A 72,089-nucleotide genomic window follows, 5' to 3' on the forward strand; every position below is an offset into this window, starting at 1 on the left:
GTGGAACACACGGTAAGCTTTCCTTCCATTCAGCTGAGATCTGAAGTCAATGCCAAAGGTAACTCAAGAGCAGCAGCGCCTTTACTAAAATGGCGAGAGGAACATTCCCCAAGTCCAGTTATTAAAATGGCCAGGGACGAGGTGAAATCACACCTGCCAGGGGACGCGGTATCAGAGGTTTCAAAGTCGCAAAGGGAAACCATTTCCAAGCCTCCAGGATGAGGTCCCAGAAAGGCAATTAGAAGGCCCTTCTCATGAAAGGGTTCAGAAGTATTTACAAGAGCATGCCCAAGAGAAGGAGTTTATTTCTGGGCTACTGACACCGAGGTTGCTTTCCTCCTTAATTAAGTCTCTAGATCTTTGGAAACCAAGTATTTCTTTACCTTCCTGCCAACTTTGACCCTAAGTGGCACGGGAACCTAACATTTTCACCTACGTTCTACCAAGTGCCAGGATAACAGGCCAAGCAACTTGGCAACAGTCACCTGGATGATTTTCAATCTCTGGAAGGTTGACAAAAAGTGATTTAGTTTGATGTCAACATCATGAGGTATGAGGTATACCTCAGGGTAGCATACCTTGACTCCTCAGGCAGAAGTCTGGTTCCTTTTCTTATGCTCACACTTTTCCCTCTGTGTTTTACTTATCTGCTTGCTTGTGTATCTCCCCCACTGGGCCTGATTTTAGGAGAGACTCTGTGTCCTTGCTCCCCGTTGTTTGCGCAGTATCTAGCCCAGTGCCTGGAGCATTACTATGCACTCAGTAAACAGCAGTCAAAGGAAAGAAGGCTAGGACAACCTGTGCGGGGCCATCGCGAAGTGGACAGGATTGGCTCTGATATGAGAAGATAATGCCATGGGAAGGCAGTCGAGAGAACTCTGCCCAGGGTCAGCCAGTTCCTCGGAGATTTGCCTACATCGGTGGTGCCATGGCTGGAGCTGCCCCATGTGCAAGGACCTTTTCCTCATTTCAGTCGGCGATGCTCAGGAATGATGGTGCTGGGGAATCCAGCTTGATTGATACTCTGATACCACTGCAAGACCCAAGTGAGGACCTCAGAGTCCATGCGCTACAACTTCCGCCTTTTAAAGATGGAGAAACTGTGGCACAGAAGGCAACAGCTGTCGTCCCTGAGGCACTAGGTAGCGGAGGAAACGTTCACCCCCATGTCTCCAGACATCCAGGCCACTGTTCTTCCCTCTGCAGTTGGCTGCCTCTCCTAAGGCCTGAAACTCAACAGGCCAGCGTTTCAAGGGCAGCTCCCCAAAGGAAGTAGCCATATGGGTTTGGGAGATCTCTTCCCCCTTTTCCCACCTTAGTGTCCCCAGTGGGAAAAGCGGCCTTGTAACGTATGCCTCCCGGGGCCATGGGGAGCTAGCCTTAGAGGAAGCAGTGCTTGTAGTGTTTGTAGCGGAGTGCCTGTTACATAACTGGTTCCCAACTCTTAAGTCCCTTCTCTTCCATCTGGGCACATAGGACCTTTCGTGACACACAGAAATGAAGAGGGTCTTCAGGGGTTGGGAAGAGTCAGCTCTGCAGAGGGTCTCGGCTGCTCAGACCCATCTCATCCTTTAGGAGACACGTGTGGACCTCAGCCCTGCACCCATGGGTTCTTGCTCTGAAGAGACTCTCCTCCCTGCTCACTCCTGACGCCCCTCAAGGAAACATAGCCTCACAACACAGACTTTCCAATCTTCCTAGTAAAATGAATGAAAGAACCTTTTGGGGAATAAAGTGATTTCTCTTTAGCTCCACTTGTTTACTTTTCCATAAGCTCCCAAGATGGCTTACATGTTAGCTGTTAATCACACCATCTGTTCAAACTGTACTTCAGTAAATGATTCAATTCATACTTTTCTTCTAAAAGAATCTTTTTAAGGATGGTGTTTATGTCTCTGTTATCCTCATAGTACTATGAGCTATTTTAACTTTGCTATCATTGTGAACACATATTGAATCCTCCACTTGTTAAATGTATATAACAAGACAACTCCTCTGCGTTTGTTCCGCTCAACTCTCGGCTTAGAAGGGAGAGGGTGCTATTTACTAGAGATTCTATATCGTTTAAAGGAGAAAAATAATGACGCTGTTCCAACCAATATTTTCTTTGGTATCTTGAATTTAGTAACAATCACTGGGTTCTAGCTATGTGAGACTGTTCGGGCCAAGCCCAAATGAGCAGAATGTTCTTAGCCATCAGGAAGCACCAGCTCTGCTGAGGAGCCTAGCTGCTCAGATGCATCTCGTCTTTCAGGAGGCCAAGTTGCCCCTGGTTTAGAGAGGTACCTGGGAAGAAGGGTCTGGATCTCCCCCAGCTAGTGCAGGTCCAAAACTTAGGTGATAGCAGGCTTGGGCAGGAAGTAAAAGGGCTGGTGGCGCTTTTAGGGAAATGACAGGCCCTGGAGGTAGTAGGAGATTGGGGGTGGACTTCTTACTGTTACAAAATGCTCTGTGGACCCCTGAAGGTTCTGTATCCATGTGAGTGTCTGTGGGAAGTTCACACAATAGCATGGCTTTGTCCTAGTGCTGGCCTGTATAGATGCCATTCTCTCCTGCTTTCTGAGACCCGTAGCTGCACGGAAGGAGTGCTACATTGTACAAAGCTGTACAAAGTGTAAGGCGTGTGCCAAAGAGGAACATGTAAATTCATGTGTGAGGGACTTTGATGAAGGAGGAACTTACTCTCCAGGCCTTTTTAAAAACTTCCAAGAATGGGACCCAGCCCATATAAACGAGCTAACTCTTGCTGATCTGGTGATACACACATACTGCTGTTCCCATGAACAGCTCATTCATTGCCCAATCTCTGCCCAGGATTGATGTGGCGTCTGCAAAATGCACGTGGTTCTCAGCTAATGGAACTCCTATCTATTCCTGGAAACTATGGGCCTTCTTCATCCGTGTTTATCTGGGTCTGGAGAATTAATGCCTCCTTCATCAGTATGTGGATATTAACCTATCCAATTCATTACCAGCCTCCTAGCCTCATCAACAGATGCCATGAAGTGTATCTTGGAGAGAACATGAGACACTGCTTCAATTTCTTTACTTCCTTTCTCTGTCAACTCTCCTGCTCTGCTAACTAGCGCTAATGAACAGAAAGCAGTAGGTAGTCGAGATACCTTAGTAAGATGTACGCATGCCAGTGAATGAGAGCTAGTTCCCATGAAATGTCGGAGCCGGCCTTATTAGTGACCTTATGACAGGTCCAGTGGCCCGAAATAAGTAGCTGTGCCTTTTTGCAACACACATCTAAGCAAAAAGCTTTGTATTTTGTAGGCTTCTTTGGATTCTGTAGAGAACAGATACCACATTCAGGTGTGCTTCTCCAACCCATGGGCCAGGAAGTCTATCATGGTACCATTTTTGAGTGGGGCCAATGGGAGTAGAGGCTGTATAGCAGAGCTGGCTCTCATGAAAACTGTCCTGATTGGTTTTCCTGATTGGATCCATCAGACCCAAGTGTTTCAGGGTTGTCACAGTGTCTGTGGCAGACAGATATTTTCTGTGTAGTCTCTGGCATGCCCCAACTGGAGAATTACTGCACCAGACCCCTAGAATTTTTGAATAAGGTATCCCCTTTTTTGGCAGCAATTCTCTAGTAGAAAAGCAAATCCTGGTTTGCTACTGTACCCTTGTAGAGACTGAACATTGGATTATGAAATACCAAATTACTATTTAACCGGAATTTCCCATCATGAAATATGTGTTGTTAACCCATCAGATCATTATATATATATATATATATATATATGTATGTATGTATATATATATATATATATATATACATACATACATATATATGTCAGTATTCCATTGTAAAATGAAAATGGCATAGGAGAACATTCAATCTGAGCCAGTATGGAAGGCGTTAGTGACTGCATGAACAGGTGGTTTAGACTTCCACTCTACATGCTTTACTCCTTTTCCTGCAACCTTCATAGAATTTCCTATGACCAGTTAACAGAGAGAGTAAAGACTGGAACTGGTTTGTATCTACATCTGCTTGGTCTGCTGGAACCAGGCAAAAGCATATAGATGGTACATTGCAGCCTTACTCAGGGTTAGCCCAGAAGGACAGTAGTGAAATAATAGTACTGCTCAGAACTCCAAGTGTGTCCACTTGAAGGAGAAATGGCCTAGAATATTAATCTATTTGTGGACAGTAGTTAATAGCTTGACCAAACTGCCCATGGACTTGGAAAGGCCAGTGTTAGAAGTCTGGCACCAGGAAGTGTGGAGAAGAAATATACAGATGGGTCTCTCAGAGTGGCCACACAGTATTAAGTGTTTATGGCCCGTGTAAACCCCTACGTGACTACATCGACTTTAGAGAAGGCTATCAGTACTCAACCAGACAAGGTGTGATAAATTGCAGGATGACCACAGACTCTCCCCGTTCCCAAATGCCAGTCTTTTAGCACTAGTGATTTTGCCATGCTCCCCATCAAGAGGTGGAGCCCTGTTACTCCACTCTTTGAGTTGAGGCTAGACCATATGACTGGCTTTGTTTAGCAGTGCTTTAACAAATGTGGTGCATTCAGAATGCCGTGAACTGGCGCCTTCTCTCTCTTGCTGAGTTTGGAACTCTGAGACATCTTCACCCAGATGAGCCTGAGGAGACCATGTGGAGAACTAGGATGTTTTGGTCAGCAGCCTACCGGTCACCATATATGTGAATAAAGCCTTCCCAGATCGTTCAGTCTCATTGCAAACACAAGATCATGTGAAGTCGCCCAAACCAGAAGGATCCCCCAACTAATCCACAAAATCATGAGAAATAACTATTGTTTTCAGCCAGAAAACAGAAGCCTCAGTGCACAACTCTTTATAAATAAATTTGAAAATGCAGATAATTTATACTATACTAAAACTTGCTAAATTGACTGTAGTAGCGAAAGAAAGTCTAATAGGCCAATTGCGAAAGAAAGTAAAATAAATTTAGATAAGGATCTCCCTCCTTCCGATAAATGCCACCAGATTAAGAAAATTCTACAAAACTTTCAAAAATAATGTGATTCCAATACAACTTGAACAACTTCAGAGCACAGAAAAAGAATGAATGCTTTCAGATTCATTTTGTAAACCTTTTCTTTCAAAATTATCTCGCCCAGAAATTTTGGGAGAACAGTTCAAAAACTTATTATATACCCTTCGCTCAGACTTTCCAATTTATTTTTTATAATTTTTTAAAGATTCATTTCATTTATTTATTTTGGGGGGGGTGAGGTAAGGGGAGAGGGAGGGAGAGTCCTTGGTAGACTCTGCGCTGAGTGCAGAGCCCCACGAGGGGCTCAATCTCACGACCCCGAGACCATGACTCCCAAGACCACCACTCCAAGACCACAATCCGAGCTAAAACCAACAGTTGGATGCTCAACCAAATGCACCATCCAGGCACCCCAGACTTTCCAATGTATTTTGTAAGATGTCTTGCATTTATTTAGTTGTGGTGTCTCTTTATCCTTCTTTAATCTGAAACACTTCCTCAGTGTCTTTTATGACTCAAATTTTTGAAGAATACAGCTCAGTTATATTTCAAGAAAGTTCTCTCAATTTGGATTCATGTGATGTTGCTTCAGGATTAGATTCAGGTTATCCTATAAACTTACTTTGTTTCCTTCTCCTTGCGTACTATCTATCAGGAGACACTTATTGTGGATTTCAACATTAATGATGTTAACCTTGAATACTTGCTGATGGTGATGCATGTTAGGTTTCTCCACTGGGAAGTTACTATTTTCTACTTCGGGACTGTGTAAATATCTGGTTCCTCATACAATTTCTACCTAATAGTTTTAACAAAACTTTCTCATATTATTAAGCATGATGGATTTTTAAAAACCTTTTAAGCCTAATTTCAGACATACAGAGAAGTTGAAAGTATAGTACTTATCACCCAAATTACCAGCAGCTTGTTATTACATTTGCTTTATCATTCTCTATGTGTGTGTTTATGTATCTACATGTGTGATATTTTTTTCCAAACCATTAAAATAAGTTGCAGACACATACTTCAGTTTATATTCCTACAGAGCAAGGTCATTTTCTTTTAAAACCACAGCACAATTACAAAACCCATGAAATTAACATGGACACAGCACTGTTAACTCAGCAACAGACCTTATTCAAATGTTACCAATTATCTCCACAAAGTCCTTTATAGGAAAAAAAACTTGTGGATCATGAGCTGCATTCAATTGTCATGTCTCTTTACTTAGTCTCGTTAATCTGGAGCCATTCATCAGTTTGCCTTTGTCATAACCTCAAAACTTTTGAGGATTAACTGGCAGTTATTTGTAGAATGTCCCTCAGTTTGGGTTTATCTAATGTTTTCTCGTGATTAGATTCTCGTTATGCATTTTTTTGGCAGAAATATCACAGAAGCAATGTGTTCTTCTCTTGGCATCATATCAAAATGCAAAGAAATGTCAATTTGTCCCATATCTAATGTTACCTTTGTGATCATTTTGGTCTTTCCCTTAAAGCAGTGTCTGCCAGCTTTCTCTGCTGTAAAGTTATAATATTCCCCTTTGTAAATAATAAATATTTTCTGGGAGATATTTTGAAACTATGGAATTAACTGGTTATATGTCAAACATTTACCCCTAGTGTTAGTATCCATTGTTGATTCTTGCCTAAATCAGTTATTATTATGATGGATGACAAATGGTGATTTTCTAATTCCATCATTTCTTCTGTACTTCTTAGTTCATATCCTGTTGTAAGAAAAAGTTTTTCCTTCTACCTCATTTACTTATTTATTTATTTCAGGAGATAAAATTCTTATTTTTTTCAGTGGATTGTAATCTGGTTTTGCCATTATTTAATATTGATGCTCAGTTTGTCCCTGATTTGGCCATTGCTACACACTTTAAGCTGACTCTTCTGTCCTTTTGACATGTACCTGCCATTCTTTGGCCACTTTCTTCTTTTTTCTCAATAGCATGGTATGCAAGGGGCATCATGTACTTTCCCAGTCCCAGCTTTGGGATCAGCCAGTTCTCCAAAGAACTTTGTTTCCTTGTGGTAGAGAATGATATTTCCAAAATAAGATCTGAACACTAAGTATGCCAGTTGCCAGTGTGATGTCGCATTTCTAGGCTTCCTCCATAGACAGAGGTAGGAAATATGCATATACACACACACACACACACACACACACACAGACACACACACACACATATACACATATAGACACAGTATACATATACGTACTTCAGCACACGAATATGTAAGTGTATATATGAACATATATGTTCATGAAGAGACATGCTTCTATATCTCTTTCTATATCAATGTGTCTATCATCCTATCTATAGTTACTTCAAAAATGAGTTTTGTGTAGGCTTTCCAGGTAGTGTGTTCTTTATAGTTACACATTATCAATTCTGAACTACTTTTAGTGAATTCTAGTATTAAGAAAGTAAAAATATTTGGACAATAGAGGCCCAGTCTCTCATGGTCAGAGAAGGTAGTTATAAATATGGAAAGGAGGGGGGCCTGGGTGGCTCAGTTGGCTAAGCGTCTGCCTTTTCGGCTCAGGTCATGATCCTAGGGTCCTGGGATTGAGCCCTTCGTCAGGCTCCCTGCTCAGTTGGGGAGTCTGATTCTCCCTTTGCATCTGTCTGCCTCTCCTTCTGCCTGCTGCTCCCCCTGCCTGTGCTCTCCCTCCCTCTTCCTCTCTCGTTGTCAAATAAATAAATAAATAAATAAAATCTTTTTTTTTTAAAGATTTTATTTATTTGACAGAGATCACAAGTAGGCAGAGAGGCAGGCAGAGATAGAGGGGAAGCAGGCTCCCCGCTGAGCAGAGAGCCCGATGCGGGGCTCAATCCCAGAACCCTGAGATCATGACCTGAGCCAAAGGCCGAGGCTTAACCCACTGAGCCACTCAGGCGCCCCACTAAAATCTTTTTAAAAAAAAAACAAACAAGAAAACTATGAAAAGGAGGACACTAAATAGAGCCATGTTTTGTTAGATTGGGAGTAGTATGAGCTCAGTGTTTTTTTTTTTTTAAAGAATTTATTTTTCTATATGACAGAAAGAGATAGCGAGAGAGAGAGAGCACAAGCAGATCGAGAGCAGCAGGCAGAGGGAGAGGGAGAAGCAGACTCTCTGCTGAGCAAGGAGACTGACACAGGGATGGATCCCAGAACCATGGGATCATGACCTGAGCTGAAGGCAGATGCTTAACCGACTGAGCCACCCAGGCACCCCGAGCTCAATGTTTGATAGAAGGTAGACAGATAGATAGAGTTTTCATTGCTATGTCTTCAAGTTCACTAATCTTTCACCATGGCTAAGGTGATGTTAATATCATCCAGTATAGTCTCCATTTTAAATATTGTATTTTTCATCTATGGAATTTTGATTTGGGCTCTTTTATATCTTCCATATCTCCTTTTTGTTCTTTAGAACACGGATATACAGTTATAATAGTTGTCTTAATTTCCTTTTCTGCCAGTATTACCAACCTTGTCAGATTCAGGTTAGTTTCATTGGTTTCTCCTTCATTATGCGATGGATTTCTTTGCATGCCTGTAATGTTTTGTTGGATACCAGACACTGTGACATTTTACTTTGTTGGATACTGGACATTTTTGTTTATCTGGAAATATTTTTAACCTTTCTCCTAGGATGCAGTTTAGCTACTTGGAAAGAACTGGGTTCTTTGGATTTGTTAAGCACCAGAACCACATTTAGGGGAGGAGTAATTATGCCACACTACTGAGGCAAGATCTTTATGAGTACTGCACCCAGTCCCATGATTGTGAAGTCTGGTAGGTAGGAATAGGTTCTATTTTCCCTCCCGCATGACTGCTGGGTACTGTTCCCTATAGTCTTTTTGGATAGCTCTTTCCCTGGTCTTGGGTAGTTTCACACATCACACATATGTATCCCTGCAGATCTGCTAAGTTTTCTCTCTGTGCAGTCCCCTCCCTGGTAATCTGTCTAGCAAACTTTAGCCACTTCATTCTTCCCAACACTCCTACCCATCACCTCAATTCAGGAAGTCCACCGGGCTCTCTTGATGAGACCTGGAAACTTTCAAGGCAACAAGCTGGGACAGTTGCAGGGAATACATTTTCTGTTAACTATCTTTTTGGGTCACTGTCCCTTGTAACCTGATGTCCAGTGTCTTGATAATCATTGTTTCATTTTTGTGTAGTTTTTTGTTGTTTAGGCATGAGAGTAAGTAAGTTGGTCTCTGTTATTCTACACTGACCAGACGTGGGATTTCCTTCTTTATAACTTGAAACATTATAAGCAGAGTTGTTTTGTGATCCGTGTCTAATAATTCTATCAACTGAAATTTTGTGTGTCTTGCTTCAGTCTTTATTGTTCTGCTTATTCTTGCCCACGTGCCATGTTTGCTATTTTCCTAGTTATTCCGGTCTGCATCCTTTAACAATGATCTGTCATAAGAACTTTACGCCAGGATGAAGTCACATTCTGATTTCCATTTGCCTCTGCCAGATGGAATACTGAGGGGGTAATCGGGGGTACTCTCAGTGGAGGACAACGTTAAATTTTCAGGGTTGGGATTGCCTACATATCACAGAAGTAGAACTTAGGATGAACTTCCGTGTACCCTTGGTGGGGAGCCTTTTGGGTGTCAGCCGGTTGAAGGAAGGCCGTCATGTTAGACTCCATAGGTTGTATACATCTCAACCTTTTGTTTATGTTCCTCTTATCCTAAGAGGTTATGTAAACAATGTTCTGATTTGGAAAATATCTAGGTCTCGATTTTCTCTTTATTTTGTCTAGGTAACACTTTACTCCCTTTTCAGCTTTTCAACTGTTGAAAGAAGGCATTCTTTACGTTTCATCCAGGTTTTTTTTTTAAAGATTCTTATTTATTTATTTGACAGAGATCACAAGCAGGCAGAGAGGCAGGCAGAGAGAGAGGAAGGGAAGCAGGCTCCCTGCTGAGCAGAGAGCCCGATGCGGGGCTCGATCCCGGGATCCTGGGATCATGACCTGAGCCGAAGGCGGAGGCTTAACCCACTGAGCCACGCAGGTGCCCCTTCATCCAGGTTTTTTAAAGTTTTTTTCAGGGGCACCTGGCTGGCTCAGTTGGTGTAGAGCGCGACTCTTGATCTCGGGGTTGTGAGTTTGGGCCTCACACTGGGTGAAGAGATTACTTAAAAACTAAAAATAAAAATAAAAAAATTTTTAAAATAAGGTGTTTTTGCCAGAGGGACAGCTGGTATGAAGAACCTTGCCTACCTTAACAAAAATCTGGAAATTTGCCGTGGATTTTTAGAGGATGGCTTATTGGTACAGAGGGAGTTGCTAATGAAACTGCCCAACCCAATCATGCACAATCTGGTCACTTTTATCTTTGCAAGCACCTTCTTCATGCCGGGCCTTGTTTTTCTGCTCACTGCAATTATTCTTGAAATACATTCATTAGGAACACCTGGTTCTATTTCTTAAATTTATATGTGATTTATTAGCATGAGTCATTGTGTGGACACATCTGGTTGATTATGCAACATATTTGACAACTTCTGGTTTGGTGTGCTCTCTAATGGCCCTGGCAGGCTGGTTTTTGGAGGAAGGTGTCTGATTCTGCTCTGAGGCTCTGCCCAAGTGAGACTGTCTGTGTTTCCAGTTCTCTTAGCTGTGATTTAGCTAGCATGCTGAACAACTCAACAGGGCTAACATACAAAGCATTTAAGACATATCTCAGTTTGGGGCTAGAAAAGTATTAAATGTGGGAACCTGGGGGCTGTGTAAGGTCTTGTTCAAATAAAACCGTGTACTTGAGTAGGAAAAGCACAGTACCTCTTGGCTAGACATGGAACTAGCATCCTAAGAGCAGCCTTCTATGCATGGGTCCAGAAGCTGTGCTCCGAGGGTCAAATATTTACACCAGAAGGGAAAGGTTTCTATCTGTAGATTGAGGGAATTTCTGCTTTCTCTAATGTTCTTTCTCCCCAGAACACTGGGACTCAAATAATACACTGTCAAGCCTGGCTCAACCCAGAGCATCACAGCAGCAATCGCGACACTGGAGCTTTCTAGAACACGGGGACCAAAAAGAACTGAGCAACCACCAGACACAGTTGATGATGTCAGAGGCAAAGCCTGTAGTCAGAAACTAGGAGGCCTAAGAGGGAAATGCCAAAAAAAAAAAAAAAGTAATAATAATAATAATAATAATAATGAAGAAAAAGAAAAGGAAAAGCTAATTACTGAGACCTCACTGCAAGGATCCAAGAGGACAAATTAGAATGGCTAACATACACTGAGTACTTACTACGTGCCAGGTATTGTTGTAAGTGTTTTAGAAACAAGGAATCCTTTCATTCCCAGAATAGCCCCATGAGGTAGGTACCATTACAATTCTCATTGTGTCCATGAGGAAAGGTAGGCACAGAGAAGCTAAATGATGAGCTCAGTCTCACATCTACTAAAATGTGGCCCTTGTCCTTAGTCCCGCCCACAGTGCTCCTAGATGATGGGTTATGCTGGAGTCCAGAGAGAACCTGGCTCGCCATCCACTACCACCTGGGGGAGGGAGGCTGTAGGTTTGGGGAACACAGGGACAGCAAAGGCAGCTACATTGGCAGCACCTATCCTAGTGGATCTGAGTGGTGGAGCTATCCCTACACTCTGTGATCAGGGCAGGGAGAGGACTGTGAAAGGAGAATGTCCCAGGTGCGAGCAGGGAGTAGTTTCCAACCTTTATTCCCTGTGAGCGATTGAGGGGGCAGATCTGGGGTCACTCTTTGGTCCTGGGCCCTCATTTCCCCCTTGGGCAAGGACAAACTGAACCCATGGAAAGGTTGCCCTCAGCCCTAGAAGAGGCCAGGCGTCCTGCCAGGTCTCTGTCGGCACCTAGCGGTCACTGGGGCATAGGACAACCGACGCAGGATGAGCCTGAACCTGTGTGACGCTGGCCAGTTGGGAGATGCGAGGGCAGAGCAGGGGGGTCCTTCACTTGGGGGTGCAGGGGAAGGGCGGGAGGCTCTGTGAAAGTCACCCCCTCCTTGAGTCATTTGTGAAAGCAACGCTGGGGCCTTTCCCGGTAGCTGTCCTCAGGTCCGCCATGGCTTTTGTGACGCGTACAATTTCAGAACCAGAGGTGGAGGGTCAGGAAGTGGTGTCCCAGAGAGAAGCTGGCTCTGGGCTGAGGGCCCGCCCACTGTGTCCTCACCCTGGTGGGCAGACAGGCTGCAGCCGGGGCCCCAGCACTGCTCTCTCTGCTCACAGAGCGTGGCGCTGGGTGGAACTGATGGGAATTTTTTGGTGGCAGTGAGGCCCTCAGAGGACAGGGACAGGCCCTCCATGACAAAGGCCTCTGAGGGCCCCTCACCTTTTCTTGGCCATCTGGGCCTGGCTTGGAAACACTTGGAGGTTTTCTTCTGCTCGGCAGCTGGGTCCCCTCTCAGCCCCAGGTGGTTCCACCATGCTCTCCTTCCCTACCTTTGGTGTCAGACTTGCGACCCTGCCCCCTCCCTTCTCTGGAGCTGCCGCCTCCCACTCCACACCCCCAAGCATGGCTGCAGAGGGGGGCCTGCCACCCCAGCTTCTCCCCCCTTGGGCCCCAGATGGCAGGCAAACTGAGAAGCCTACTTCAAGGGCTTCACTCTGCACCAGGCAGGGAAACAGGATACACACAGGAAGGCTAACACACACCAAAGCCACACACTGCAAAGAACCTTCCAGAGGTCTCAAAATTCCCATTGCCAGTCTGTAGGTTCCTGTGCCTTCTGGGTCAGTGTTGACACCTGGAGGCCCACTTGGGCTTCTGCCCTCTTCTTTCTTCTCTGAGTGTTGGCTCACCAGACCTTCCTTGCTTCAGTTTGCTGTCTTGAAGGGTAATTTTGGCCTGGCCAGGATATCCAGACAGGAAGCTAACTGGGTGCCCCCTGTGTCCAGTTTGGATGAGGAAGGCTCCAACAGCCCACAAGAGTAGACGGCTGAGACCCAAAGAGCAAGCGTTGATGAAATTAGGAAAGCAGGAGACAGAAAGCAGGCATTAGGTTGATGGTTGTCACCCGGAGAAAACTTTATTAATACTGATGCTAGGGGGGCGCCCGGTTGGCTCAGTGGGTTAAGGCCTCTGCTTTCGGCTCGGGTCATGATCCCAGGGTCCTGGGATCGAGCCCCGCGTCGGGCTCTCTGCTCAGCAGGGAGCCTGCTTCCTCCTCCTCTCTCTCTGCCTGCCTCTCTGCCTACTTGTGATCTCTATCTGTCAAATAAATAAATAAAATCTTTAAAAAAAAAACTGATGCTAGGATTTCATCCCAAACATAAAGAATTTTCGGTATGGAGTATAGGCTGTAGTGTTATTTTTTTGCTTTCAAAAGCTTCCTATGTGATTTGAAGGGGCTTCTAGCGGTAAAAACATGGCACTAAGTGATCAGATCAACTCAATTCAAGGTGTAAGAGGAGGTCTGGTTAGGAAGTTGGGGAGGGTCAGGAAATTGCTGAGGCCCTGAAGACCTTGACCTAGATCCTGAGTATTATGTTGGTACAGCTGGTGATACAGCTCTGCTGAACCCCTCTCTGAAGGCCTTTTATAAAACCTGTCCCCCGGACACCCTAACATAGAACTTCGAAGAGGTCAATGATGAGTGTGATCATTGGGGATGAGAAGCCTCCTTGATATGTGGCGGCCTCCGAGGCCATCCTGTTGGCCCACACACTGTGGGCCAGTCTCCTGGGTGATAACTACACCCAAGAATACCTCTCAGTGTAATGAAAACACAGAATGTCTTCAATGCTAGCAGAACATTGGGAGTAATTAAAATGGCTGTACATAGACCACCACAGAATAGGATTAAATCACTGTATTATTTCTCAGAGGGAGAAGCCAGCACCCTGCTGAGCAGGGAGCCCAATGTGGGGCTCCATCCCATGACCCTAGGATCATGACCTGAGGCAAGGGCAGATGCTTAACCAACTGAGCCACCCAGGCGCCCCATTAAATAAACTTTTAATTTCAGAATAAATTTGTATTTACAGAAAATTTGCTAAAATAGTGCAGAGTTCACATATCTCCACACCTGGTTTCCTCTATTATTAACATCTTGTAGTAGTGGAGTGCATTTGTCACAATCGGGAACATGACGTTCGCTAGAGTTCACACTTTCTTCAGATCTCCTTAGTTTTTACCTAATGTCCTTTTTCAGGGGTCCAGGATCCCATCCAAGATACTGTTACATTTAGTCGTCATGTTTTCTTGGGTTCCTCTGAAGCTGTGAGCTTCTCAGACTTTCCTTGCTTTTGATGACCTTGATAGTTTTGGAAAACTACTGGTCAGATATTTTGTGTAATGCCCCTATATTGGGGTTTGTGTGCTGTTATTTTCATGATTAGACTGGGGTTATACAGTTTGAGGAAAAAGATCACAGAGGTCAAGTGCCATTTTCATCACATCATGTCAAGCATATATAATGTCAACAGAACTTAGTTAACCTTGATCACCTGGATGAGGTAGTGTTTTCCAGGTTCCTTCACGATACAGTTACTGCCCCCCCCACCCCTGCTGCCTTTTTTATATACTCTACTGTTCAGAAGGAAGTCTCCATGATCAGCCCACATTTATGGAGCATAAAGTTATGCTCTCCCTTCTCAAAAGCTGAGTAGCTACATAAATTATTTGGGATTCTTTGCATAGGAGATTTGTCTCTTTTCCTTCACTTATTTATTCATTCATGTATTTATACCAGTGTGGACTCTTGGATATATTCTTTTTTTTTTTAAAGATTTTATTTATTTATTTGACAGAGAGAGATCACAAGTAGACAGAGAAGCAGGCAGAGAGAGAGAGGGAAGCAGGCTCCCTGCTGAGCAGAGAGCCCGATGCGGGACTCGATCCCAGGACCCTGAGATCATGACCTGAGCGGAAGGCAGCGGCCCAACCCAATGAGCCACCCAGGCGCCCTCTTGGATATATTTTTTATAAGCAAATACTACTTTATTTCGTTGCTGAAATTGTTCCTAGTTTGGTCATTGGGAGCTCAATCTGTTGACCCCTATGTCCCTTTGATAACTCCCATCAGTGCAGCTTTGGGGGAGAATTTTCTTACTTTCTGGCACTGGAAGATGCTCCCAGTTCATCTTGCATATTTCCTGCCCCAGTCCTAGAATCAGCCCTTTCTCCAAGGAGTCCTGGTTCCTTTTATTGGAGCATGGTATTAAAAACCAAGATTGGGGGAATACCTGGATGGCTCAGTTGGTTAAGCGCCTGCCTTCAGCTACGGTCATGATCCAGGGTCCTGAGATCAGGTCCTGCATGGGGCTCCTTCCTCAGCGGGGAACCTGCTTCCCCCTCTGCCTGCCTCTCCCCCTGCTTGTGCTCTCTCTCTGTCTCTCTCTCTCTGACAAGTAAATAAGTAAAATCTAAACAAACAAACAAACAAACAATACAAGATTGAGGTCCTAGGTGTGTTCATTGCTACTGGACTGCTCACTTTATTTTTTGAACAAGTAACGTACAATGCAGCTATCTCTGAACCTGACCTCAATCCATTTCTGACCTTCCATTTATTCTATAATCTCATTCCAACATAGACGCTCAAACCTATCCCTTATGTAAAAGCAGTGCTTTCCACTACCAAATAATATAGCAAACAAGCATTCTGATAGTTATAAAAGAATACCCTTTGCTTATATGTAAATATCACCATATTTCACAGCCAACTAGACATCTGGCCCCATCACTGCTTGGAGATGCCACCCTATCTGTACTATGTACTGTTTTCCTGATGAAGTAATATGTAAAGTATCTATCCTTAGCACATTCCTTATCCTAACAGTTTTTTAGTGTCTTATCTACTGCTGACTTGCCATCTGTCCCTGACCCCAATCCAGTACCTTATCCTATGTAAAATCAGTATTTTAAATGATCAATTATCAATTATATAGAAAACATAGAAAATCCCCCAACCTTCGCAAAATTCTAGATCCATCCCATCCCTGACTCTTTTTTTTTAATTTATTTTTTAAAAAGATTTTATTTATTTGATGGAGAGAGACACAGTGAGGGGGAACACAAGCAGGGGGAGTGGGAGTGGGAGAAGCAGGCTTCCTGCCAAGCAGGGAGCCCAATGCGGGGCTCGATCCCAGGACACTGGGATCATGACCTGAGCTGAAGGCAGATGCTTAACGACTGAGCCACCCAGGCACCGCGCCCCCCCCCCCCCCCCCCCCCCCCCCCCCGTTCCTGACTGTTATCCTAACACTGATATAATAGTCATGATAATAAAGATTCTGTTTTATGAGCAGCTAATCTGAAAAATGGACACACGTGCTGCTCAACCCTTCACCGACACTCACTTGACCCCTTACTGCTACTAAGCCCTCTTTCAGTTATAAATTACTCCTTTATAATGTCCAATTAGTATTCAAAGAGCCAAGAGCCCTCCCTGATTTAATCCCATCACTGACCCTGATACCATCTTTAACTCTCACCAACTATTGGACACACCCCTGCTCCACTGTCCCCTGTAATACCTGTGATTGTGTGATAAGCAAGTTATATGAGAAAGATATATCCCTAATTTTGAATCCATCCCTAACCATCATCCTATTTTACATCGCTCTTTTTACTAATAGTAATGTTATCAACAGAAATCTCTGATCCTTGTTCACACCATAGATAGCTGCTGTGTAATTCTTCCATTTAAGTAAAACCACTACTTTATCTTATCAACTAATCCACCACCCAGAAGAACTTCTGTGATGCGCATCCATCACTAGTGACCCTCATCCATCGCTAAACCTCACATCACATCTGCCACTCAGTCTTCTGAATCTTCATGTCACCCCTGAGAACCAGGCCAGTCTATGTGTTATATAAATTCCCCATTTTCCCAAATTACTAAGTAACACAGTAGATGGAACTGATTCTTGTGTACCTGATGCTAACCTCACCCTAGTCCCCTACATGATCTCTTAATATAAAATTTTAAAATTAAGTGATGTTTGAAACAAACATGCCTGACCCTTACCGCATCTCTAAAACAAAGTGATCTTATATTCTCTGCAAAAATCGCTTTTAAAACATTTGCAAGGAATATGCAAAATAGTCTTCTTTAACCCTTTTTCCATCCCTGACCTGTTCCCCTTTTTTGACACTCTGCGTAGCTATTATTTATCACACCACTCCATTGACAAAACCCCTCAATCTCATCTCATCTCTACTCATAAACCCTTTTTTTTAAAATAAAGATTTTATTTATTTGTCAGAGAGAGAGAGAGAGAGGCAGGCAGAGGGAGAGGGTGAGGCAGGTTCCCCTCTAAGGAGGGAGCCTGAGGTGGGACTCGATCCCAGGATCCTGGGATCATAACTGGAGCTGAAGGTAGATACTTAACTGACTGAGTCACCCAGGTGTCCCACCTACTCAAACTCTTAATGAAATCCTCTACACAATAGCATATCCTATTTAAAAATTACTGTTTTTAGTTACCAAGCAATTTGGGAAGTCAGTCTTGATACACAGTTAATCCCAGAACTTCACTGTACCCCCGACCCTCTTACCTTGGAATATTTGTTTTTGAGAATAAAAATAAACGTGAGAGGGGCGCCTGGGTAGCTCAGTGGGTTAAAGCCTCTGCCTTCGGCTCAGGTCATGATCCCAGAGTCCTGGGATCGAGCCCCACATCGGGCTCTCTGCTCCGCGGAGAGCCTGCTTCCCCCTACCCCCCGCCTCTGTCTGCCTCTGCCTACTTGTGATCTCTGTCTGTTAAATAAATAAATAAAATCTTAAAAAAAAAAATAAACGTGAGAAAGAGAAACCTGACATTCTGTGAAAAATCCTGGTATCATTACCAAGCAATATGCATCATAGTTCAGAGACCAAAAAGGGGATTGTAACACTGGGCCTATTACGTGAATGGATATGAATGGACAACTTCACTTATAAAATGGTCGATTTCAGCCACTGGAGTCAAAGGTGGCACTTTCTGTAGACTTCTCTGTTCACACTGGGGATAGTTGGCGGATATAATGTAGTTCCATAAATACAAATCAGGGAAAAAAGAAAACATTTTGGGAGAATGAAGTTGGAGGTGTTAATTTGTGGGTCTGTGTGTGTGTGAGTGAATGCACGCGTGGGTGTATGTTGTGGGGGGGAGTTGACCTCTTTTTTATTGTTTTTGGGTTTTTTTGCTGTTTGTTGTTTTTTTTTAATTGAAGTATAGTTGACACACAGTGTTGCATTGGTTCCAAGTGGATGCCTCTTTCTTCCCTCCTCCTCTCTCCTTCTGCCCTCTTCACTCTTATCTTCCCTGTAACTACCTTTTATGGTCCTTCAATCATATCTTCCAAAACCTGGATGCAGACAGAGGTGTAATAGCCACTGCCCACTCCTCCCTCTCCTGGTACCCCAGATGACCAGCACCCATACAACTTTTATTTTAGAAGATTTTATTTGTTTATTTGAGAGAGAGAGAGAGAGAGCACTCGCGCATGGGGAGGAGCAGAGGAAGAGGGACAAGTAGACTCTGTGCTGAGTGTGAAGCCTGACGTGGGGCTCCATCTCAGGACCCTGAGGTCATGACCCAAGCTGAAATCAAGAGTCAGAGGCCCAACTGACTGAGCCACCCAGGTGCCCCCAGACAACTCTTATTTTAAACATACAACTATTGACCATGCTGGGAAACATCCAAGGCATAGCAGGGCTATCACTCACAGAAAGAAGAGATTTCAAAGAACCTAACAGAGCTCTCAACATCAACACTTTGGTTCTGTAGTTCTCAGCTGCATTTAACTCCATGGTGTCCCCAAACCAAGATCCCAGTGATCTTTTGTATTCTGCTTTGTTTTCTCATCCTCTCAGCTTGTCTTTTGAGAGACAAATACCTGAAGAGAGAAAGTAGTTAGAACTCCAGGAGGTGTCCCCTTGATTCTGTGTGACAGTGAACTGAGAAGCTCTCCAGAAAGTGTGACCACCTACCCCCAATTCTCTAGGCCTCCGCCTTTCATTCAGGAATAAATTCTGTTGCTTTCATATAAGATTATATCATAAGTAAAGTTATATCTTATGTCTAGAGGTTATTCTATTATACTCCTGGGGCATGGTCTAACATAAACACTAGCCTGGACGATCATATGATTACTTCAGTGATGCCATCCTCATGAAGAAAAGGTGCACATTTGACCACAGGGAGGTTTCTAGAAAATTCCCTTTCTCTAAGCAGGAAACAATGTAGGTGAAGATATATTCAGTCCTAGGTGCAGGGAATAGCAAACTCTTTCTGTAAAGGGCCAGATATTAAATAATTTAAGCTTTACAGGCCATATATAGTCTCTGTCACAAATTCTTTATTTTTTTTAATCAACGCTTTAAAAATTTAAAAACTGTTCTTAGCTTTTAGGTCTTATAGATACAGGTGACTGGTCAGACTAATTTGGTGGGCCATAGTTTCCCAACCCCTATATAGAGAGTCAGTCTTACCTCATAAATCCATCAAGGCCCTCCACCATTTTGTGGACTTTCCACATTATCTGTAGAGGTTTATGATGAATTTACCTTTTCTGACTATCTGAAAAGGGACCGTGGAATTGAGTTTTGTGTATAGTGTGTGGGAGGCATAAAGTTTCATTTGTACACATGCATACTCAATAGCTCTGAGACCACTTATTGAAAAAGCAGTCCTTTCCCCACAGACTTGAAATGCTACCACTGTCATATATTACATGCCTCATTCAGATAGCTATGGATTTCTCATCAGTAAGTACAGAGGCTGGAAGACAATGGAAGGTCCTCTGGAAAGTGTTGATGGGGGAAAAAATCAACTCAGAATTCTGTTACCTGGTGAAAGTATCCTTCACAAATAAAGGTGAAATAAATGTTTTCAGTCAAAATGAAACTAGGATTATTTGTTGCCACCAGACACAAAATAAATGCTCTAGGACATTCTTCAGGCTGAGGAAGAATGACACCAGAAGGTTACACAGCTCTTTAGGAGCCAATAAAGAACATTAGAAATTTTCAGGATTCCTGTGTGGCTCAGTTGTTTAAGCGTGTGCCTTCAGCTCAGGTCATGTGGGATCAAGCCCTGCCTTAGGCTTCCTGCTCAGTGGGGAGTCTGCTTCTCCCTCTCCCTCTGCCCCTTCCCCCACTCATGGTCTCTCTCATTCCCTCTCTCTCTCTCTCTCTGTCCTCTCTCAAATAAATAAAATCTTAATAAATTCTGAATATTTGGGTAAATACAAAACGATTTCTACTTAGTTCCTTTAAAATACAAATGAATACAGCAAATATTCTAAGATTATTTTGTGGGGTTTATAATGCGTATAGATGAATTACATGTGACAACTACAGCATAAAGGACACTGGGAACGGCACGTGGACCATTATTGCTGTAGGGATTCTCTATTCTGCCTGAAGTGGTAAAATTTGGACTCTAGGTACATTATGAAAAATTAAGGATACATATTATAATTTTTAAAATTTTTTCTATTGTTTACCCACTTTCTAATTTATTAATTTTGGCTCTTATATTTGTTATTTCTTTTCTTTTGCTTTCGTTGGGGTTAATTTGCTCTTGCTTTTTGAGCTCCTTAAGGTGAAAGCTTCAATCACTGGTTTTAAAACCTGTTTTTCTAATATAACCATTTTAGAGCTGTACATTTATACCTGTGTATTGCTTTACTTACATCCTACAAATTTGGATATAGTTTCATCATTTGCAGTTCAAAATATTTAAAATTTCCATTATATTTCTTTTCTTAACCCATGAGTTACTTGGAAATGGGTTGTGTAGCTTCAAAATATTTGGAGATTTTTCATATATCTTTGGTTTTTTTATTTCTAATTTATTTTTGTTGTAGTCAGAAAACATATTCCGAATAATTTCAGTCCTTTCAAAATTTGACACTTCTTTTTATTCCCAAGAAAATAGTCTTTACTTGTGATTGTTCCATGTGCATTTAAAGAGAACATGTATTTTTCCATTGTTGTGTGCAGTGTTTCTTTAAGTCAATTATATTGATTTTGTTGATACTATTATTCAAGCCTCCTCTATCGTTACTGATTTTCTGTCTGCTTGCTTTTATAATTACCGGGAGAGGAGTATGAAACTGAAATTGCCAACTATAATTGTGGATTTGTAGATTTCTTACTTTAGTTCTGTCAGTATTTGCTTAATAATTTTGGAAACTCTGTTTTAGTCAAATATGTTTAACAATGTCCAATTTCCTTGATGAATTAAGCTTTCATTATTGTGAAATATCTCTCTTCCCCTCTGATAATATATTTTGTTCTGAAATTTACTTTAATGATATTTATATGGCTACTTTAGCTTTCTTATGATTAGTGTTCCTATTATTTAACTTTTCCTTTTGTTTAATTTCACTCTACTTGTGTTCAGCAGATTTAACATCTATTAAACATCAATCATATTGATGGGTTTTCCTTACTTACCCACATTGGCAGTTTCTGCCTTTTAAATATGATTGGAGTTTAGTCCATTTATATTTAATATTCACATGGTTGTGTTTGCATCTGCCATTTTGCAGTCTTGTCTATTAGTCTCATCTGGTCTTTCTTCCATCTTTTGAGTTATTTAGGTGCTGTTTAACATACCACCTTATTCCCTCTCTTGACTTACTTGACATACCACAATTTGTGGTAAATGCTAGAGATAGAATTACAAAAATTTTATTATATTCTACTGTCAAATATTTTACTGATTTTGGTATAAAATGATGCAGCAAAGTTATAAGAGGATGCTTTCCTACTCATATAATCTGGTTTTATTTACAAACATTTACTGCTGCGTGTTTTATTTATTTATTCTTAAAAAAGACTTTACTTATTTGAGAGAGAGAGAGGGAAAGCATGAGCAGGGAGGAGGGGCAGAGGGAGAGGGAGAAGTAGATCCCCTCTGAATGGGGAGCCCCATGCGAGATGGGGCTCAATTCCAGGACTCCAAGATCATGACCTGAGCTGAAGGCAGATGCTTAACTAACTGAGCCACCCAGGTGTCCCCTGCTACATGTTTCAAATACTACAATGTATTGCTATTATTTTTATTTTATGTAGCCAATTTCCTTTAAAGAAATTAAGAATATATAAAACCTGTTTTATAATTTATCCATATATTTACTTTTTCCCAAACCCTTCATCTCTTCTTGTAGTCCAGAGTTTCCATATGTTATCACCAAACTTCAGCCTGAAGTACTTCCTTTAACATTTATTCTAGAGCAGGTGTGCTGGTGATGAATTCTATCAGCTTCTGTTTGATTGAAAATGTTTTTATTTTGCGTTAACTTTTGAAGGCTGTTTTTTTTTCCTGGATAGAAAATTATAGATTGACAGCTTTTTCTAATAGCAATTTATAGATGGTATTCCTTTGACTACTTTGAATTAAATTTAATGAGAAATCATTTGTGACTCTTAACAGCTGTCCTCTGTATTCAGTTTTTTAATTCAGCCTACTGTTAGGATTTTCTCTTTATCAGTGGTATTCAGAAATGTGACTGTATTTTTCCTTATTTTAGTCTCCTTTGTGTTACTTGGGTTTTTTGACCTGCCTCAATCAGGACATTTACCATTTTTACTGAATCTGATAAATTACTTTTATTTCTGCAGTTTTTTTTACTGCCCTCTATTCTTGACATTTCTCCCTTTTCCTTCGCAAACTCAAGTACACGAATGTTGGTTTGATATTATCTCAAGGGTCACGGAGACTCTTTTCATCTTTTTAGCCTCATTTATCTTTGTGCTTAAGATTGGATGATTACTGTTACGTTTCGTATTCACTGATATTCTTTCTGCGGTGTTGAATATGCTAGTCAGCATCCAGTGAATTTTTCATTTCATGTAATCTTTTTTTTTTTAGAATTTCCATTTGGTACTGATTTTTAGTTTCTTTTTTCTAAAAGATTTTACTTATTTATTTGAGAGAGAGAGCGCGCAGAGTCGAGGGAGAAAGGGAGAGGGAGAAGCAGGCTCCGAGCCTGACAGGAGGGCTCCAGCCCAGGACCCTGGGATCATAACCTGAGCAGGAAGACAGACATTTAACCAACTGAGCCACCCAGGCGTCCCTGCTTTTCAGTTTCTATTTGTTTATTTTTCTGTTTAGCTCCCTTATTGTTGTCAGATTTCCCTTTAAATTGGTGAATGTAGTTATAAGAGCTGTTTTGTAATCCCCGTTTGTTCATTCAATTTACTTGGCTATATCTGGGCCAGGTTCTACTGACTAATTTTTCTCTTGGTTATGGGTCACATTTTCATGCTTCTTTGTATATCTAAAGTTTCGGATTGCACATATTCCTCTAAGCATATAAGGAAATCTTCTTCAGACTTCATACAGGCTAAATTCTCATCTTTATATCTCATGTCATTGATTCGGAGGAGTAAATCAAATTATTGGACCTTTGAGATCAAACCTCTCAGTTTGCCATGGAAAAGAAACAAAAAACAAAGACTGTTTTCTCTGCTTTATGATCGCCTGCAACTTTAAACACATTTGGATTCTAAAGAGTGAATATGCACAAAACAAAGGCTCTGGCAGGCTTCTAAGCAAACCACTGCTAGGAGCTACCTCTCAAGAATGCAAGGTAGATTATGTGTTAATTGTATCTCAGCAAAGCTGGGCGGAAAAAGGAATACGAAGTAGAATCTACATGTTTTAATTAAGCCTGTGTCAAGGATTGAAATTTTGAACACAAATAAGAGTTACTTTTGAAATTTATAGAAAACAAGGAAAAATGGTCCCAATATAAATTTAATGAAACTGCAAGTTTTAAAGGATCATTTATTGCAAGATGCTGTTTTTCTATAAAAATAGACACAGTTCTGTGTACATGCTGGAATGATTACATGTCCTACCTTTAACGATCACGCATCCAAAGCTTTGGGCAAATTATTATTTAAGATAAAATCCAGTTTTCTTAGGTATATTTAATAACATTTGAAGTGGCCTTGCCATAAAAGATTTGAGAAAAGCATGACAAAAGGAAAAATTTCAAACCACAAGAAAATCCCATATATAGATCATGTCGGTTGAAATTTCAGCAAAAAAAATCCAGTGTACAAGCATGGTAATACACACACACACACACACACACACACACACAATGTGTATAGAAGAAAGGGCACAATGGAATAGATTGCAATATCAATTGAGTTTATGTAATTGAAGGTATCCTCCTTTTCCTGTTTTATAATTGCTCAATCTATCATGTCTTTGCTGGATGCATATATTATCATTAGAATTTGATATAATGTACAAAGGAAATTTATGAGTATTCATTATCCAATGCTGAGTGAAGAAACAGTGCCACAAAACTCTGCCTACACTGTAACCACAATATAATTGAAGAAAATAAATAATGGTATGTTCATCTGTGGGTGGATGTTTGTGTGTTTCAGAAAGCTTGTGAGCAAATGAGAGTTTATTGATGAACGGTAGGCAATATTTATTTGATTAAATAATACCACCTTTCATGAATGGTTGTACATCTTGTTTACAACATTTGAACACATGTTCTGCATTCAGCTGTTCATAGTGGTTCCCTTGGGATAGCTTGATTTAGGATGAAGTGTTTCCATATGTCTTTCAGAGATTTGTGTGTTCTGCAAGTTTCTTCACAATGTTTATAATTCAATAGCAAATCCAGAACAAATATGTACAGAAAAAGTTATTGGTGACAATTTGCTGCATTGACCACCTAAGACCTAAGGAATCTGTATGAGCATACACAACAGGATTGAGGATACACCATATTTTACAAGTCCTTTTCTGTTTGAGATGGCACTACCTGTGAATTCCTTGCACTTCTTTATAAATGGCTGCTGTACCTGGGCTTATTGTTAAGAAGCATTTCTAATTTTGAGGAGTGCCTGGGTGGCTCAGTCAGTTAGGTGGGTGACTCTTAATTTCAGCTGAGGTCATGATTCAGGGCCCTGGGATTGAGTCCTGTGTTGGACTCTATGCGGGGAGTCTTCTTGTCTCCCTCTCTCTCTGGCCCTCCCCCCCAACTCGCTCATGCTCTCTCTTTCTCTCTCTTTCAAATAAATAAATCTTATTTAAAAAACAAGCATGTTTAATTTTGAGAAATTCTAAACATACGAGGCTAGTCTTTTAAAAATACCAATATTTCAAAGAATATTTAATGATGTTTAGAAAGTACTCCAGTTACAGTAAGTGCAGAAAATAAACTTGAATACCAGCAGTATGAAGGAATTTTAATTTTACTTTTTAAAAGTTATTAGTATATTGTATAAGTTAGAGGTGAGAATGACATTTTAAAAGTCTTTATTCTTCTTGGGATTGCACTACCTTTACTTTTTGTTTTAGACTTCTCAAAATTTAAACAGTTTGCCTGCAGCAAGTGTTCCTTTTGTAACTCTCTTGGATAATAAGGCTCTTCTGACAAAAGAATAAAGAAATTCTAAGTTCTCTAAATATATAGGTATATGAGCATATGAAAATTGTATCAAATAATGAGGATTTTTTTTCAAGAGTATCTTCAGCATGCATTCAATTATGTTTAAAGAGAAACAAACACACCTGTTAGTACATTTGTATATATTTGCCCATATTTGTACACTTGTGTAAAAATGATGTATTTTTAATCATGGTGGTTATTATAATAAGAATGCAATTAAACTTCACCCAGATTTCACCTGCTGTGTCCATACACACATGGGTGTGAGTTTGGGTGTAAGTATGTGTCTATACATGTGTGTGATGTATATACAGGCCTATCTGATTTTATTGTGCTACCCTCTGTTGAGCTTCACAGATACCTTTTGCAAATTGAAGGTTTGTGGCAATCCCGCATAGAGCAAGTCTGTATGCTGCACTTTGCCAACAGCATTTGCTCATTTGTGTCTCCCCGGCACATTTTGGTAATTCTTGCACTATTTCAGACCTTTTCATTATTATCTTTCTTATGGCCATCTGTGATCAGTATGCCAGTTTATTCAGATGATGGTTAGCACTTTTTAGCAATAATGTATTTTTAAATTAAGGTATGTCCTTTTTTATAAGACATACTGCTATTGCATATATAACAGACTGCAATATCGTGTAAACATAACTTTTATATGCAGTGGGAATCCAAAAAAATTATTTGACTCACTTCGTTGTGATATTTGCTTTATTGTGGTGGTCTGGAACCAAAATCCACAATATCTCTGACGTACACCTGTGTATGTATATATATACAAACTCATATTTAGCTTCATACACAGCAATAAGTTTATATTAACACTGAATTATTCATATATCATGTTTTGGATCATATTTTCCTGTTTCCTAGACAGTTTGCCATTATCATGAAAAATTTGCAAGACCTAACTTTTAGTAAATAAATAACTATAAAGGGAAATATTGATGAAAGATTATTGATAAGTAAAAAATGCAAATGTTTTCACCTTGGAGCTTTAATAGAATACAAGGGTTTGTATTTGCTAGAATACACCTGGATCTCAATGTTAGAAAGATGTACACACAAACTTTATTTATTTATTCAGTAATGTAATCTGTTATATTTTTGATAATAAAATAAGATTAAATTTTATTTTATTTTGTTTTGTTTTATTTTATTTGGGGGTTGGGGAAAAGGAGAGGCAGAGGGAGAGAGAGAATCTTAAGCAGGCCCAGCCCAGAGCTCAACACAGGGCTTGATCTCATGACCCTGCAGTCATGACCTGAGCCACAAATCAAGAGTTGGATGCCCATGGGGCGCCTGGGTGGCTTAGTGGGTTAAAGCCTCTGCCTTCAGCTCAGGTCATGATCCCAGAGTCCTGGGATCGAGCCCCACATCGGGCTCTCTGCCGGGCAGATAGCCTGCTTCCCTCTCTCTCTCTGCCTGCCTTTCTGCCTACTTGTGATCTCTGTCTGTCAAATAAATAAATAAAATCTTAAAAAAAAAAAAAAAAGAGTTGGATGCCCAGCTGACTGATCCACCTAGGTGCCCCAAGATGAAATTTCAAGTAAAAATGTAGGTTAAATTTTTGAGAAGGGGAAAAATCCTATATTTTCTGAGACACACTTGTGTAGTTGTGATTCAGTGTTTGTTTAAGAATATATGTGTACAGGGCGCCTGGGTGGCTCAGTGGGTTAAGCCTCTGTTTTTGGCTCAGGTCATGCGTGATCTCAGGGTCCTGGGATCAAGTCCTGCATCTGGCTCTCTGCTCAGCAGGGAGCCTGCTTCCTCCTCTCTCTCTCTCTCTGCTTATCTCTCTCCCTACTTGTGATCTCTGTCAAATAAGTAAATAAAATCTTAAAAAAAAAAAGAATATATGTGTATATAGGGCACCTGGGTGTCTCAGTCAGTTAAGCGTCTGCCTTCAGCTCAGGTCACGATCCGAGGGTCCTGGAATGGAGCCCCGCGGTGGGCTCCCTGCTCTGTGGGGAACCTGCCTCTCCCTCTCCCTCTGCCTGCTCTGCCTACTTGTGATTTCTTTCTCTGTCAAATAAATATATAAAACCTTAAAAAGTATATATGTATATGGATTATACATATATGTTAGCATAATAAAGATTAGAAAATGTAGATCTTCAAATCATGATACCTGAGGGGTGGCATCATAGGGATTAAATTTCACGTTGTTAAATAAGTGTTTTAGGAACTGCACATTTCTTCATTGAAATCCTAATATTTTTAGTGAATGTGGCAACCCACAAACTCTTTGGCAGTGTTTTATTTACTAAAACTGAGGTCTTGAAAAATGTTAATGAAAATATGATCCAAACCAGGACATACAAATACATCTCATTTTAATGTAAACTTATTGTTGTGTATGAAGCTAATATACCCGTTTTTGTGTGTATATTCAAATGGATGCATGAGTATATGGAAACTGAGTTTGTATTTGTGCACTGAAACAAAATCCAAATGTTTATCAGTGGTAGTAACAGATACTGTTTATGACAGCACTTTACTCTTGATCAGCATGTGGTTATTGTCTGAATCCTTTGGAAGCACTGTGTCTTAGTTACTTATGAGAAAATGACGTATAACTGATCCCGGAGACACAGTAACCTCATAGGGAAGCCACTGAAGACCATATAATAACATAGGAACTTGCCTGTGTTCCAGTGTTGAATGATGAAAGCATCAAGCTAAATCATGTCCCCTCTGACTGGAATGTATACATATTTGAGTAGGTGTATCATTCCAGGTGTAGCATGCAGTCTTGAGAACCATCTAGATACTTTTCTTAGGGTTCCAGACAAAGAATTGCTTCTCCCTAAATAAACCAAGGACTAGTGCCCTTGCCAGAAAATGGAGGAGGACTCCTAGGGAACTTGGGAAACTAGTCAGGTCAAGAACCACTTGTATTGGTGCCTAGATTTGCTCTTCTCTAAGCCCTTAGATGCAACCATTCCCCCCCCCACCCCCGCCCTTAGGCCTGGATCCCTGAGGTTTGCCCCCTGATATCCCAAGACAATTTGGTACCAAGAGAAAACAGTGGAGATATAGTGCTGAGTGAAGAAAAAGTAGAAAGACAAAGACTAGGGAAGTGGAAAATGAGTTCTTGAGCGTAAAAGATGCCAGATGAGAATGTAGGTTTAGGCCCCAGTGTGACTGCAGGTGGAACTCAAAAACAAAATCAGGATGGTGTGAGCAGGTTTCTTCAAACTGACCAAGAAGCAAGGAAGCCATAGTTCCCGACGCCTTTGTCGCTGGCCATATATTTTTTTCACACAGGTCAGGCGGGGGAAGAGGGCATGTGGGCAGTTTTAGATAGAATTTCCGGGACGACACTGCCATCGTGAGGAAATCTCTGGAAGAAGCCCCAAGGCTGCTTCTCTGAAATGACTTTTACTTTGGAAAGGTCCATTCAGTGGGGAGGGTGAGGGGCTGGGCCCCGATCCAAAGCTCAGTGCTCCTCCCGAGGCCTACCTGGAGCTTTGAATAAAGGTGGGGTGCAGATGTAGGAGGTGGCTGGTGGGAAGGCAAGGCTGCCAGCAGCCGCCAGGAAGTCAGGGCACAGGAAGTCGTGGGGTGGGGTCTTGATATTCGCCTTGTGTGGGCGGGACCAGAGGAAACCACTAACAGACAAAGTACGGGGCCTGTGAGTCTCTCAGCCCCTCTGACCACGTGGCGTTCCCTGGCCCTTGGACCTGGGCTCTTTTTGGTAGCAGAGTCTGAGCGCCAAGGACAGGACAATTCCTGGTGGCTTATAGCATGACCCAGTGTGCTTGCTGGAGGTCTCAGGTGCACCCAAATTGGAGCTGGGAGAGTCTGGAGACAAATGAAACTACCTGGCCAACCCAAGAACTGTTACCACTCCTGATACAAGATCAGACTTTGCACAGACTGATGGAAACCAAAAACAAGTGAAGAGGATTGAAGATGAACCCACATTTCCAAAAGTCCTTGTCTGCTGGAGGTGGCACTACCTGTGACCTCGCTTCACATCTTCATACATGGCTGTTGGAGCAGGTACATTGTAAAAGAAGCATGATTGTTTCTAGAAATGCAAAAAACAGGTGGCAAAATTTTAAAACATGTCGAAATTCCAAAGAATATTGATGATGTTTTAAAAAGCATTCAAGATACATGGCAGGAAAACTTGTTTTAATGCTTAAAGTAGAAGGGAATTTGAACATGATTTTTAAAAGTACATATATGTGCAAAGTGAAGAGATAATGCATGGCAAGGATATTTTTTAAGCGGTTATTTTTTCTTATCGAGGTACCATTTGTTTTCTACTTTATAATTTCTCAAAATTTGAATGCTTTGCCAGTAGCAGATATAACTTTTGTAATTTCTTGGAGTAAAAAGGTCTTCTAGGGTTAAACAAAAATGTTTTCAAGCACTCAAATACATACTGATAGGCAAGTATGCAAGAGGTTTAAGAAAGTGCTCAAGACTGCAAAACTGTACCCAGTGTGCATCCAATTATGTCTAAGGAGAAACATACCTCTGTGTGTAACATTTATATATATATATATATATATATATATATATATGGATATATATATATATATATGCGTGTACTTATGTATCATGTGTATGTGCATACATTTTTAAAAAGCAATATATCCACGATTGTCAGTTTTATGGTAAGCATGCTTTTCAACGTGAAATTCTCAGTCAACATATTTATATCCATATTTACATTTATATAAAAGAAGACATTAATGAAAAAATTATAGTTGCATGTAAAGGATGTGAATGTGTCCACCTTAAAGTTTTCTTAGGCTGCACATCTGGGTGACTGAATTTAAGAGACAACCAATTTCAACCTTCATTTATTGAAGAATATTTTTCTTTACAGTTTTTGAAGAAAATTTTAAGGTTAAAAATTTGGTGTAAATTTTGAGAAGTCTAAAAAAAGGAAACCCCCTAATGTTCTGGGAAATGAATATTTAGTGTCTGTTCCAGTGTTAGTTTTAGAGCATACATATGGCATCATATTAATGATTAGATAGGGCAGATCTCAAAATAAGATTCCTGAATGGTCACATGATAGGCATTTGATGTCCTATGTATGAATAAAACCAGATTAAGTGAGAATCTTACTAATATTTTAAAATGAGTCAATCAAGTAGTTCTTTGCAAGTATTTATGTCGCATATCCACGTTTTGCCAACGTTTCATGATAATTTCAAATTATCAGGAATTAGAAGTGAAAATTTTGAATCTAAAACATGTTGCCTATGTAAACCCAATTTAAATTTATTGTAGCTTATTGCATAAATACAGAACTGTGTGTGTGTGTGTGTGTTGACATGATGGAAGTAAATGTGTAAAAGGTTATCAGTGCTCAATACAAGATTTTATGACAGTACTTTTACTCATTGTTATTTTCTGAATCCTTTGCAAGCACCATGTTTTAGTTACGTATGAGAAAACACTACAAGGCTGATCCCTAACAATTAGTGGCATGTACATACGTAATAATAATAATTTAAAAATCATAGGAAGCCATTGAAAGTCATATAATCACATGCATTGGCATGTGGTTGTGTTCCATTGTTAAATGATGAAACCGTGATACAAAAGTACGTCTCTTCTGACTGGAATTTATATAATATATATATAATATATATATGTATATAATATATACATATAATATATATATGTGTCACTCCAAGTGGAACGCTGCCTGGAAATCAGACTGTAGAGTGCTCTGGACCCTACTCGTAGGGTTCCAGCCAGATGGCTCCCTCTCCACAGGCAAGGCCTGGTGCCCTCAGAGAAAATGGAGGAGGATTCCCAGGGAATCTGGGAGTGAGATAAATTGAGAACCACGTGGCCGGGTGCCTAGATTTGCTCTTCTCCATGCCCTTATTCCCATCATTTTCTTCACTGTCTTAGCCCTGGCTAAGAACTGACCAACTGAAGCAAACAGCATGGGGAAACGGAGGTCGAAGCTGAGTGGAAGAGCAGACCTATAAAGCCTTGGTAGAATGGAAATGGAATTCTTGAAAACATGGTTTATGAGGGTAGGTGGTTTAGGCTGCTGATTTTTGAGGGAAACCAGCAGCTAAAGTTCATCTAGCCTAATAGATTTCCCCCAACTGGGCAAATGGCTAGAGAACTTTTTTTTTTTTTTTGCTATTGAAAGGGCGGGAGTGGAGAGCCCAGGAAGCTGGGTTAATTGGCTTTTCCAGAGTAATACTGCCCCCAAGAGGAGGTTTGACAAAACCCAGTGGTGTTAGAACCATGAGGCCTAGCATTTGAGGTTTGGCCTTTTAAGTGGTTGGGTGGACTCTGGCCTTCAGGTGGGCTTTCTTCTTTTCAAATCTGAAGCAGCTGATCTAGTTGTCCTTGAGGCTGTTCTTGGTGAAGAGCAGCCAAGGGGGATTTGGAGATACTGCGAAAATGTGCCTCAGTGGTCAGGTACTCTATGAAGGTGTAAGGTGCCCTCTGACCTCATTACTCTGCTTCAGTTAAGGAGATAGTTGGGAAATCCTGCATCAGATAACTAAGCTGCCTGTTTGGAGTTAATAGTTTGGCTTGCCCATAGGCTAGATGGGGGAAGCTAGACGTGTGAAGGCTGGGCTCTGTATCTGAAGTTAGAATTGTGGGGACTGGGCGTCTGGGTGGCTCAGTGGGTTAAGCCTCTTCCTTTGGCTCAGGTCATGATCTCAGGTCCTGGGATCGAGCCCCCCATCGGGCTCTCTGCTCAGCAGGTGGGAGGGGCTGCTTCTCTCTCTCTACCTGCCTCTCTGCCTACTTGTCATCTCGCTCTCTCTGTGTCTAATAAATGAATAAAAATCTTGAAAAAAAAAAAAGAATTGTGGGTGACAGGTGCAGTAACCCTAGCCCTGGAATTCCTCAAACTCAAGAATTTTGTGTTTACATATTTCGGTTTACATAAAGAGAGAATATTTGGCCAGGGCACGGAAGCCTAAAGCAACAGCACCTTTCTGAGTCCCAGGAACTGGAGCATGACACTGTGACCAGTAGCAGGAGATTGATTGTACCTATTACCAAGCCTAACTACCGCTCAGCTCTTGACACTCATTTCAAATCAAAAGCTGTTTCAACGTGAAAAGTTAAAAAAAAAATAAAATAGAGAACAATAGAAAACAGAAAAAAATAGAAACACCCAGTAGGAAAAGCGGCAGTAGGAAGTGCTAGCAAGCACTTCCCAGATAATAAAAGGCATGCAACACAGAAGTATTAGCAGAGATTTTCAAACTCTTAAGTACCACATTCAATTGTAATCCGTTGTGGTCTCCCATAATGCCCTTCTTCATCATACCCTAAGCAAGCCACTGAAGATGAAGCCATTATCACCCAGTCTGTGTAATGATTTCTAGAATTGGACAAGCTCCTACCAGGTGAGAAGCATTGTCAATTGGCTCAACTCTTTGGAGATCAGTTGGTGGACATCAGTTAATCTTTAACATGGGCATATCGTTTGTCCAGAGACTTTGAGTCTCAAAAGTGGTCACAGAGCCACAGTCCCACAGGAAAGCAGAGAGCTGGGGTCAAGGAGGATCACTGAGGTTTCCTTTGCAAGAGTGGATAGCAGGGAGGAGCAAAGGGTCCATTTTCTGGGTTCAGCTACAATAGGTAGTCTTTGTAAGTCCTTGGAAAGATTGAAATCCATTCTCTGAGTCTTTATCAGGAGAGATGTCCATAACTTTGATTCCAGGAAGAAAAAGCAAAGTGTTGGAATTTTGGGCTCAAACCATCCTAGGTGTCTAATACAAATGCAATGGAAAAATAAAGACTGTCTTTCTCTGCTTATCTACATGTTAATTCAAGTTGAAAATATAAATACATGAGGATTTTAAAAAGCGAATAGGCACAAGGGAAGTATTTGGAAAGCATACAAACAGCTAACAGTGACTAACTGTCTAGAGTGATGTTTCCAATGGCTTGCCTTCAAGTTTTAATTTTACACTTGTCTAAAATCTCCAAATGCTGAAAGTGGGAAAAGCTGATATTCGAAAAATTTTTTTTAAATCAAGAAACCAACATTATACCAATAAGCAGTTAAGAAAAGAGGATATCAAAAGATCTATTTTTCTTTTTAAAATGTGCACAGGTCTAGGTTCATGCAAGATTTAAAGACCTCAGACTTCATTGTTATGCGGACGGAATGGTATTTTCAAATTCTGCTTAACAGAAAATAATACAAATTTTTTTAAAGTTTATTTTTTTTTAATTTATTTATTTGTTTGTCGGAGAGAGAGGGAGAAGGAGTATGAACAGAGGGAGCAGCAGGCAGAGGGAGAATCAGGTTCCTCACTGAGCAAGGAGCCCGATGCGGGACTCAATCCCAGGACCCCGGGATCATGCCCTGAGCCAAAGGCAGATGATTAACTGACTGAGCCACCCAGGTGTCCCAGAAAATACAAATTTCTGAAGCATATTTTTGAAAAGATTTATTTATTTGAGAGAGAGAGGGAGTGTGCACATGAGCTTGGGGGAGGAGCAGAGGGAGAGGGAGAAGCAGCCCCCCCCCCCCCCCCCCCCCCGACGCCGCTGAGCAGGGAGGCCCAAGGAGGGGCTGGATCCCAGGACCCTGGGACCATGACCTGAGCCCAAGGCAGCTGCTTAACTAACTGAGCCACCCAGGTGGCCCTCTGAAGCATATTTGATGTCATATGGAGAGGCTTATGTGATGTAAGATTTGAGAAAACATTAATAAAAGGAAACAACTTAAACTGCAAGGATATTCCATATGTATTATGAAGTCCAAATACCAGCAAATCCTGACAGTCTGCACACACATGCCCACACATAGCCAATTACGTAATAAATATAACATAAGAGAATAAAATGCAATAGATCCAATATCAGAGACAATAAATATTGAGTTTCTGTGAGAGTATCATTTCTTTGTTTTCTGTTCGCTCAATTTACTGAATCTTTTTCGGATGCATGTTATTCTTATAATTTGATCAACAATGAAGGAATACTATGTAATTTAACCATAAAACATCATCGGGTTTTTCGTGAATAGTAAATGCTGTTGGCAAGTACCCACTGTCCAATGTTGAGTCAAAAATTCATGCCACCAAACTCCAAATACAGTGTGAACATGATGGATTTGAAGACATAGAAACATTTAGAGTTTGTTTGTATGAGTGCATGTGCATACAGCATTGTACTGAGGAATGTAGGGTATAATGATTTTAGTCATGTTTAGTGCACCAGCTTTGCCAGTAAATACGCTGATCATGAGATGTAAGCTAAATCTGTTTCGCTCTCATAAACAATTGTATATCACTTAGAATATTTAAACCAATGTATTCATCAAGTTGCTTATTTATAGCGGTTCCCTTGTGAAAGAGGGATCTAGGATAAAGTGTTTCCATTTGTTCTTGACAGACTGTATATTCTAAGAGATTTTTTAAGAAGTCGATAATATATCTGTAATTTGAGAACCAATCCAGAACAAATGTGTACGGAAGTTACTGATGTAAACCTGATTTGTTGGCCATTTGAGACCCAATCTGTTTATATCTCTAATTGCTCACAGAAATCAAGAGGATTCAGGACACCCTGTTTAGAAAACCCTTGTCTGCTTGTGAGATTACTTGTGATTTCACTGCACTTTTTACATGGCTAATGTTATCTGGCACTTTTGTAAGCAGGAATGCTTGATTCTAAGAAATGCAAAATGATGAGAGGCCACATTAGAAATTGGAAGTATTCCAAGGAGTATTTAATGATATTTGCAAAGAACTCTATAATTGGTGAAGAAAGTATGTTTGAATACTTGAAGTACCAGGGAACTGAGATTTTAGGTTAAAAAATATATGAGCACAGGAAGGATGTGAGAATGTATGCAAAAACAGTTTAGAAGTTGTTTCTTCTAGTTTTGATTGGTGCCGTTGATTTTGGCTTTATAATTTCTCAAAATGTTAACAGGTTGCCAACAGCAGGTGTCACTCTTATAATTTCTCGGGAGACCTCTTTCTAGAATAAAATGTAAAGAAACTTCAAATTGGGGAAAATATATATTGATATGGACTATGCGATTTATATTAGGTTATGCAGAAGATTTTGTGCAAAACAACAACCCATCTGAGTTAAATTATAATCAAGGAGAAATGTGTGTGTCTGTGTGTGTGTCTCCTAAGTAAATGGGGCAGTAAAAAGCATTTCTTGTAATTTACTTTCTAAACTGAAGACTTGAAAATTTTATATAATATTCTCAAAATGCCAGGAGTCAGGAGGGAAATTTTCTTATGCAAACAATAATGTAGTAACATCCAACTTTAATATAAATTTATTGTTGTTTATGAATGTAAACAGAACTCTGTATTGCAAGGACTGGAAAGACATCATCCAAAAAGTTATTATTGGTCGTAGTAAGTTTTATGGCAGTGCTCTTTACTCTTGATTGACACAGGATTATTTTTGAACCCTTGGCAAGGATGTCTTTGTCACTGATGAAAATGGTTTTCTGACTGGTCTCTAAGGGATCAATGGTAACACACACACTCTCAATACAGTCATAGAACAACTGAAGGCCATTTAGTGACATGGGCAAGTGCTTGTGGTCCAGATGGTAAATGGGAGCATGAGACTAAATTCTCAGTAACCTCTGATTGGAATATATTTATCCTGACATGTGGCGCAGTAGATTGCAGATAGTAATGAAAGCGATGTTGGCCACCCCTCTTTACCGCACTAGTGAAATGGCTGCCAACCATTCATTCAACGCATGCTTCCATCTATAATCAGGAACTGTAGAATTCCTTAAGAGCAGTAGAAAAGAGCCAGGCAAGGAAACATGGATTGATACCTAGAGATGCCCTCCTGGTTGAATTTCCAGCATTTTCTTTTTCTGTTTAGGCCTGGATCCTTGAAAATTGCCCCCAGAACTAGACTACTTGACAACGGGAAAATACTGTAGATGTAATGCTGAGTGAAGGAGAACAAAACTATGACGACTAGGCTTAGTGGAAGCTGAATTCTTGAAAGAAGAGTCCTGGTAAGAGTGGTTAGTTTTAGGCCCCAGTTTTATTTTAGGTGAAAACCAAAGCAAAAGTGCCTCCTTGTGAGCAGGTTTTCTTAAAGTGGGCAAGATACTAGGTAACTGCGTTTCTGAGCGCCTTTGCCACTGAGTAGCGTTTTTTCAGAAAAGGACGGGCGGGTGAAGATGACTTGAGGGAAGGAGGCGGCCTATTTGCTGGCAAAGCTGGTGCACTACTGCCATCCTGAGGAAATCGTTTAAAAACGACCTCCGCCATTATGGCCATTTGTGTGAGGACTTTCGGTTTAGAGAGTCGCGTTCAGTGGAGAGGCAAAGCAGGCCGTGACCCCAGATTGGACCTCTCTAGTTTCTCTCAGTTACTCCAGGAGTTCTGACCGAAGGTCTGATAACCATATGACAAAAGTGAGGCCAGGAGTAGGAGCTGATCAGTGGGGAGACAAGCCCGAACCCGCCGCTACCAGGAAGTCCCGGCACCGGAAGTTGTGGGGGCAGGGCTTTGGTTTCCTCCGAATGTAAGTGAACGTAGAAAAAGGGCCTGGGATCTCAGTGTGGGCGTTGTTGACGTTTGTCTCCTGTCCCTGCTCTTCAGAGGGTCAGGCAAGCCTGTTCAGTATCCTGGAGCTTTAGAATCTGAGCTCCCTGTGCTAGGAGCACCATAGTGTAAAAACAGTCTAATTTGAGGCAGATGTGCTTGCTGGGAAATCTCAGATAGAAGATTCCAGAACCTACTGCTTGAGCAAGGGGGACAAATGGAGGAGCATTGGAAGCCATCCTACCAAGCCAAGAAGACCCCAGACTTCTGCTAGGGCATCGGAAGCATATGCATAGTGGGCAAAAACAGGAATTCTCTGAGCCCAGAGGTAGCAAAGGCAGTTGCTTCATTCTGACTTCTCAAATCTCAGGCAAAGGCCTGCCAACAGAGCTCTGCTCTGATCTCAGTTCTCTTGCTGGGTTTGGAGGAGAGGGAGGACTTACAGCTTTAGTTGTCTCAGAGGATGCTGAGGTCCTTGATAGCCTAGCTTTCTCCTCATACTTGTTCTTCTCTGTCACTGCTTCATAAGTTCCAGATGAAGATGCCTAATAAACTTGACAAGACTCTTTGGGTGTTGAACACTCTCAGACCCATGCTTCTTGCTTCCAAGATAGTGATGGATGCCTAGAATTTCTTGGGAATCTGCCCTAATTGAGGACCTGCCTAGTGCCCTTCTTCCTTCCTTACTCTGTCTGCATTTGACCTTTTAGAATAGTTGAAGGTGCTTTTGTCTTGTGCTTGGGTGGTAGCTTCCTGTGACTGAAAATATTCATTTCTGTTCCTACTCCATTTAAACCAATGGCAAATGGGTAAGGAATTAAAGAGACAATTTACAAAAGAAGAAATCCAACTATTCATAAGTGAAAAGGCACTCAAATTTACTAGTGTTCAGGAAGCTACAGTGGTCAACAAACATCGTGTTTATGTGTATATCATTAGTTTATAAATATATGTGCCAATGCTTATATGTATTTATTTAGCTATACATACATATGCATGTTACACATATATATTATGTGTATGCACATTAGTTATATATATAATTTCTTACTGCGTATAGGCATGTATATGTACATGTATGTGTACGTATGTATATGTGTAAATATGTACATAAACACACACAATTAAATAAATTCTGTTAAATCTTTTTTCCCCAAGGCCTAAAGCAAAGTCTGGAAGTTGGCAGGAACTAGTTCTATATTTTCTGGATGAATATATGATTGCCTGTACATATTGAGAGATCTGGAATGAAAAGCATCAAAGTGCAAATAGTACTTACCATACTACCATATACTGTTTAGGAAGGGGTGATCATGTCCCTTTTTTATTTCTATTATTTTGGTTACTTTTTTTTCTTTTTTACAAGAAAATGTGCTTTAAAAAAAATTAAGGAACATTTATTTCAGTGTACTTAAAAATAAAATCCCAGGTTATTAAATATCATCAGTAATAAGTCATTTTTAAATGCATATCTACTTTATGCCTGTCTATTTCTCTTATAGGTATTTTAATAGTTTTAAAAATTAAGTTTCGCATTTAAAAAATTGTCTTCTGAAGATTGACATTATGAAAAGTTAATGATGTCAAGGGACTGTGAAATTGAAGTTCAAGTTTTCCCCACGAATAATAATACACATCTAACCCACCCATACAGATAATATATAAGAAAAGAATAGAACAAAACAAAACCTATCAGTGCCTATATTAAGATGATATGATTACAGGTGCTCTTTAAATGCTCCCTGGTAATGACTTATTTTCATGGTGCCTTTATTACATGTGAAATTTAGACCAAATATAAAGTGATTTCCAAAATAAAGGCCTAAAAGAATTATTAAGCTTACAAAAGGTATTACATTACAGAAGATATTCATGATATGATATAAGATGCAACCAAGGTAAGATTTCTAGGTAATGTGACAAGTTGAACACTGGCATGTAATTTTTTTCTCCTAATTCCCCTCCAAAGTAGATACAGAGATTTTTCTAAAAGGTATAAACTCTGTACAGAAAAAGTAAGAGAAGAGACATCAGAAATATTTAGAAGGTGAAAGCAGATGGAAAATGGTAAATGAGTAGTAGACAAGAGAAAAATTAATCCTGATATAGAAGAGAAAGTAGTGAACTAATCTGATTTAAACCAAACCAGATTTTCACTGTGTTCAAATTATATCTCAAAAAACCTGACAGTGCCTCTCCCAAAGGAGGAGGAGGAAGAAAAGAGAGAAGATGAAGAAGAGGAGGACTAAGGAGAGAAGGCAACTGTGACATAAAATGAGAAGATTCTCATATAATGAGAAGATCAGAGTGCCTCCCTACCTAAAGAAAATACCGGTGATTATTCTCTAAAAAGGCTAAAATAAGGATTCTCTGGACTGAGGACCAGTACACACAGTGGCAACCTGGGTCACCTTACTGGAAACAGGACGAATAAGTGACAGTGGTGGTGTGCTAGATGCTGATGAGCACATCCTCTTCTCCATTTGGTTTCTAGAACATGACCAACAAAGCTTTTCCCCTCTAGAGGGAAGGATGGTCAAAGCCTTCTCTGGCGAATTAAACTTCCAAGCCAGATCACTCTATAATGAAGTCCAGAAGCACCAAACAACATTTAAATCAGTCTAGGATTGAGTAGAAAACTGAGGACTCTCAGGTACCTAAAAGGAGGCATAACAGAAAAGATACAGACCAAAACATAGCAGAATTATCTTGGAGAAGACCAACTTAAAGGAAGAAGAGAACTTCAAAAATTAATTATTATCAGTATGGTCAAACAGGCCTGAGGTAATACTGCAACTGTGATAGAAGAAAAGGATACAATGAAAAAGATAAAGTTACAATGAAAAGGAACACCACAAGTGAAAATGGCAAAGCAGAAATACAAAACTCAACAAGGAGGTTGGAAAAAGACTTTACTTGTAATATCAAAAACAAGAAAGAAAAAAAACCCAAGAGAATTAGAGTATATCTGTAAATGCGTTTAATTATCTCAGTAATAGGAGTTCCCAGAAATTTCACAGGAATGTGGAATATGATATCCCATACTGAAAGGGGCCATCAGGTTGCCAACACTGTGGGTGAAAAAATGAGGACATATTGGGAAATTTCAGAACCCTGGTAACAGGGAAGATCATATAACTAACACACAAATATGAAGAATCAGAATGACTTTGAAATTCTGAATATCAACCCTGGAATCTAGAATGTATCAACCCTGGAATCTAGAAAGTGTTGTCTTCAAAATTCAGGAAAAAAACCCCACATTATTTCCAACTTAGAATTTTATACACAGAGAAACTTTTCACTGAAATGTAAGGGTAAAGGTATTCTCAAATATGTAAGGTCTTAAAGATTTACTTCTCATAGAGTTTTTTTTTTTTAAATGCTGCTGTAGCTTGTGCTTAGAAAAAGGAAAAAAGATTTAGAAACAGGAAAATACAGGTTTTATGAAACCAGAAATCCAGTAGAGAAGATATAAGAAGGGAATCCTCAGAATGTTGATGAAAGGAGTATCAGAATGATGGTTAAGCACCAGACACAGGCAAAAGCAGAACACATTGGAGGTGGTCAGAAAATTTTGCCAAGAAAATCAAATTGATACAAATATTTAAGATGAGTGAAACCCTTGAGATATTTTAGATAGCTTGTATACTTTCATAGAATATGAAACAAATTTGTTATTGTCATTATGCATGAGTGAAGTAGAATTTTGAATAACCTGTTTTCATGATCATATATATGAAATATATGATTTTTTAAAAAAATTTTTGAAGTAGGCGTCACACCCATGATGGGGTTCTAACTCACAAGCATGAGATGAAGAGTTGCGTACTCTACCAACTGAGCCAGCCAGGTACCCCATGGATGTTTCTTAAATAACCATGATAAATTAATTAAACAGGCGGAATTATTTGTTTAATGTCTGGAAGACAAAACCCTGAGAATAGGAAAAGATTTTGGCAAGATGTTAATTATACAATATGTGAACAACAACAACAAAAAAATAAAAATACATATTAAATAGAAATCCATTTTATAAATAAATCTTCAGGTTATATTTGCAGGGAAAAGAGCCATGAAATTTTTAAAATTCTGGTTATTATGCATAAAAAGTAGAATCATGACAATTGATTTCTTATTCAAAACTAAAGATTTATTATTCAAAACTAAATAGTTTTAAAGTGGCCTCTATCTTCTTTGTATATGTGGGGAAATAAAGCTATTCTCACCATAAAAAAGTAAGAAATTTGAAATTATGTAAGAATATGGATTCATATAAAATAATGAATACATTAAAGATGGCACAAAATTAGTTTCAGTATGATCCAACACATATTTTTAAAAGTTCACACATAGACACACAAATATATCCACCAAATGAATACATTTCTATTGACGGAATTATTAAATTAAAAAATATGCCAATGTGTGTAAACACATTAAGCAAATATGTATGAAAAATATTAAGAAGTATATAAAAGAGAATATAGTAGTTCCACTTGAAAAGGAGACATTGGAAACAACATGAAAATTCAAAATGTAGGCATGACTGCAGTTGAAATCTTAAAGTCTAATGTATGTTCCCAAGATTCACTAGAAACAGAATAATCTTTTATCTATTCTAAGATGGAGAAGCAGAAGTTAGTTCCTGCTTGGGATGCCTGGATGGCCCAGTCAATTAAGAATCTGATTCTTGATTCTGGCTCAGGCCATGATCTCAGGATCCTGGGACTGGGCTCTGTGTCAGGCCCGCTGCTCAGTGCAGAGTTTGCCTGAGATTCTTCCCTCTCTCCCTCACTGCCCCCCCTCCCCAATTTATGTACTGTTACTCTCTCTCTCAAGGAATAAATTAATTCTTACTATAGAAGTGATAGAAACATGGGAAAAATCATCAATACACACATTTTTCTTCATTAAAAAATAAATAAAGGTACATTTGGTATCCCACGTAAGACTTGTCACAAATCAGTTAAGAGTTATATAGGCCTTCAGAGAAGAATCTTTGGATCTGAGCCAAACAATAGCCTTCCACTAAGCATAGAAGGACTAGTGTGTCCTAAGACTCCCTGGGAAACAAAGAAACCAAATAAAGGCCTGAAGAACAAGTGACAAGAGAAGGCTTCCTCTCAGCATGGAATTACAGCATCTTCTTCCATTTAGTCCTGATTGCCTGAGACTTGTCTCTAGAAAACGACTTGGTAATTCGGAAAATGCTAGAGAACTAACGTTGAGTGAAGAGTTGAACTCTTCTGAAAAGGTGAGAAAAGGTAACCCCTGACATAAGAAGATGTCTGATGATATGGTGGTTTAGGCTGCAGTTCGATTATAGATTGAAATTGAAAGTTAATCACAGTAGCGTAAGCAAGGATCCTCCAACCTGGCAATATGTAAGGTAGGTCTGCTTTCCAGTACCTTTGTCTTTTGTAAGCCATGTTTTCAGACTGGATGGGAGGGAGAAGGCGGCCTGGGGGAGGGGGAGGGCAGGGCTGGGTGATGTTTCTGGAGCACTACTGCCATCATGCGGAAGTTGTTTGGTGACTTCCCAAGTCACGGTATTTCTTCCAGGGAAGACCCAGAAGTTGAAGGATGTTGGACCTGGAGGGAGGTTGAGCATCCCCTGGCTCCAAGCATTGCATTCTTGCATTCATTTCTAAGGCCTTCCAGGATATGTGGACAAAGGTGTGATATAATTCTAAGAGCCGGCTAGTGAGACACCAGGACCATACAGACAGCTACCAGGAAGTCCAGGTACAGCAAGCTGTGGGGAGGAGCTTTGGTGTCCACCCAGTGTGGGCGGGATTAGAGGAAGTGACTCACAACTAAGTGCCCGGCTTGTGATCCTTTGCCTCCTTTCCTTGCCCCTTGCACAGGAGGAGTGAGGCACATGAGGCAGACAGTCTGGGTCATAGAACTCCAGCACAGTCCATTTGGTAGCAGTATTATAGAGCTCGCGGGGGGCGGGGGGAGGTGTGGGGATAATCTTACTTACAGATCATCAACTGTTAGAAAATTAAAATCCAAAGGAAAGGGAGAAAGAATGGAGCATGAACTTCCCAGGTGAAAAAATGCCATGAAACTGAAGTCTATTGGCATAGATTCTCAAATCACCAATACCCAAGTATATTTAGAATTTAAGAAGTTCTCAAATATCTCCTCCTCTCCCCCATCCCTCACCCACCCACCAACATATCCTGAGCAAACTGCTGAACATGAAGCCATCAGTATTGTGCAGTTTATATGATCATTTGTAGAAACAGACAAGCTCCTTTGTGTGGGAAGCATTGTCAGTTCATTTAACTTGTTGGAGGGTTATTACTGTGCCCCAGTTAACTTTTCACGTGAGCATACCCTTTGTCCAGAGACTGCCTTTCAAAAGTGATCACATAGACACATTCCCATAGGAGACATGTAAGCGTTCACATGAAATAGAGTAGGAAAAAAGAGTGGAAGAAAGAAGATAAAAAATGCCCAAGCTTGTTTCTATGGATTGCTCAGCCTTTCTCAAGGTTGTATATTGAGATCATCTCAGATACAGAAGAGTGAGTGGCTCTTAAAAAAGCAAGGGTTCAGGGCTCCTGATACGTTCAACTCCACAGAGGAGGGTATCTTGTCAAGTCTATAAGGAATCTTCATCGGTAAAAGGCTAAGAAGCAGCCACAGAATAATACTTGCTGACCTGAAGGGCCTCATCTTCCTTAGGGGAAAACCAACTGTGAAAGGAACTGTTTCTGTCCTTTGTGAGAAATGAGATGAGGTCTCTGTAAGTGGGTAGGCCCTTACACTGAGCCCTAGGAAAAAGCTGAAAAGCCATTACCTCCTGGGTTCAGAAAATACCTGCAGGCCTTCTCCATTCTTGGTTTGCATCCGGTTGTGTACTGACAACTAACACGAATTGGAGGGTAACCAGTTCACTCCTACTGATATTCTGGAGTTTATTGGTTTGGCATGGCAGAGGGACAGGCACTCCTGCTCAGGCTGTCCTTGCTTCAGGCAATGGGGGCATTTGACTTCTGTGTGAACCTGAGAACTTCAGGTTGCAGACTGGCTGTTGTTAAATGTCACATGGAATGACATACTTTTCCCCATCCCACCTCTGTGTTGATGCAGAGAGGGCCCAGGCCCCAGAGTACAGGGACACGTTGTGCCAGCCCAACTGCCTCATTTTCTTGGGGGCAGGGCCAGGAGACAAATGCTCATAGACAAAGGCTCTGAGTGGTTTCCTTTAGTCCTAACCACAAGAAAGAAACTAAGGGAAGAAACTAAGGCCCCGCTATATACAGTCCTTGCCCCTCACTCAGAAGCTTTTCTACCAACGTTCTAACTTTTTCCAGAGCTTCTGGAAAGCTTCAGCATTCAAGTAAAGGATGCCCAGGTTGGTCACGATGAATTCAGTCATTTAATTAGCCAGACATGTTAACTGCTAGATCGCAACAGGAATGAACGCTAACAGCTTTCGCTTTTGTAAAACCACTTCCTCGTGATGGCAGTGTGGCTCCAAAAGAACCAACCAACCCTGCCCCCAGGTCCTCTTCTCCCGCCCATCCGGTTTGAAAAAAATGCCGCCTAGTGACAAAGGCACCAGCAAACATGGCTGCCTTGAATTAAATCCAATTTGGGGAAACTGCTGACAGTGTTGCACTTTTGCTTTTGGTTTCTATTTGAAATTGAAATCCACCCAGTTCCAGCTGTCCTGTCAGGGTGTTTCTGGAACATAGTACCCTGGAACTCCGGGCCTGTGCCCTCACCAGCTCCAGCTAGTCCATCAGGGTGACCCTGGGGCAGAGTGCCCCACGACCCTCAGCCCACACCTGCCACAGCTTCAGCCAGACAGCTTAATTGTCAGGCACATGCAGTATACATGGACGTTAACTACATAAGGCCATTCCTTCAAGACTGGAGAGGTGGTTGGTTCATTTACTTTATAGAAACACAGAAAGTGAAACAAAATGAGACAAAAATATGCTCCAAACAAAAGGACAAGAAAAAACTATAGAAAAAGAACTAAACAAAACAGAGTAAGCAATCTACCTGACAAAGAGTTCAAAGTAATGGTCCTAAAGATGATAAGAATGGATTAGCTCAGTGAGAACATCAACAAAGAGATAAAAAAAGAACTAATCAGAGTTGAAGAATAAAATAACTGAAATAAAAAATACACTAGAGGAAATTAATACCAGATTAGAGGATGAAGAACAACAGTCTGGAAGACTGAGTTATGGAAAACACCCAAGCTTTACCAGTAAAGAAAAATTAAAAAGTAGAAGAAATGAGGATAGGCTAGGTTAAGGGGCCTTTGGGACAACACCAAGTATACTAAAATTAGCATTATATGGGGTCCCAGAAGAAGAAGAGAGAAAGTGGTGGAAGACTTATCTGAATAAATAATAGCTGAAAATTACCTTAACTGGGGGAAAGAAACAGATATCCAAGTCATGAAAGCACAAAGAGCCCCAAATAAGAGGAACCCATGGAGGGCCACACCAAGACACATAACAAATAAAATGTCCAAAGTTAAAGATAGAGAATCTGAAAAGCAGCAAGAGAAATGCAATTAGTTACATTCAAGGGGAACCCTCCCCCCATAAGGCTATCAGATTATTTTTCAGCAGAAGTTTTGAAGATTAGAAGGGAGTGGCATGACCTATTCAAAGTGCTGAAAGGAAAAATCTACAACCAAGGCTATCCTATCCTGTGAGGATATCATTCAGGATTCCAGACAAACAAAAGTTAAAGACATTCATCAACCAGTAAACTGGCTTTACAGGAAATGTTAAAGGGACTTTAAGTATAAAAATAAAGGCCATAATGAGAAGAAAATTTTGGAAGGAAAAAATTTCCCTGGTACAAGCAAATGTTTACTAAGGTAGCAAGTACATCAATCTTATAAATTAATATGAGGGACTTAAAAGTACTAAAATCAATTATATCTTTAAAAAAAAAAGATTTATTTATTTCAGAGAGCATGAGTGGGGTAGAGGTAGAGCGAGAGAGAGTATCTCAGACTCTTTGCTGAGTGGGGAGCCTGAAGCAGGACTCTATCCCATGACCATGAGGTCATGGCCTGAGCGGAAATCAAGAGTCAGATGCTTAACCAACTGGGCTACCCAAGTGCTCCAAATCAATTATATCTTAATTAGTTAAGGCATTCACACAAAAAGATGTAAAATTCATGGGACACCTGGGTGGCTCAGACAGTTAAGCATCTGTCTTCGGCAGAGGTCTTGATCCCAGGGTCTTGGGATCAAGTCCTGCATTGGGCTTCTTGCTCAGCTGGGAGCCTGCTTCTCCCTATGTCTGCTTCTCTCTCTGCCTGCTGCTCCCTGTGTTTGTGCTCTTTCTTTCTCTCTCTATGCAAAATAAATAAAAATCTTTAAAAAAAAGGTTTAAAATTCAATATCATATACGTAAAACATGAAGGAGGGAATAAAAAAGTAGTGCTTTTAGAGTGTGTTCAAACTTAAATGAACATCAGTGAAATATAGACCACTATATACATAGTATGTTATATATGAGCTTCATGGTAACCACAAACCAAAACCTATAATGGATACACAAAAAATAGAAAGTAGTCCAAGCATAACACTAAAATTCATCAGTCATGAGGGAAGAGAGCCAGAGAGGAAAGGGACAGAGAAGAACTGCAAAAACAATGAGGAAAACATTTAAAATGTCAGTAAGTACATACCTGTCAATTACTTTAAATGCAAATGGCCTACATGCTCCAATCGAAAGACATAGAGTGATGGCATAGATAAAAACAACAACAACAACAACAACAAGGCCCATCTAATATGCTGCCTATAAGGCACTACAGACCTAAAGACATACAGATTTAAAATGAAAAGATGGAAGATACTCCATGAAAATGGAAGCAGGAAAAAACTGGGGTAGCAGTACTTATATCATGCAAAAAGACTTTAAAACAAAGACTGTAACAAGAGACAAAGAAGGGCATTACATAATGATACAGGGATCAATTCAGCCAGAGGAGAGCATTATAAATACCTGTGCATCCAACATAGGAGCACCTAAATATATAAAGCAAATTGTAACAGACATAAAGGGAGAAATTGGCAGTGATACAATAATAGAAGATCATCTAGATGGAAAATCAATAAGGAAAGAGTGGCTTTAGATGACACAATAAACCAAATGGACTTAACAGATAAATACATAACATTCCATCCCAAAACAGCAGAACACACACTTTTCTTTTTCTTTCTTTCTTTCTTTCTTTTTTTTTTTTTTAAGATTTTATTTATTTATTTGACAGCGAGAGATCAGAAGTAGTCAGAGAGGCAGGCGAGGGTTGGGGGTTAAGCCGGCTCCCTGCTGAGCAGAGAGCCTGATGCTGGGCTCAATCCCAGGATCCTGAGATCATGACCTGAGCCAAAGGCAGAGGCTTTAACCCACTGAGCCACCCAGGCGCCCCAGAACACATACTTCTCGAGTGCACACAGAACATTCTCCAGGGTAGATCACATGTTAGACCACAAAACAAGTCACATTAAATTTAAGAAGATTGATAAAATATGAAGCATCTTTTCCAACCACAATGATATGAACCTAGAGATCAATTAAAAAGAAAAAAAAAACCTGGAAAAAAAATCTGTGGGGGCTAAACAGCATGGTACCAAACAACCAAAGGGTCAAAGAAGAAATCAAAGAGGAAATCACAGAATTCCTAGAGACAAATGAAAATGGAAACACAATGGTTAAAAGTCATGGGGAGGCAGCAAAGCAGTTCTAAAAGGGAAGTTTATACAATATAGTCCTACCTTGAAAAACAAAAATCTGAAATAAACAATCTATAAACTCACACCCAAGGAACTAGAGAAAGAACACATAAAGCCCAAAATTAGAAGGAAGAAAAAAATAATAAAGATTAGAATGGAAATAAATGAAATGGAGTCTAAAAAAACTTTAGAAGCAGTTCTTTGAAAGGATAAATGAAATTGAAAAACTTTAGCCAGACTCCTCAAGTACAAGAGAAGATTTGAATAAATAAAATCAGAAATGAAAGAGAAGATATTAAAACCAACAGCACAGAGCGCCTGGGTGGTTCAGTTGGTTGAGCAACTGCCTTTAGCCCAGGTCATGGTCCTTGAGTCCCAGGATCGAGTCCTGCATCAGGCTCCGAGCAACATGGGGAGTCTGCTTCTCCCTCTTACCTTCTCCCCTCTCATGTTCTCTCTCACTCTCTCTCTCTCTCAAATAAATAAAGAAAATATTAAAAAAAACAACAGCACAGAAATACAAAGGATTATAAGAGACTACTGTGAAAAATTATATGCCAACAAACTAACTGGACAACCTGAAATAAATGGATGGCTTCCTAGAAACATATACTCTTTCAAGATGGAGTCAGAAGGATATAGTAAATCTAAATATAGTAAATCTAAACAGACCAATTACTAGTAACAAAATTGAATCAGTAATTAAAAAAAAAGATTTTATTTATTCATTAGAGAGAGAGAGAGCACAAGCAGAGGGAGAGGGAGAGGCAGACTCCTGCCCCTCCCCAATTGAGCTGGGAGCCTGACATGGGGCTTGATCCCAGAACATGCAGATCATGAACTGAGCCAAAGGCAGATACTCAAACATCTGAGCAACCCAGGTGCCGCTAGAACTAGTAATTTGAAAAATCCCAACAAACAAAAGTCCAGAGCCAGATGGCTTCACAAGTGAATTCTACCACAACTTTAAAGAAAATTTAATAAAAGTATTCCAAAAAGTAGAAGAATGAATTGTTCCAAATTCATTCTATGAGGCCAGCATTACACTGAGAAGAAAATCAGATAAAGACACTACAAAAAAAAAAAATTACAGGCAAATATCCCTGATGAACATAGATGTAAAAATGTTTACAAAATATTTGCCAACTGAATTCAATAATACATGAGAAGGAACATTCACCAGGATCAAGTGGGATTCATTCTAGGGATGCAGTGATGGTTCAATACCTGCAAATCAAAAAATGTGATACACCGTATTCACAACACGAAGGATAAAAGTTACATAATCATCTCAAGTGAAGAAAAAACATTTAACAAAATTCAACATCTGTTCATGATAAAAACTCAACAAAGTGGATTTAGAAGGAATATACTTCAACATAATAAAGGAGCTCATAACATAACAAAAAGCTCATAGTGAACATCATACTCTGCAGTGAAAAGGTGAAAGAATTTCTTCTAAGATGAGGAACACGATGAGGATGTCCACTCTTACTATTTTTATTCAACATGGTTATTGGAAGTTCTGGCTGCAGCAATTAGACAAGAAAAAGAAATAAAAGGTACCCAGTTGGTAAGGAAGAAGTAAAATTGTCATGATTTACAGATGATATACTATACATTAGAAAACCTTTAAAGAGTCTACCAAAACAAATTTGAATAAATAAGTTGAGAGAAATGCAAATCAAAACCACAATGAGATATCACTTGGTTCCAGTCAAAATGGCTAGTATCAAAAAGATAAGGGGCGCCTGGGTGGCTCAGTGGGTTAAGCCTCTGCTTTTGGCTCAGGTCATGGTCTCAGGATCCTGGGATTGAGCCCCGCATCAGGCTCTCTGCTCAGTGGGAAGCCTGCTTCCCCCTCTCTCTCTGTCTGCCTCTCTGCCTACTTGTGATCTCTCTTTCAAATAAGTAAAATCTTAAAAAAAAAAAGATAAGAAATAAGTTTTTGCAAGCATGTGGAAAAAGGGGAACACTTACACACTGTTGGTTGGAATGTAGGTTGGTAATACCCCTGTGGAAAACAGTATTAAGTTTCCTCAAAGATTTAAACGTAGAAATACCATATAACCCAGTAATCCCACTTCTGTGTATTTAGCTGAAGAAATCAGAGCACTAATTCAAGGAGATATATGTAATTCTATGTTTATTGCAGCATTACTTACAATAGCTAATATATAGAGTCAAACTACATGCCCATTGATAGATGAATAGGTGAAGAATAGCATAGTACTTCTCAGCTATAAAAAAGAACAAAATTTTGTCATTCATGATGACATGGATGGATCTAAAGGGTATTATGCTAAGTTCAATAAGTCAGACAGCAAAAGACAAATACCACGTTCTCACTTTTAAACAGAATGTAGAAAACAAAACAAATGAACAAACAAATGAAAATTGAAATAGACTCATAAATACGTAGAACAAACTGGCGTTTTCCAATTGGGAGGGGATGAGGGATTGGGTGAAATAGGTGAAGGGGATTAAGAGGTACAAACTTATAGTTATTTTTAAAAAGGGTACAAGAATGAAAAGTACAGCATAGGGAATATAGTCAATAATGTTGTAATAACTTTGCTAATTTAGGCTAACAAGGCTTATCACAGCATTTTGTTACATAATTTGTTGAATTACTATTGTACACCTGGAACTAATATAATATTGTACGTAAAATATACTTCAATAAGAAATAGGAATGGTGTATTTTTAGTAAGGAATTGGATAATTAAGTAGAGAATATAAACAGTATAATCTACTTCAGTGATTCAGTGATTACTTCAGTGATAGTTTATCAAGTTGGACAACCTCGGTAAACTGTGACTTTACCTGTGACATAAGAGGAATGTTGATCCTATTTATAACCACAGTCTTGAGGGAAACTCTGACCACAGCTTTATGATTTCCTTATCATGTTTTATATTTACCTAAATATCTTGATACATTTAAGTTTACATATATACATACAGGTTTGTAATAGTTTATTTTCTTGCATACATTTTTCATTTTATAGCTTTTTTGTATTTTATGAGCATTTTGTAGTGTACTTTTGTTATCACAAAATATTTAAAAATATAGACAAAAACTTTTTCTATTTATGCAATATAACTTTCTGTATGGAGTATTTAGTTAATATGGAATTCTGATAAGTGAACACAAAGTGACCTAAAATATTAGTGTAATCTGTGTGTGTTTTTTCTTTAATATATAACTTGGATAATAATGTACATTGTAATTTTTTTCTTGCTCACTTCATTTCCTTTTCTTTACACATTCTTCATTTTTCTGCACCACTTCTCTATTCTTCAAATGGCTGACCTGTACTGACTACATAATTTGGCAGTATTGTTATAGTCTGCCTTAGAGGGTTCTGGTAGGATCTCAAAGATAGGCTGAGGTACATATTTAACCAGATGTCAGGGTTTGGCTTCATGTCTTGATCAAGTATCCCCACTCATCTTAGCAGTATCCCAGAGGAGTAACAGAAATCTTTGGTAAATAGCCAGAATGAATACCATAATAGTGTAGCGAGGAAAAAGATTTTTCCATCTTGCCTTCTAGGTTTGTGGCTGAGACACCCCTGTCATAAAAATAGAAAGATTAACAGGAGACAAAAAAGAAAAAAGATTAATATATAAACCATCTGCATACAGGGGAGAGACCTAGGAAAACTGAGTAACTCCCGGAAATGGCTACCTTAAATACCACCTTCAGTGAAAGACATAAGGTGTTGCAGGTAGGGAGTCAGTTACATTTACCAGGAAAAGCACAGTAAACAAGAGTATGGTTGTTAGGCAGATTTAAGTCTTTGTCTTGTCCATTGATAAAGGTTTAGAGATTGAGTCAGATCCTTACCACTATAGCATTAAAGACACCCTTACAAATGGTGATTTTCCATACAAATGTAAATTTAAAAAATGTAAATATTTTAGAAAAGAGTAACTTCAGCTTGGTTTTTAGAGTTTCTCTCCTCTGTTTTTTTAATAGATTTTTTATTTCTCTACTGAGAGAGAGAGAGAGAGAACAAGCAGAGCAAGCATGAGTGGAGGGGAGGAGCAGAGGGAGAGAGAGAAGCAGACTCCCTACTGATCAGGGAGACAGATTTGGGGCTCAATTCCAGGACCCTGGGATCATGAGCTGAACTGAAGGCCACCCAGGTGCCCCTTCTGTCTGATTTAAAAAAAAAATAAAAAACAATCCTTGTGCCAAAGATGCATACTTTGGAGTGTCCAATTATGCTCATCTTCAATAGCATATGAAAAAATACAGAAATAATATCAACACACATGCATCCATATATGCAATTAAGCAATGCCAGTATTTTTCTGACTCTTGAAAATTTGTAATGTGGATGTGGCTCCATCCTCTCCATTCCCAATTCTAATTAGTTTGTTCTTTCTGAGCCAAATGAGTTTTTGGATCTACAGGTGGCTGATATGTGTCTTTTCTGGGAATTTCTCCCTTGGGCTGGTTAAGTAAAAGAAAATCAGCTTGGAGTCGGGGGGACTTTGCAAAGTTTCAAGGCTTCCATTGAAATGCAACACATTGTGAAAAGGGCTTGACCTAGGAAACAGGTGGACTAATGATTGAAGGTCAAACAAGTCTGACTTACTTCTCCCTATTGTTACAATATGCCAAAAATCCAAAATAGAACTGAATTTGTTACCTGAATTGTCCCTGCACTTAAGGCTCAGAGAATGCAAGAAAACCAGGAAAAGTTGGGAAGTGTTCTTACAGTGCCTCAGAAGTGGGCTTATAACTTGCCTCCATAGTGTTAATAGTGTGAGCTCTGAAGTCAGGCTAATGTAATTTAAAATTTGTCTCTTTTATTAGCTCTGTGACCTTTGACAAGCTATTTAAACTTTCCCTGCTACCTTTCCTTATTTAGTAAGAATCATACTACTTATCTAGAGGGATGTTGTAAAGACTCAATATAAGAATCTTTATCAAGAGCCTTGAAATATTCACTGGTACATAATAAGTGCTCAATAATTGTTAGCAGTTGCTGTCGTCGTCTAGAAATGTGTTAATCCTGCCCATGAATTTTCAGAATTTTCTTATTCCTTTTAAGCTTGGCTCCTTGAGACTTGCCCTTACCTACTTTATAATTGGGAAAATGCATGAAATATAAAGCTGGTATGAAGAAGAGCAGAACTAGGTCAGTTTGAAATTGAGTTCTTGCAAAAGAAGATCCCTGGTGAGGGTGGATAGTTCAAAGCCTCAGTTTTGATTTCAGTTGGCAACCAAAAGCAAAGAACAACAGTGCTAGCATCTTAAAACTGGGCAAAATTTAAGGCAGCTATGTTTCGTAGTGACTTTGTTTCTTACTGGCATTTTTTTCAGACTAATAGGGGGTGGGAGATGAGAGCTCAAAGCCTTTTGAGGGTTATGGGGTGTGTGTGTGTGTGTGTGTATTTTCATATCTGGAGCAATACTGCCATGATTGGGAAATAGTTTGAAAACACCATAAACTGTTACAGCTTCCTTCCTTTTTGGCCAAAAGTTGAAGGTCATGCCTATGCAAAGTTAGAACAGGCTTGGACCTAAGCTAGGTTTCCCTCGTGTTCTTCTTCTTCTTTTTTTTTTTTTTAAGATTTTATGTTACTGGGATGCCTGGGTGGCTTGGTGGTTTAAGCCACTGCCTTCAGCTTGGGTCATGATCCCAGGGTCCTGGGATGGAGTCCTGCATAGGGCTCCTTGCTCTGCAGGGAGCCTGCCTCTCTCTCCGCCTCTGCCTGCCTCTCTACCTGCTTGTGTGCTTTCTCTCTCCCTCTTTCTGACAAATAAATAAATAAATAAATAACATCTTAAAAAAATTTTTTATTTTATTTATTTGACACAGAGAGACACAAGCAGGAGGAGCAGCAGGCAGAGGGAGAGGGAGAAGCAAGCTCCCCACTAAGCAGGGAGAGCAGGGAGCCTGATGTGGGGCTGCATTCCAGGACCCTGACCCTTGGATCATGACCTGAGCCAAAGGCAGACCTTAACCGACTGAGCCACCCAGCCTCCCCTACTCCCTTGCATTCTCTATGTATTTATAAGAGAGTTCAACATCAGTGAGATCTTGGTGTACAACTTGGAGAGGGAAATGCTAGAACTGAATCAGTAGCTGCCAGGAGGTCCTGCACATGGAGTCATGGGTAAAGCCTTGTTTTCCATCCAGTGTGGATACGATTAGAGAAATCCACATCATATGGGTTGGAGAAGGTGGGGAGATATATAGGGGAAGAAAGAATAGTTGAAGAAATAATGGCCAATGTACACATCCAAGAAGCTGAACAAACTCTGTAAGATAAAAACAAATATGGTCCATATTATAATCAAACTGGCAAAATCCACTGATGAAGTGAAAAATTTGAAAGTGTCAAGACAGTCTCATCATAAACAAGGTGTCCTCAATAAGATTAACAGCTGGTTTCTCTTCAGAAATCACAGAAGCCAAGACATTTAGAGAACATATTTCAAATTATAAAAGGAAAAAAACCCAACCCTGTCAACCAAGGATTCCATACCTAGCATGAGAAGCTTTCAAAAACCTCAGTGAAACTAACACATTCTTAAAAAAAAAAATTGATGGATTTTGTTACTAGAAGATTTCCCATACGAGAAACGCAGAAAGGAGTCCTCCAAGGTGAAGCGAAGACTCTAGACAGTAACTCAACACTGTATGAAAAAATAAAGAGCAAGGATAAAGGTGGCTACAAAGATACATATAAAAGCTAGAAGTGTTGTATTTTGTTTTCTATATGAATTTTGTTTTCTATATGTATTTTGTTTTCTATATGATTTAGAAGGCAAGTACACAAACAGTAATTAATTGGGCACACAATGTTTTAAGATCTAATTTGTGAAAATAACATAAAAGATGTTGAAGCTGTGTAAATGAGCAGGTTGATGTACTCTAAAAACTATTTGTTATTTAAGCAAACTGATGGTTATACTATTAAGGTAGTAATTGTATTCCCCAGGGTGACAATTAAACATTTTAAATATACAAAAAAGGGAATGAGAAAGGAATAGAAGTGCTACACTGGAAAAAATGAATCACAGAAGAAGGCACTAACTGAGGAGAAAAAATTTTTGTAAGACCTAGAGAAAAAAATAGCAAAATGGGGGTATGTCTTTCCTTACCAATAATTACTTTAAATGTAAATAGATTAAAATCTTCAATTCAAAATCAGCTATTGGGAGAATGGCTTTAAGAAAAGACCATCCAACTATATGCTGTCTAAAAGAGACTACTTTTACATCCAGTTTGCACATAGATTAAGAATAAAATGATAAAAAAATTCTATGCAAATAGTTATCAAAAGAGAGATAACACCTGATACAATACACTTTTTAAAAAGATTTTATTTCTTATTTATTTGAGAGAAAGAAAGAGACAGAGCTTGTCTGACCAGGAGGAAGAGCAGAGGGAGAGGGACAAAGAGGCTCCACACTCAGTGGGTCTCCATCCCCCAACCCAGAGATCCTGTCCTGAGCAGAAATGAAGAGTCAAAGGCTCAATGAACTGAGCCCCCCTTTGCAACTGAAATAATACACTTTAAAACAACAATTCTTTCAAGAGAAGGACATTCTATATTAATACACTTTCAGTGTATCATGATGATGTAACAGTTACAAACATCTGCACTTGACCAGCATCCCAAAATTTATGAAGCAAAAACTGAACCAAACCAAAGGGAAAAATGAGTTCTATAAAACTAGATGGAAACTTCAGTACCCACTTGAAATATGGGATAGAAGACCTAGGCTGAAGATAATTATGGAAACAGAGAATGTGAACATTTCTCAAGTATGCATGGAATATTCTCCAGAATAGATGGAATGTTAGACTAGAATTCAAATCTCACCCAATTTTTAAAAAAATCCCCCCAAATTTGAAAAAATTAAAATCCTACAAAGTATCTTCTCTGACTACAATGGAAACTGTAAATCAATAAAATAAAAAATACTGAAAAAGTTGCTGTTTAGTTCTTCTGAGAAACAAAAACTATAATATATATAATTTTATGATGTGTTAATAATATATTAGTATATATATATAATGATACAATATAGTATATATGTTAGTATATATTTGACAGTTAATTGTATTATTTAAATACATCTATTATGCCATGTATGTTATTGTATAAATTTGTTCAAGTCAAAATTGAAATCTGGAAATAAGTAGATGGCCAATGAAGGTAGGTGTCTCAGCAGTTCCATTTGTTACCTAATAGAAACCAAAAGCAAAATGCTAAGAGAATGAGCAAACTGAGCAAGATGCAAAGTCGCCATATTTTCTGGTGTCCAGAGCTCCCTGGTGTTTTTTCAAAACTCGAGGGGCGGGAGAAGAACGATTGGGAGTAGGGCTACCAGGCTTTTCTGGGGCAATACTGCCATCGTGCGGAAATAGTTTGATCAACTCCAAGTCCCAAGTTGTTCCTCCCTGTAAGGCCTTCCAGTTGGGGGATGGCAGGCCAGTGGGAGGCTGAGCAGGTTCTGGACCCATACCTGGCCTCCCGGTACCTTCTTCTCTGTGGCCCAGCAGGAGAAGTGGACAAAGTCAGGGTCTTGGTGTGGCATCCACTAGGTTAGAGGCCCGCATCCAGTCAGCTGCTGCCAGGAAGTCCAAACACAGGAAGTAGGGAGGTGGGGCCTTGGTTGCTTAACAAAGTGGGCCAAGACTTCAGCCGTGCAGGCCTTGGGGGCAATTGTCTTGAGAATATGGACTTTGGAGGTTTCTGTAGGCTGGCTTTCCCCGTGTTGGTGGGTCTGGGCTCACTGTGATGGCAGTGACTTAGCACAGGCCACTGCTGGGCGCCATATGTAGCCAACGTCATTGATGGAGTTGTGGCACACCAGAAGTCTAGACTAAGTCTTGTCTAGAACAAGACGGGCCTGTATGGAAGGAATGGGGGTACACTGACGTGCCATCATGACGCAGAGCATCTCCTAGGATACTGGAGTGGATGAAAACCACGAACAGAATGGAAGGCCTTGAGGGATTATCAGCCCAGCAGCTAGCCATTCTTGTGGCTCTGCAGGCTCATGGTCAATTCCAGGGCTAATTCCTTTCTCCTGACAGGACTCTGGTGCCATTGAGCTCTTGCAAGAACAGACAGGTGGTGTGTTTTGGGTAGTGTCCCCCTGAGAGGGATGGCAGTATTTAGGCCTACCTATATACAGCTAGTGTTCTTCTCTGTGCCAGCTTTGTACATATTTCCTGATGGAAAATTCCCCAGTGACCTTACAAGATATCCAACCTTTTGGTGTGGAGACCTCCAGATAGGTCATGACTCATAATTGTAGAGTCGAGAAGGGTGGCTACGGTTTCATGGGTGCCTCTCTGCTTGTGGTGTTCTTCTCACTCTCTGTTACATCAGTATCTAATTCTTAAAGAAAGGGAAAAATGCTGGCCTGGTGCTCTGCTGTGGCATTCCAGTGGTTCAAGATCTGTTTTAGGTATGGTCTCTGCTGGCTCTGATGACCCAGGCAAGCATTCCACTTTGAAAGGTATGCTTTTATCAATACAGAGAAAAAGAACTAGCTTTTGTGATAGCCTCATCTGTGCCTGGCTCTCTTGTAGGGTAGTCATGGTTGAGTTCTGATGGTGAGTGGACATTGGTGCCATTAGCCACTCTAAGTTCCTTGGAGATCCTTTGGGAAACTTGCCTCATTTCTTGTGTTGGAATGAAATGGCCTCTAACCTTCCCCTCCTGTTTCAGCCATAGAATCTGGACCAGAGGAGCTGGGCTTCCTCCTGTGGAGGAGTAGTTTGACATGAGTGTTTCCTTGGAAGGGTACAGCCGTATATATAGAGATAGTGTCCCATATCTAAAGCTAGAAATGTAGTTGCTCTTGGTCCTGGAATTCTTTAGGCTCAGGACTGTTCAGTTCATTCTTTGCAGACTGTCTTTTTTAGTGGCCATGTTCCTGGTGGTGCCTGTAAGCATGAGGCAGTCCCACTTACTGAAGTCCCACGTGGTAGAGCCAAGTTTTATTGATATTTCCTTTGTAAGCATAGCTAGTGTGTGTATGTGTGTTTGTGTGTGTGTTTGGAGAGTGCTCAATGAGTCTATCATTCCGGTTACTTATGGATCAGTTCAGTTGAGGTATACCAGATATTCCCTTTAGCCTTTACAAATCCTGAATTCCATTGTCTTTGTCCTGATAGGTAGAGACATTCCGTGGTGTGATTTAGGGAGAAAAGCACTGGACTTTGAGGATCAAACCATAAAAGTTTGCTGATAAGCAGTAAGAGAAATGGCAAAGTAAAGTGTATTTTACTCCATGTCTAACATATGTGATAACATTGAACGAAACACATAAACCTGTGTTCTAGAGAGCCAAAATCACTTCTGATTATATACCAATTCAAACAAAATATCTAATGTACTTAGATCTAACATGTAACTTTGCAAATCAGTCTTTTGAGGGTGTGTTTCAACTGTTTGCATCATATATATATATGCATTATATACATATATAATAATTTGTATCTCATATATAATACCATCTTGAAGTACTGAAAAACAAGGTTTTTTTCTGGTAACGTGTGAATTCATTCTCCTCAGAGTATGGTCTGATACAAGCCACAGTGTAATACATAAATCCAATTTTAGTACAGATTTTTTTTTATGTGTGTGTGTGTGAACCTAAATCTGGAAACATATGCAAATATGTTATTGGTTGTCTTAACAGGTTTTAAGATAGTTTTTTTTAAGTTCTTGATCATCACATTGGTTATTTTCTGGATCTTTGGATTCACTATTCCTTAGTTTACTAAGGAGAAAATATTATAATCCTACATCTAAGAGATTAAGTGTAATACATACAAACATACACAAAACCACCATAAAGCCACAAGAACTAACTGAATAATGTTTAATGGCCTAGGAAAGACTGTCTTAATGTTAAATGATGAAAGCATGAGATAAAACTCTGAAGACCTCTATTTGGGATTTATGCATATGTAATTGTATGTATCATGCTGGGTATTGCATGCAGTAATGACAATTGTCTGGTCTCCTTTTATGGCTTATGCCAAATGGTTGTCTACACTTCAACACAAAAAAATGACAAAATGAAGAAAACTCCCAGGTTGTCTGGGAGGTGATCAGGTCAAAGACCACTGGAATTTGTGAATTGTTGGCTTGAGATTTCCAGCCTTCAGGCAATTTCTTCCCTTTTTTATGTCTGAATGTATCCAATTTATCCCTTTTTAAAAAAAAAAAAAGATTAAAAAAAAGGATTTTGTTATTTATTTGAGAGAGAGAGAGAAAGAGAGCACACAGGTGTGTGAGCTCAGCAGAGGGGGAGGGGCAGCGGCAGAGGGAGAAGCGGACTCTGCACTGAGGCGGGGCTTGATCCCAGGACCTTGAGATCACAACCTGAGCCAAAGCTTAACTGACTGAGCCACCCACCCCAGCATGCACACAATTTATCCCTTGAAGAAGAAAATTCGGTGCCAAGGGAAAACACTGGTCATGTAAACCTGAGAGAAATCAAGCAGACCAGCCTAGACAAGGTTGGGTGGAAATGTAATTTCTGAGAGAAGAAGGTACCTGATGATGGTGGGTGGTTTACAGTCTCCGTTTCATTTCAGGTAGAAGATAAAAGTGTGGTAGTGTGAGCAAATTTCCTCAAACCAGACAACTTGCTAGTCGCCATGTTTCTTGGTTCTTTTGTCTCTGTGGCGTTTTTTCAGACGGGAAGGGCGGGGGAAGAGTTCTTTGAAGACAGCGCCTGGTGGCGTATTTGGAGCACTACTGCCATCGTGAGGAAATAGTTTCAAAACATCTCAAGTTATTACAGCTTCCTTCTCTTGAGGCCAACCAGTAAAAGAAGGTCTGACCTCTGAGGAAGTAGAACAGGCTTGAGTTCCAAGCTGAACCTCTTGCCTACTCCCCTAAGGCCTAACAAGACACTAGGACTTTGGCAGTATCTGGATGTAGAGCCTAGAGACCTGGAGAATGAGGGTGCTGCAGTGAGTCAGTGGCTTCCAGGAGGTCCAGGCATAGGAAGTCATGGGACAGGGCTTAGTTTTCAAGGGCAAGACTACAAGAATCCACCCAAAGACAAATGTAGGTTCTTGTGGGCATTTGTCTCCTGTTCTTGCCCCTTGCAGCAAGAGTTAGCAGGCTTTCATATGGTGTCCCTAAGCTATGGTGCTTAGGTCCCTTGTGGCTAAAGTGTCAGAGTAAGATGGACAAGCTTGTTCCAAGGGAAGTTTAGCAGCCTTTGGTAGGATTGCTGTGGATCTCAGATCATAAAACACTCTGGATCCCCACTGCCTGATTAGAAGTAGAGGCTAAGCCATTCTGTCTAATTTTGGCTAGTTGAAGAAAAAAATAAATAAAAGACCTACCCGAGGTGGAATCTTGATTTTTTAAGTATCACAAGAGGGGAGGGCATAAAACTATTTACTGGCTTTTCAAAAGGAAATCAAAATCTATCTTAGGGGCTCCAGCAGCCCTCTCTAACAACACCCCAGGCCCCATGACAGTGTTCCACTTTAGCATATTAATGATTTTGAATGAGAAGTAACTTAAGAAAAAGCCAATGTCAAAAGAACACTCTGGGGCACCAGGGTAGCTCAGTTGGTTGAGCAGCTGCCTTCTGCTCAGGTCATGATCCTGGAGGCCTTTGATCTGGTCCCACATTGGGGCTCCCAGCTAGGTGGGGAGTCTGCTTCTCCTTCCGACCCTCCCCCTTCTCATGCTCTCTCTCTCAAATAAATAAATAAAATCTTAAAAAAAAAAAAAAAAAAGGAACAGTCTGACTCCCCTTTGTGTCCAGAAATCAAGAAAAAAATCAACTCTGTGAGAGGTATCCTCCCTGTACGAGGTTAAGAGACATGCCTATCACCAAAGATAAAAATTTTAGGGCCAAGAAGGCTGTATAAACAAACTTTGTTACTTTTAACTGATTTACTACTCCAGTCCAAATTCTCTCTAGAATTCCTCACTAATCGAAGCCCCTAAACATATGTTTTCTTTGTCCTGTTAATTCCTCACAGATTTATTGTCTTTGTCTATAAAATATAAAAACTGCCTGACTGGTCATTTTTTTAGTTCTCAATTTCATTATTGGGCCTCTGAGCACATAATTAAACTTATTTTTTCCTCCTATTAATCTTTCTCATGTCAATTTAATCCTTATACTGGCTGGATGAATCTTGAAGGGCATAGTAAAAATTTTCCTCCCCAACACCTTGAATCCTGCAACACTAATCCTATTTTATCAATCAGCGTTCTCTATTCTCTGGTTTATAGCTGGTTGGAGACAAAGGTGTCTCATAGGCTTGTCTTGTGATACCTGAGATTAGGTGAAGACTCCCATCAAGTTTTTTATCTAGGCCTGAGAAATCAGCTACAAATCTATTGTAGCTAATTCCTCCTAGACTTAAAAAAATTTCTCCTGGTGTTCCTCTCCACTTGGCCAACCCATTTAGGTGTATGCATCTGTTCTGCTAGCCAAAGTTACAGTGGGCTCTAGTATTTTGTGTGGTCTGTGATCCATAAGCATACCAGATGTTCCTAAACTTCCCTTGGAACAAGCTTGTCCATCTTACTCTGACACTTTAGCCACAAGGGACCTAAGCACCATAGCTTAGGGACACCATGTGAAAGCCTGCTAACTCTTGCTGCAAGGGGCAAGAACAGGAGACAAATGCCCATAAGAACCTATATTTGTCTTTAGGTGGATTCTTGTAGTCTTGCCCTTGAAAACTAAGCCCTGTCCTATGACTTCCTATGCCTGGATCTCCTGGAAGCCACTAACTCACTGCAGCCCCCTCATTCTCCAGGTCTCTAGGCTCTACATCCAGATACTGCCAAAGTCCTAGTGTCTTGTTAGGCCTTAGGGGAGTAGGCAAGAGGTTCAGCTTGGAACTCAAGCCTGTTCTACTTCCACATAGGTCAGACCTTCCTTGTTGGCCTCAAGGGAAGGAAGCTGTAACAAGGTGGGATGTTTTGAAACTTTCCTCACAATGGCAGTAGTGCTCCACATACACAAACAATTCCTGCTGCCAGTCCTTCTCTTGTCCTTCCAGTCTGAAAAAACCACCAATAGACAAAGGCATCAGGAAACATGACTGTTTAGCATTTTGTCCAGTTTGAGGAAACTCGCTCACAGTGCTGCATTTTTACTTTTAGTTTTGCTAAAAAACAAAATTCAACTGAGTAAATGTGAAAATCTAATTGAATTTATGCCTGACTCATGAATCAGGTATCATTCCATCAAGCAAGTAGAGAGAGAGTCTGAGGAGTTTTAGAAAATGGAAGGTTTTTTATAGGCAGGTGGGTGTGGCAACGCACTTATTACCACAAGAAAAGAAAGAATTTTTTTGAGGCTAGGACATCCTTTGGGGGGGGAAGAGAGACTGACAGCCTTTTTATCATGCAGATGACCTCACTTGTACTGATCCGGAATTTCAGATTGAATGTTAAAAGATCACATTCCTGAGACAAATGGAAACTACAATTGAATCTTGGTTTGCTGTCTTGGGGGTAAAATGACTTCATTTTGGGCTTCTTTTTAAACTTTTTTTCATTTGAAGTCAAACTAAGACCTTAAGTCAGCCACCCTCATCAGACATCTTTGTCTTTCAGAAATTAAATTTCTATTCTACCTACCTTATGCATTTCTGCTTTTCTTCATTTGGCATTTTATATCCAGTATTTTCCCTTGGCATCATGTTTTCTGCCTCAAGGGCTAAGTCTGAGACATCCACTTTTGAGAGAGAGAAGAAAATGTTGGAAGTTACCTTGGAAGAGGGTATCTCTAGACATCCCCCTTACTTCTGAGGCTTTCAGAGATTCTGATTTCATTTTGTTATCAAGCTCTGATACTTTCCTTTTATGGGGAATAATCTTTTACTAAGTGCAATAACAGGGCCTCATTAGTAGTCTTCACTATATTCAAAACAAGATTTCACATGGAGTGACACATTTCTGTACATTCCTTTCATAATAGATATGTTTTTAAATGATGGTGTATACTTGCTGTGGGTCTCATTTAAGATCGCAACAGAAGTACTTTCCAATTTCGTTAAATAGCTTTCTCTTCCTTCTGTACCTTAGGATCTTTTCCTTATTATTTATTGATCTGTGTTGCCAGTTTTTGAGTAGAAGATACATTTTATTTGTAAATGGATCGAGAAAATAAAGGAATGCTCTGCAAAAAAGAAAATCACTAATAGAAATGGACCATGTTAAAATTAGCACTGATTGGATTCATGGATATTCACTTCTAATTCCTTTGCGTTACATATACACCAATCTTTAGGTTCTTGTAGAAGACAGAATTGAATTATTTGATTAATAAATATAAATTATTTATTAAACATAACATCATATATTCTCACAATTAAAGAATGAGAATTTTTAATAGTCTCAGAATATTTATATAACTTAATCATTTGTTTGGCACAGAAATCATTTAATAAATTGTAAGGACCTATTCAGCCAGAGCAGCCCCACCCCGGTTGAACTGCCATTTTGCTGTAAAGCTTAAATTGACCTTGCCCCCCAACCCCAGGGGAACTTATTTAAAAGCAAGTCCGGGAAACCAGTCCCAGGTAACAAAGTCCAAATACAAGGGTGGGTCAGGCCAGGTGGAGGTATTCAATCAGTGGGGGCACATACTGTCTCCTAGCTACCAAGGAGTATGGGCCCCGCCCTTTGGGCACATTTTGGGCGCCAATTCTGAACTAGGTGATAGGCTGGTTCAAATGTCTACTAGGGTAAATTGTAATTCAGTTGGTCGCCTAGCATCACTGTGGAGTTTCCTGTGTGTGTTACAATCTCATTGGCCACCTGTGTGTGGCCAGGCCCAACCACATGGCCTTTGCTCTATAAAAGTTAGTCTGGAAAGCAGGGAGGGGCCCTCCTCTCTGGAGGGGTGGTCCCGACCGGTCTGTTTGACGGTTGGTCTGATTCCTGATGCTTGGCACGAAATAAAGCTTTGTTTGACCTTCGCTTTGTATCAGTCTCACTCCTTTAATTACAGACCCATTATTGGGGTACCCAATTTTTGGGGGACCCAACAATATCAAAGTAGGTATTTTGTAGTCTACACTGTCCATTGACCAATAACTTTAGAAATAAGCAGTGAAAAGTTACCAAATCTTACCTAATATGAAATTAAGTAACATGGTTTAGATTTCCTTTGACTCAAATAGGAAATAAAAAGGGACCTTACATAACATCCTGGAAGGAATTAAAGAAAAAGGATATCAAGTCAAATTTTACTATTTAGACACTGTACTCAAAGGACAGTTTTTCAGGCACTTGGCTGGCTCAGTCAGTAGAGCCTGCAACTCTTGATCTTGGGGTTGTAAGTTTGAGCACCATGTTTGGTGTGGAACTTACTTAAAATTTTTTTTTAAAATAAATACAAAGGAAAGTTTTCACCTATAGGCCATTATAAGTTTTTTTAATTAAAGAAATAAGACAGAAAATAATGAACTTATTTTTTTAAATGTTAATAAACAAAGAACCCCCTCCCAAAAATGGAAGGGTTTTCTCAATCATTATAAAAATTAAATAAAAAAGACAGCCAAAAATGCAATAGAAATAATAAATGAATTCTAATTTGATTCTTTGAAGACATCAGTAAAATATAACAACCTATTGTAACTATGATTAAGAAATAAAATGTTAATATTCACAAAACATGATTCAAAGTTAGGCTTCCTTAAATAGGCAATATTAACTTTAAAAAAGGCACTTCTAGCTCTGGCCAAGTGAGGATATTAGAATATTCTCTCTCCAAGGAACAAATACAAAACTGTATAAAATTGACAAAAACAACCATTTCTGTGCTCTGGAAATCAACTAGAAGCATTTGAGAATGATAGTCTTCGGATAAGAAATGTTGGAATCTGTGTTACTCTGGCCTGGACTGTTCTCATCCACCTCTTGCTCAGCTCCATCAATAAGTTTCTACCCAAGTGAAATAAAGACCTTTCTAGATAAAGACTGGGAGAATTCCATGCTAGCAGATCCACATTATAATAAATATCAAAGGAAGTCTTTCAAGCTGAAAGGGAATGACTGTAGATGGTGACTGGAATCCAGGAGGAGAAATGAAGAACACAGGAAATGGTTAATAGCTGGATTAACATAACAGACTCTATATTTTTTTCTTTTCAATAACTGACACAAGACCATATAAAGCAATAATTATTACACTGTATTGTTGGCTATATATGATATATTGATGTATGATTGATATATCTATATCTATATCTATATATATAGATATATATAGCAAGTAGAAAAGTTCAGGGGTATAGAACTATATAGAAGGAAAGTTTCTCCATTTTACTGGAAGTAAGTTAGTATTAATATGATGGATATTTTTATAGGTTCAAATACATACTGCATTAGAACAAACACTAAGAAACTCACTAAAATATGTAGTCCAAAATTAAAAGAGATATTAAGGGATGCCCAGCTGGCTCAGTTGGTAGAACATGTGAGTCTTGATCCCGGGGTTGTGAATTCAAAAGACCCATATTGGATGTAGAGATTACATAAAAAAAAATCCTAAAGAATATTTAAAAGAGAAATTAAAATGGTGCCTGTAAAAATAGTGAACATAAATGAAGGCAATGAAAGTAGAATAGAGCAACAAAAAAGGGCAGTACACAGAAAACAAATAGCAAAGTGGCAAACAGAAATACAACTATATCAATAAGTACATTAAATTTTAGTGGCTAAAACACCCAAATTAAGAGGTGGGTATTATTAGACTGGATAAAAAAGTAAGGTCCAAGTATGTGGTGCTTACAGGAGACATTAAATTCAAAGACACAAATAGGTTGGAAGTGAAAGGATATAAAAATATGTATCATGTCCATGATAACTATAATAGGGTTGGTGTGTCTATAGTAATATTTGAAGAAATAGATTTAAGATAAGACTTCGAGGGGCACCTGGGTGGCTCAGTCAGTTAAGCATCTTTCTTTGGTTCAGGTCATGATCCCAGGGTCCTGGGATTGAGCCCTGTGTCAGGCTTCCTGTTTGGTGGCTAGTCTGCTTCCCCCTCTCCTTTTGCCCCTCCCCCCCACTTGTGTGCTCTCTCTCACAAATAAATCAAACCTTTTTTTTTTTTTTTAAATCAACTTTAAGACAAGGAATATTATGAAATGCAAAGAGGGAAGTTACATAATGAGAAAAAAGTCAATACAGAAGGAAGATATAACAATTATAAATGTATACATATCTAACAAAATATGCAAAGCAAAAAGTGGCTGAAGTAAATTGAGGACTAGATAGATCAACAATAATAGTGAGGTATTTTGAAAGAACTAGACAGAAAATCAAGATAGCATACACGAACAACATCAACTAACTTGACCTAACTTACCACACAAAGCCTGCAGCATATACATTCTTTTCAATTACATATGGAACATTCTTTATGGATGAAAAAATAAGGCTCAGTATTCTTAAAGACTGAAATCATACAAAGTATATTCTTGATCACAATGGAAATAAATTTGAAATTAAAAAAAAAAAGAATCATAGGGTATCCATAAATATTTGGGAATTATACAACACATTACTAAATAACTGATAGGCCAAGGAAGAAATCATAAAATTATAAAATATTTGGAAACTAAGGCAAAATTTAGAAAGAAATTTATAGCTTTAAAGACCTATGTCAGGGGCGCCTGGGTGGCTCCGTGGGTTAAAGCCTCTGCCTTCGGCTCAGGTCATGATCCCAGGGTCCTGGGACTGAGCCCTACATCAGGCTCTCTGCTCAGTGGGGAGCCTGCTTCCTCCTCTCTCTGCCTGCCTCTCTGCCTACTTGTGATCTCTGTCAAATAAATAAATAAAATCTTTAAAAAAAAATAAAGACCTATGTCAGAAAAGAAGAAAGATTTCTTCTTTTATACAAGTCAGTATACAAGTCAGTAATTGTATTTATCCTTTAAGAACCTAGAAAAAGAAGAACAAAGTAAACCAAAAGCAAGCAAAAGAAAATAAATAGTAAAGATACAGTCAAAATCAATTAAATATAAAAGTAAAGCAAGAGGGGAAATCAACAAAATAAAAATTGGTTCTAAGAGGAACATATCTACTAAGTTGACAAATCATTAGATAGATAAAAAAGAATAGGCTCAGAGTATCAAAATTAGCAACGAATTGGGAGATCATTACTGATCTTACATAAATTAAAAGGATTGTGAGGTAATATTATGAATAATAGTATGCCAGCAAATTAGACAACTTACATGAAATGGACAATGCCTAGGAAGGTAAAAATCAAAAACACATTTAAGAAGAAATAAAAAATATGAATAGACCCATTACACAAATAAGTAGTTTTAGTGATCCAAAATATTTCCACTAAGCAAATCCCATATTCTGCTGACTGAACTGATAAATTCTATTAAGTATTTAAAAGAAGTAATACCAATATTTCACTAATTGTTTCAGAAAATAAAGGGTAAGGAAACATTTCTTGATTCATGCTATGAGATCGGTATTCATCTGACGCCAATGCGAAAGACCTCAGAAGAAAAGACTATAGACCAATATACTCCTCATGAACATGACACAGTGATACTTAAAATATTAGTAAACTGAGTGCAACAATATATAAATAGGATGACATAACCATAAACAAGTGGGACTTATCCTGTGAATGTAATAATGGTTTATAATCAAATGATAATGTGCTGTGTAATATTAATAGAATAAAGGATTAAAATTACATGATTTTCTCAGTAGATGCAGAAAAGTATTTGACAAAATCTAACACACATTTATAATAAAAAGGCTCAAGAACCTGGGAATAGAAGGAAACTTTGTCAATCTGATAAAAGGTGTGTATGAGAAACCCAGAGGTAACATTATACTTATACATTATACTTATGTTGAAGAAGTGTATTATGTTCCCTTAAGATTGCTAACAAGGTGCAGATGTTCACTTTTTCCACATCTGTTTCAACATTTTACTGGATGTTCTAGCCAGTGCAAGAAAAGAAAAAAAAAAAAGACATTAAATATATCTAGATTGGAAAGGAAGAATTAAAACGCCTTTGTTCTAGAAAAAAATCAAGGAACAAAAATTACTAGATGTAACAATGGAGTTTAATAAATTCACATGATTCAATATCAGTATATAAATTTGGTTAATTTTTACATAGTAGCAATTAACAATCTGAAAATTGAATCAAGAATACAATTCTGGGGGCACCTGGATGGCTCAGTCATTAAGCGTCTGCCTTCGGCTTAGGTCATGATCCCAGGGTCCTGGGTTCTAGCCCTGCATGAGGCTCCCTGCCCAGCGAGAAGCCTCCCTCTCCCTCTCCCACTCCTCCTGCTTGTGTTCCCTTTCTTGCTATGTCTCTCTCCGTCAAATAAATAAAATATTAAAAAAAAGAAGAAAGAAAAAAAAGAATACAATTCTGTTCACGGTAACATCAAACAATACAATACTTAGGGTAAAATTTGACGTAAGAGTTGTACACTGAAAACTATAAAACATTTATGAGAGAAATCAGAATATCTGAGTATGCGGAGACACATTCCATGTTCATGGAGTGACATACTTATTGTCAAAGTGACATCATACCAAATAATCTGTAAATTCAAGTCACTCTCTGTTTAAATCCCAATAGATGTTGATAGGGTGGTCCTAAAATTTAGCTGGAGATGCAGATAACCTGGAATAGCGAAACAAATTTAAAAAAGTACAAAGTTGGAAGACTTACACTACCTGTAAAACGTACTATGAGACCACAATAATCAAGACAGTGCCATATTGGCAAAATTACAGACATGGATCAATGAAATAGAATTAGGATTCCAGAAATAAATTCTTACATCTACATTCAACTGATTTTGGCAAAAGTACCCACTCAGCTCAGTGGGGGAAAAGATGGTCTTTTTAATGATTCATGCTGGGACATTTGGCTACCCACATGAAAAAAACAAATTTAAACCCTTACCTCATATGACAACTACAGAGAAAAGTTAAATACATAACTTCTAGAAAGAAACAGTAGGAAATCTTTGTTTTGGAGTTAAATAAAGATTGACAAATTGGACTTGGATTTCATAAAAATTAAGAACTGCTTTTCAAAAGATACTTAATAGAATGAAAAGGCAAGCCACAGTCTGAGAGAAAATATTTGCAAAACATATTTGGTAGAGGACTTGTATGTAAAATATATAAGGACCTGTCAAAACTCAGTAAGAAAATAAAAAATTAAAATGAGTATCTTAGTTTGGGCTACTAGATCAAAAATACCATAGATTGGGTGGCTTAAACAAATATTTTTCTTTTAAAAATATTTTTTTATTTATTTGACAGAGAGAAAGCAAGAGAACACTAGCAGGAAGAGCGATAGAGGGAGCATCAGAGAGGGAAAGCACAGAGGGAGAGGGAGAAGGAGAAGCAGACTCCCCGCTAAGCGGGGGAGCCTGATTCGAGGCTCATTCCCAGGACCCTGAGACTGTGGCCTAAGCCAAGGGCAGACGCTTAACTGACTGAGCCACCCAGGCACCCCCAAACATTTATTTTAATAGTTCTGGAGACTGGCAAGTCCAAGATCAAGACACTGCAAATCTGGCATCTGGTGAGAGCCCTCTTTCTGGCTTGTAGAGGGCTACCTTGTCATTATATCCTCACATGGCTGAGAGAGAGATCATCTCCTGTGTTTCTTTCTTTCTTCTTTTTTTTTAAAAAAGATTTTATTTATTTATTTGAGAGAGAGCTAGAAAGCACAAGTTGGGGGGAGGGGCAGAGAGAGTGGGGAAGCAGACTCCTTGCTGAGCAGGGAGCCTGATGCAGGGCCCGATCCCAGGACCCTGAGATTTTGAGATGTGCCAAAGGCAGATGCTTAACTGACTGAACCATCCAGGCACCCTCTTGTGTGTACACTTACAAGGGCACAAATCCATTCATGAGGGTTCCACTCTCATGATATAATTACTTCCCAATGGCTCCACCTCCAGCCATTTCCATCAAGTGGAAATTAGGCTTCAACATATAAATTTGGGGGAATAAAAATATTCAGTACAGGCACTCCCCTGGCCTGCTGTTCCCCCTGCTTGTGCTCTCTCTCTCTCTAACAAATAAATAAATAACATCTTAAAAAAAATTCAGTCCATAGTAATGGGCAAATAATATAAACATTTTACCAAAGAATATATGTTTATAGCTAATAAATACAAGAAAATATGCTCAAACTTCACTATTTATTAGGAAAATGTAAATTGAAATCAAAATATTATGCCACCACAGATTCATTTGAATGGTTATAATTTTGTTTTATTTAATTTATCTTTAATGATTTATTTATTTATTTATTTATTTGTGAGAGAGAGAGAGATAGAACATGTGAGTGAGTGAGGGGCAGCGGGGAGAGAATCTTCAAGCAGACTCCCTTCTGAGTGTGGAACCCAGCACAGAGCTTCATCTCACAGCCCATGAGATTACAACCTGAGCTGAATTCTTAACCAACTGAGTCACCAGGTATCCCTGGAATACCTATAATTTTAAATAGATAATTCCAAGTATTGTTGGTGGTGTGGAGAAACTGGAACTCAGTACATACCAGTGGAATGTAAAATTATATTGGCACTTTGGAAAATGGCTTGACTATTTCTTTAGAGAGAAAAATGTAGGGCACAAAACTAGAACAAGTGGGACTACATTGTATTAAAGAGCTTCTGAACAGCAAAGGAAAATAATACATTGAACCTACAGAATGGGAAAAAGTATTCATAAACCATATACCTGCTAAGGGGTTAATATCCAAAATATATTTAAAAACTCGTACAACTCAATAGCAGAATAAAAAGAAAAAGGAAATAATCCAAATAGAAAATTGGCAAAGGACCTGAATAGATATATTTTTTAAATATTTTATTTATTTATTTGACAGAGACAGAGATCACAAGTAGAGAGGCAGGAAGAGAGAGAGGAGGAAGCAGGCTCCCCGCTAAGCAGAGAGCCCGATGCGGGGCTTGATCCCAGGACCCTGGGATCATGACCTGAGCCGAAGGCAGAGGCTTTAACCCACTGAGCCACCCAGGTGCCCCTGAATAGATATTTTTCTAAAGAAAATGGCTAATAGGTATATGAGAACATGCTTAACATTACTAGTCATTATGGAAATGAAAATCAAAACCACAACGAGATATCGCCTTATACCTGTTAGGATGTCTGTTACCAAAAAAGAAAAGAGATAAAAATGTTGGCAAGGATGTGGAGACAAGGGAACTCTTCTATACTGTTGGTAGGAAAGTAAAATAGTCTAGCCACTATTGAAAATAATATGACAGTTCCTTAAAAAATTAAGAATTGAATGACCATATTATTCAGTGGTCCCCTTCCTGGGTGTATCACTCTCAATGCGCTGATTTCAATTTCTTCAGAAGATATTTCTTCTTCAGATATTTCTAAGATATATCTGCACACCCATGTACATTGTAGCATTGCTCAGGATAGACAAGATATGGAAACAATTTAAGGATCCCTCAAAGGATAAATGGATAAAGATGTGAACTATTATTAAGCCATGAGAAAGAGGGACATCCTGCTAATTGTGTGAATATGGATGGACCTTGAGGGCATTATGCCAAATGAGATTAGTCAGAGAAAGACAAATACTGTATGATGTAACTTACGTGGCCAAACTGATGAAAACAGTAGACTGGTGATTACTATAGATTGGTTGGTTGGGGAATTGGGGAGATGTTTTTTAAGGGTATAAGCCTGCAATTCATAGAGAAATAAGTTCTGAAAATTGAATGCACAACATAGTCCTTTGTGCTGGTCTCAGACTATTGATAGTGGTGCTATTGGTTAGAAATGCCTGGGGGCACTCACATGGGACCATGGCAAGCCCCCACAGACATCTTCCCTTTTGGAACCAATGTTGTAGCTGGACAGACTCTTGTTCTTTGCATGATTGTAAGATGCACTGCGGCAATAACCATCAGGAAACTCTGGGAAAAAACAGGTTTATTATTCACCACTCCTGAAGAGTATAGTGTGCCTGAGGCTACACAGCGAGGTGTTAATGAGAGAGGAGGAGAGAAAAGAGTGTGAGTGAGCACGGGCTTGGGGTTCTGCTTTTATTGAGGCCCAGGGTAGGGATCTAGGGTTTGTCAGTTTCACTATTTGTTGAGATTTAAACAAGAGCAAGAATTAAAGCTTGGGAAGGGAAAAACAAGTGGCCAAACTGAATTCTCTGTCAACCAAAGATTTCTAAAACAAAACTTTAGGAGTAGGGCGACCTGCCTCTTTGTCTAGTCTGCAGTGTGTTTGAGATAGCTGTTTTTGAAATGGATGCCTCAGTTACAACAAACAAGCAAGCAAGCAAGCAAGCAAGCAAGCAAGCAAAGAAACCTGTCCCAGGCTTTTACTACACTTAGTTACTATAGTCAACAATACCGTATTATAAACTTCAGAGTTGCTAAGAGGCTAGATCTTGTTCTCACCACAAAAAAAGAAAT

Source organism: Enhydra lutris, unplaced genomic scaffold (assembly GCF_002288905.1).
Source record: "Enhydra lutris kenyoni isolate GAN:26980312 unplaced genomic scaffold, ASM228890v2 scaffoldscaffold89, whole genome shotgun sequence".
NCBI lineage: Eukaryota > Metazoa > Chordata > Mammalia > Carnivora > Mustelidae > Enhydra > Enhydra lutris.